At 40.7% G+C, this 55,551-nt stretch overlaps 1 protein-coding gene and 2 long non-coding RNA genes across 4 annotated transcripts; 1 reads left to right on the forward strand and 2 right to left on the reverse strand.

The window, feature by feature from the left end:
• The first annotated feature begins 5,177 nt into the window (after positions 1–5,177).
• LOC117447619 (uncharacterized) lies at positions 5,178–32,837 on the forward strand. Of its 2 annotated transcripts, none has more exons than XR_004552248.1 (3): positions 5,178–5,366; positions 31,466–31,644; positions 32,676–32,837. It is a non-coding gene; the product is annotated as an uncharacterized lncRNA (long non-coding RNA). The 2 variants fall into 2 exon arrangements; XR_004552249.1 differs by having other exon boundaries at positions 32,679–32,837.
• Positions 11,607–13,157, reverse strand: LOC139433986 (uncharacterized). Its single transcript, XR_011643382.1, has 3 exons — positions 12,692–13,157; positions 12,246–12,337; positions 11,607–11,808 (listed from the first exon to the last, which is right to left on the reverse strand). It is a non-coding gene; the product is annotated as an uncharacterized lncRNA (long non-coding RNA).
• On the reverse strand, positions 26,273–28,573 carry fjx1 (four-jointed box kinase 1). Its single transcript, XM_034084386.2, has one exon. The coding sequence runs from the start codon at positions 28,383–28,385 to the stop codon at positions 26,919–26,921; it is 1,467 nt and encodes a 488-aa protein (XP_033940277.1). The 5' UTR covers positions 28,386–28,573; the 3' UTR covers positions 26,273–26,918.
• Positions 32,838–55,551: the final 22,714 nt, after the last annotated feature.

Raw genomic sequence — 55,551 nt, forward strand, 5'->3', positions numbered from 1 at the left:
CGGAGTTGGGCAAGTGTATCGGTTGCGTTACCAAGCATTGCTGTCGCCTATAAGAGGTCCACGTCTTTGCGCTGGAGAGCTTGGGACACAATGTTGACTGTTTCAAGGACCTTGCCCTGTATTACAGTCATTACAACAAACTCAAAGCTCTCCATGGCCTTTTTCAAGCCAGTCGCCTCGGCACGTTCCTCGCTTTTTTTGGAGAGCAAGTCTATTTTAGTTAGCGCTTGCATAATGTCAGCATAACGGAACCGCAATGATTGGACGGCGTCTTGTCTTGATGCCCATCGTGTCGGGCATAGTCTCTTCAGTGTAGGCTGGCCAGCCTTGGGCACTGAGAGGTGTGTTTCCAAAAGCTCCCATCGTTTGATGCTTCCACTAAAGAATACATATAGCCTTTCAACAGTGTCGTAGAAGTCTTTTATCTCAGGTATATTTTGGCATGCGTCATTTTTGTACACCGGAGTAGACGCCACTCATATTGCTAGCCCCGTCATATCCTTGTCCGCGGCACTTCCCAAGTAGTATCCCCTTTCTTTCCATCGATTCGAGAATTTCTCTCTCTAGACCTGCAGCAGTTTGGTCTGTGACTGCATGGAAGCCCAAAAAACTTTCGTTTATTTTCACCTCCGTAGGGTTTCCATTTTCATCATTTGCTATAGTAACATATCTGAACACTTGACTCAGTTGGTCTACTTTTGAAATGTCCTGGGTAGTATCCATTATAATCGAATAGAATTCTGCATTCTGTATGTCTGTAATGATTGTGTCCTGCACTTTTTTCGATAGCAATGAAATTATTTCGTTTTGAGTTTGAGGACTTAGGTAGTGCACCTTCTTTTTGCTTTCAATAAGCCTTTGCAGAACTGGATCATAACGCGCCATAAGTTCTATGGTAGATAAGAAATTACCATTATCTATATCACCTATTTTCTCTCTGTGACCCCGGAAAGCAGAGTTGCGAGAGGCCAGTGTTAGTGTAACATCAGTTATTCTGGTTAGGACCTCGGTCCAAAACCCCACCTCTCTCTTAAACTCAGATGATATTTGCTTGTCAATGGTCAGATTATTTTTCCACGTATCATACACGACACATGCTGCCAAATGAGAGCGAGAGAATTCGTGTTCCTTAATCTTTTTAGAGAGACCCTGCCAATCATTTATTCCTATTCTCCACGCTTGGTGGAGGTGATGGGCAGACGGTCTGTCACCGAACAGCCAGCACTGCTCACAGTACACCCGGTCCATAGATGGCGAGTAACATAGCCACTTGCGCGGAATTCTACATCCAATTTTGGATGTTTTGTTATAGAACTCTTTTGAAAAGCACCTTCCCTTCCCATCCCTTTTGAATGGCCCTTCAGGCTTGCATGGCCCGTTATTCAGAATGTACCGTTTAACATCATCGTCTTCTAAATCTACAGGGAATTTCCCCCTATCAGTAGGGTATTCAGTCAGAGTTGTCACTGGCCAACGTGTCCATGGGGTGGGTGGGAGCTGCTGTCACGTCGGGGCACGGCTAGCTGGCTGGGCAACCTTGGCTATGTCTGAACTGGCCTCGGAGGGGGCACAGCTGACTTCTTGCTGACCTGCAAAAAGGAACGGATTATATTCCAATTCCAATGTAACCTGTAGCATACTGACTCGTACTGTTTATGGCGATTGGCGAATAAAACGTTCTATTATTCTAACCTGTCTCGAAGCGTGAGGCACGACTAGCTGGCTCGGCTGTAACGGGGCTGCTGGGGTCTGTGGGGGCACGGCTAGCTGGCTGGGCAGCCTTGGCTATGGCCTCGGAGGAGGCACAGCTGATTTCTTGCTGACCTGCAAAAATGAACGGATTAGATTCCAATTCCAATGTAACCTGTAGCATACTCTTACTGGTTATGGCGAATAAAACTTTCTATTATTCTAATGTCTAACCTGTCTCGAAGCGCGAGGCACGACTAGCTGGCTTGGCTGTAACGGGGCTGCTGGGCTGTCTGCCTGGACTCGGAGCTGACGGCCGGGGGCCGGTGGGGTTTGCTAGCGGTCTATCTGCAGTAACGTTAGAGTCTACGTCTACCTTTGATGCCTGCCGGAAAAAATGACGTTATTTTAGGTAGTTTTGCCCTCTCCTGTTCGGCTTTCGCTCTCATTTTGCTTTTCTGAGCACCGCTTGGGTAGTGGCGCTTCATTTTTCCTGTTTACCGGCAACGCAACTAATGAACGTTATTTATATGAGCAATACTTCCCGCTTTGTTTTGAACGCTGCCCAGCCTGCCAATGAACATTAGTTATCAGCCGGCTAGCCCTATCGCAGGTGAGCAAATAATTATAATGATACACTGTTGTACTACTACAGGCAGCGTACACATGACGTAGCAACATAGCAGGGAGGGGGGGCCCCGCCCTCTGCGCCCTGTTCCCGCGTTACGAAATCTAAGAGGATAGCCTACAGTGGGGGCGGGGCCCCCTAAGCTCCGGGGCTCCCCCGCACCGCGGGGGGTGCGGGGGCCTCCGCTACGCCACTGCCTCTCTCATATACCACCGCGTAGAGCTGACCAGTGCCGGAATAAAAGCATGTTGTAACCTGGTTCTGGTCTGTTTTTGCAGTAGGCAGGATCCTGGAAGGTGGCAAAAGGACCTGTGAAGGTTGCCCCACGGGCAACGTTGGAGACCCGTGGATACTTTTGTTTGGAGCTAATAAACACGAACCTGCTCTTTCCGTCCATATTTGAACCCTGTGTGAGCGGAGAGGCTCACATTCTATTATTTAGATGGATTTATGAAAATCTCTGGAAGATAATGATTAGCAGACACTTTTTCCCACTGCCTTTTTTATAGTTTATCTAGTAAAGTCTCTTCTGTTCGAGTATTTTCCAAATCTTCATGAAGTGAATCTCTGCATGATATTAGATGGACACAGAGACATGAAGTGGGTCGGAAAGCACAAAGCATATGAACCGAGTGAATCACCATGACTGGCTTGGCATATATTCCTTCACCGTACCCCACCTCTATTTGATCCCAACACTGCTCTTATCGGCCTGTTACACACACTCTGTAACCACGTAACTGTCTTACACCACCGGTCGTAGGCCTGCCAATATACAACCGGCAGATTTCTGCAAGGTTCACGGTCTACTTTTTTTCAGAGCTGCAGAAATAGGGAGCCGGGGGACGTCGGTAATAACGTTGTTCAGAACCAAACATCCAGCACGGCTAATATGATGACTTTGAATTCTCACTGCACAGTTCAGTGTGTGGAGGCAATTAAGCTTAGGCTTGTATTCCTGAGGCAAATTGCAATGTGTCATACATCAGTAGTCCTTTCAGAGTGCATTTCAGGCAGTATAGATGGATTCTTTTTTTATAAATGTGTGTTGAGCATATAGCTTAGTTGGAGGTGGAAAATGGAAAAGTTCTGGGTTTTTTTCCATAGGTTTCATACAATTTGAATTGTAAAGGTTACTATGTTTAAAAATAAGGCTGGAATGAATAATTGCTGCAATTTGCATACATTTTCAGAAAATATATCGTCTACTTTTTGGATTCTTAATGAGATAAGCGCAATTGATTTGGATCTTTTCACAATCTTCGAATATAAATATGTTTTTTTAATAAAGTTTTCCTATCATCCATGTGAGGACAACAACACATCTTATCTGAATGTCTATTAGCAAAACAGTTTTAACCAAAACGCCAATTTCCACTAACATCATTACCTATGCCAAGTAGATTATTTGCCTGACTAGGGAAGCTCAGGAAACAAGCTGCCAAGATGTTTTTTAAAAGCTCTGAGCATTAATATGAAAGACAGCTTTTTGTAGCATCCCTGTTTTCTCCATTACCATTTTAAGGTCCTTACACACCGAGCCGATTTTCGGAGTCGATAGAGCCGTCGATAGAGCCGTCGATAGAGCCGTCGATGAGCGTCGTGTCGCCCTACTCAGATTGGCTCATGAACAATTTCCAAAATCGGGAAATGAGACCATCCAAGGAGAATATTAATTTACCATAGGTCTGCGCTCTATGCCACTTTAGTTATCTTACTGTAAGGATTGGACCATATATTGAAAAATAATATTGGACCTCTTTGCATTCCAGTCCTTTTCCAGTCTGTTAATGTGATAGATGAGTAAACTCAATCTGCTAGCTTTGGAAGGTGATCTGTGTGTAAAGGCTCTTGCATTTATAATAGTAAGTGGCTATCCTTTACTCACTGTTGGATTTATAGCCAAAAGAAGGATTTTGGTAATGGACTGTGAGAACAGAGCTGCATGTATTAGGAGAGATTCTTGTCAAGGAGTTGCGAGTGTGAATATAAATGAATATGAAGTCTAGATATGAATATGAGGTACAGCAAATGAATGGCCACTGTCAGGTTGAATCCCTTGTCAAGGTGAATGCCATTTTCTGGTCTGAATTTTCAATATTTATCAGCGTTTTGTCAGTTTTTCTGTGCATAACGATTAACTGTTTGGCCTTCACCGACTGTCACTAAAATAGAATAGAGCACAGGTGCTTTATAGGGTAAGCAGGCAGACTATGCAAAACATTGTGAAGCTTGACACCAAAGATGTTGTGCACTTCTGGATTGCAAATGACTTTTACTGTACTGTGCATGGCAAGTCACAAAAATACCAAACCATATATCATATGGCAGGGGCAAGGAGAAAGAATTGTTTTCCACTTTCGTAACTTTTCTTTGTACACAGCTATCGCAATGCCGCTGCTAAGTTCCCAAATAAATAGTTTTATATGTCTGGACTTGATCCGTTGGATAGAGATTGATGAAAGCGAGTCAAACACATTTAGAGGTTTGTGTAAGGTTGTTATGTCTCGGCTTTACTCATGACATACACATTTTCCTGCTACATCTGTGCTTCATCAAAAGCAAACAAATGTGTACTTGCCACTGAGTCAAACTCTGCACAGTAGTGTGCATCATCATCCAAATCTTTGGAGCTCAATTAAAAGTTGTTTAACTGAAAATATGGCTGCAAATTCCCTTTCGCTTTCATGCAAAAACATTCTAATTCACACAATGTTTCCACAGACAGGCCTGCTTGGTCACAGCTGGAACATTGCGTGCCATGACATCATAGCAGAGGACACAGAGCAGATCATTGGGCCTATATAACAATGGCTTTCTGTGTTTCGCTCTCTGGTCCCTCTCAGCAGGCGCTGAAACGTGGGTGCCAGGTCACAATGCTCCTCTGTGCCCCCTGACGTATGGCTTCCTGGCACTGGAAAATTCTCAGGATGATTACTCATGCCAAAAGCCTTCGAACCTTCCAGATCCGAGTATGGCATCCAGTGGGTCTCGCGCACGTACGTCGGGGACTCAGCTGACAACACACTGAAACAGAGACAGCTCCAAGGTGAGTGTGTTTAGAGAGATAGGCAGAAAATGCGTGAGAAGTCCTTTTGAAAATTGAAAAATCATTCCAACTTGGCAATAAATGTGCTATTTGGCTGCCAGAACAATCACAATTCTGAGTTTGCTGATGATGATTTAAGGGTTTCCACACACCTCTCAGTAGGAAAAGAAATAGGAAACACATTTCCCACATAAAACCTGACAACAGTTCTTTAAATCAAAGTATTTCACATCACAGCCGCCTCATTATCTTTTCATGCTGACCTTCTTAGTCATATGATTTGTGTCGTCTGATCAGAGCCTAGCATGGATCTCCAGGCAACGCCACAACAGTCAGTCATAAGGTGGCAACAAGAACCTGATTCCTTTCCTTGACTGAGTGGAGATGGGTTGGGGGAAGGAGGGGGTGAGACTGCATGTGGCACAATCGCTGAGGTAATTACAGATTTAAAGGAAAGAGAAACACACAATGTTCACTCAAACAACTATGCCTGAGGCCATCAAAATGGAGGGGAGTCTTTTGTGTGTGTGTGTTGCTGCTGTGACTGACTGAGTCGCGAGAAAGAAGGAGACAGAGAAGAAGAAGAAGTGAGAAAAAGGGAAGAGTATAGAGGAACAATAGAAACAGACAATAGTTTTGTTGAAAGGGTGGGGTGGTTGGGAGGGGGGAAACAAATACAGTGAGTGAAAGGATGAAGATTGAATTTCGTCTTCACGGGCCAGAACGTTGCCTGCGAGCAAACAATAGGATGAAAAGATGACCTGCTGCTCCCTGACTGACGGTTTGACAGCTCCACATTGCAGCCCCTCCCCCCTACTCTAACTCCCTGTCCAACTGCCAGTGTCCAATATCAACTCTTAAAACAATTATTGGACTGCCAGACGGTGGATATAACGTTGAGTCAGCAAACAAATGCAGAAGACTACCTGTCATAGAGCATGAAGGAAGCTGAGGAGGAGGGTATAAAATGAACAGAGAAAGAGGGAGGAAGCATAAAGAATGGATGAATCCCTTAAAAAAAAAAGGAAATCTAATGACAGCTAAGCAGCTTATTAGTTTGGCTGACACTGGGACTTTGTGTGTACGTGCTTGTGTGGCTTGTTTGTCCCCTGTCTTTGAGGAAATATAACACTAGTCACAGCAAAACCAGATTAAGCGAATCCGTGAAAAAGAACGATACATGAATGAATACAGTAAGTACATTGATCCTATAAATCATTCTTAATAGAATGTTGTGTCCTGTGCGTATATGGAGGGAGTGTAGGTGTGAAGTATGAATGAGTGATGCTGAGATACACAATCCTGTATACAGTAATATTCTACGGTACGCTGCATTATGTGACATAGCGGGGGCAGGGGGGTTAGCGTCATTTTGTAATGGTTTCACTGAGAATGGGGAAATGAATCGCTAAATCAGTAGGACTGATAATCTGCTCTGGGTGGGGAAAAAAACCTGCAGAGAATCACAATGACCTTGCTTTTATCTCCTACGCTTACAGTTAGCCCTTCCCACTTGCGATTGCCTGGCTAGTACACCACGTAATCCCACAGGATTAAATTGTTTTTGCATTGAACATGTGTAGTGTGTCGGTAGATGAATTTGTACACAGTTTTAAATATGAAATCAGTGCTTTGATGTTAACCACTGCAGGGCCATGTCGCTCCCATTTTCCCCACTTCCTCGATTTCTATCTCTATCCCCCCCTCTCTCTCCCCCCCCCCCTCTCTCTCCGGTTCCCGCTGTGTGTTTAGAAATATGATCTTATTGCCTAAATTGAAAATGGGACTGAGTGCACAACACTCCACACATGGCAGCATAGGAAATATGAAGATGATGAAGGTAAAGATAGAGAGAAGTGGGGGGGGTGAATAGACAGGACTACAGAGAGAAGAGGAGTATGAGAGGCTGGGAGGGGAGGGAAGAGGAATGGTGAGGAGTTTAGAGGCTCTCAAACACATTGCACTCCCAGCACAGCAGATGCCACATTCTGTCTGGCACAGTGATCTGTGGGCCTACTCTATTTATACCCTCACTGTGCCACTTCAGGGCCACCGCAACACTCAAAACACACACACGCACACATCTAGCGTTAGGCTTGTACAGCTCTCCTGCAATGACTGAAATGAGGCAGGATAGAGAGAGGCTCCCTGTGAGGGGAAGAGAGGGAAAACAATGTTAGGGCATATGGGGAGACACAATGGGAACAGGATTAAATATATATATATATACGAATGGATAATGTAAGTGTTGGAAGAGTAGTTTCAAAGTCTGAAACTCCCATGTGAGAGAAAATGCAGATTTTGCTTTTCATTAATGCCTGGCTGGTTTTAGTTGGCAGGCAGGACCATGAGAAAAGGGAGAGTGAACAAACAGTGGTCTGATTAAGCAGCGGGAGGACACGGGTCCTCTGGATCGCCCTGGCTACTGGGAATAAGAGCCACAAGTTACATCAGCTTTCCACCTTAACAAATGAGTCGCGTTGGGCAACTCAAAGAGGAAAAGAGCAGTGAGTCTTAAATTAAAAAAAGAAGGGCGGAGGGAAAGAGAAAAGAATATAAAAGACAATTTGCCTGTTGAAGCTGCAGCAACAAAAACTGCTAATTTCTGTAAAAATGTGTGGTGATTTCATTCTTCCACTACAATACAGAGACGGGAAAATTGAACATGAATCATCTTGTTACATGTGGGAGGAAGGAAAGCTTAATAACAGCATGGCTTTCATTTAACAAGCAGCGCGTTGTGGTCTTCTCTCATGCCGTATAATCTCATCTGTGGAGCTATGTTGCATTGTTAAGAGGCAGCACCCCTGCATGTTAAATGGCCTTTGTTTGTAATCAATCAGCTCAAATGTTACAGAAGCAAAGCAGGGTTCATTACACATCCGGCTCAGAGAAACGACACCCCTCTACACATCCATCAACCTCACACACTGCGTAGGATCCTGAAATATAACACTAGCTGGTTGCAAACAGAGGGTGCTCGTACACGCAAACAAAAACACACTCACACATACACAAATAAAGATGGATGTAAACTTCCGCACATTTGTCTGTGACCTATAACTGTGTATGCAAAGTCACACAAACAAAATCTAATAGAGCAGACGGAGGTGGCATTTAAGAGCAAGAGGAATATTTAATGCATGTGCAATAATACAAAAAAAAAGTCTTGCAGGCAATCTTTGAAGGGTCACCTTTGATATTATGAAAAATGAAAGGTTTAAATCATGTCTGTAATAGTTTCTGTGTCTCCGCCAATGTGTGAGAGTAGGAAAGGCTAACTTCAAAGCTGCAATATCTTATACATCTGGTCATGGCGGTTGCAAATAATTAAATGAAAGCTAGGATAACTGTGTTTGACTGTTTGTACTGAGCACGCCAGCTGCCAGAGGCACAGAAGGGGAAAGGGAGCTTCGCATATGTGAGCACCAGCGAGCGTAGGAGAGCAACAACAACAAACGCTTCCTACTCTTTGAAGCGATTGGTATCACCTTCCCACCAACACTAAACCTACCCCCCTTCCACTGTCCGTCAGCAAGCTATAAATCCAGGCTCTCATCTGCCGATATGCCTCTGAAGTTCAGGAATGCCCGCATGGGATTTGAGGCCCGGTGAGTTATGGGAACACCTGGGAGGGGTGAAGGGGGGACAGTGAAGGAGAAGGAGGCATCCTTAATACCTTTGAAGGGCGACATGTTGACAGCCAACACAACTAATGGATTAGTTCTGGTGGTCAACTGTCTTAGATGTGGGTAATATGTCTTTGAAACACAGAATCAGCCTGAAATACAAGCCTGCTGACGGCCTGCACACACACACACTCGCACACACCTATTGTTTCTACCAGATGGGAACATGAGGGCATATCATAGACTGTATATATAAAGGGGCATATGCTGGAGTCCAGCAGCAACTTCAGCAGGAAAAAAAATGCTGAGAGCTCGGGTATGAGAGGGGGGATGTTTTCAGAAAGGCTGAGGGTTATGAAAACAGAACATGGTCGGGGTCGTGGCCTGGCCTGAATGTCGTTCCTGCACAGCATGCTGAAAGTCACCAATCTGTCCGCTCCTCTCCTCTCGCTACCCTCCATTTGTTTGTCTGTCTGTACAACCAGATGTTTGTTTGGATGTGTGTACCAGGTGTACTGTATGTCCTTGGCTCCCTTTTAGTCTCTTGCTATATGTTGTGAACATAGTAGTATGTGTACTGTTCGTTTTGATCATGGATTAGTCTTTTATTTTTCTATTTGAGTACAAAAACAGTAATAAAAATGTTTTTAACTTTTTCTCCTCTCATAAAGCAAAAAATCAGTTGACATCGATAATGGTGGCAGATTAACCTCTTAACTTCAGGTTAAGAAAGTTTCTAATTTCTAGCTTGTGACCTCCAATGTTTCCAGCTGAAATGACAAATGTTGCTGTCAAGTTATATCAGCGGTCTTTAGTTTGCTTATTAAGCTAATGTCAGAACCAGGAATTGGTTGAAAGCTCTGACTTGTTTTGAAACACATTTGTACAAGGGTCTTACATTTGTACTTCAAGCCTGTGAACATCATTGTGGTGAAAGACAGAATAAAGCTGCATGTCACCGGCAATCATTTACAATTCTTGACACCTGATGATCCTTGTAGAAGATAAAGACATAAGACTTAAGAGTAGGGTTGGGTATCGTTTGAATTTCTACTTTTCGATTACGGTTCTTAACGGTTCTCAATTCCAATTCTTTGAGGGGCAGGGTAAAAAAATTATTAAGTTCTTGTTGAATTACTAGAGACTAGATCTAGGGGGTACATAAACACCCATATGAAAAAGATCGGTTTACATTTGAATAATTAAATAAGTATGTGAGCATAACCAATAACCCATAGCCAATAACAAATACATGTAACGTATGTTATGTGTGTTGTTCATTCATATCTTATTTTACTATTTTATTTATGCATATTTTTTTATCTCCAGTTTAAAACGATATGTCTGGTTTACTGTCCTATAGTATACATTGGAATGATTTCAAACCTGTTTTATCCCTATAATTATAAAGGAGTGCCTTGGAAATATGTGTTTACATAAATTGTGATCAAAACGTTTGAGACCACTGAGATAACTTAGACTAAAGTGAACTATCTAAACACTCGAGTCCTTTACCTCACTGAGCTGTAGTTATCAGCCTCAGCCTCAGCCTCTCCCTCCACATCATTGTAGAAACATCTTCTTCTTCCGTTAGAGCAGCTAGCACCAGATGCTAATAACAACAGCGCGTACCGGTCCCTCGCTCCCACGCTCACTGAGAAGGGTCTAGCTGCAATGACTCACCCGCGCTGCTGGCCAATGGAGACCGACGTTGCCACTTGGCCGCCATCTTGCTACAGAGAGTTCTCTCATTCATAACATTATGGTTTACTATTTAAATAACCATAGCTTGCTCAATTTTCAACCAATTTTCAAACGGTTTGGTTTTTTATAAACATAAAAGATGTAGTTATGATACTGCATACTTATATTAATGGACTTCCATATGAAAATAATATTAATCAGATAAAGCAATAGCTATACACACACACACAAGGTATTTATATTAAATATTTGCCGGTGTATATATTTCCATTTATTTTATTATATTGTTAATAAAATAAATTATAAAATTAAAATACATTTATATTTTATATATAAAAATCGGTCTCATGTTACCACTCTGTAAGCCAAGAGTTGTTAATTTAGCAATGCCTTAGCTTTAAGAACAGGGACACAACTAATGACAATAGCATATGTTGGTATATTATTTAGATATTCACACCTTTATCAGAAGAACCAAACCAACATAAAATGTGCTCACAGACAGGCCAGTTCTGTCTAATTTATCACAATTATTTTTGACATGAGATCTTCATATCATCCTAGTTTTGTATTTAGTTTCTAGATTTGTAAACAAATCCAGAACCTTTGAAATATGTTATTGAAAAAAGACCAAGAATAATATAAATTGTACCATGTGTCCTTTTGTGTCCTTCTGTAGTCCATTTGTGGTTTGTCTTGTCTCACCCCGGCTGATATATCACAAAATCCACTGTTTAAATTGTTTCCTATATTGCCCCTATGCAATATAGGGAACAATTTAAACATAAACTATCCTATGTGTCCTTGGGTGTTATGAAAGGCGGCCCCCCAAAATAAATGTATTATTATTATTAAGAAGAACACATGGCACACCAACAATCAATCATCGTCCAGCCTCAGCTTTGGTATTCTTTCACAACCATGTTATGGGTTTATTAGACTGAGCAAACATAAACATATGTGGGGAACATAGTGCTGCGTCTCCTGTCCGGTCAAATTCCTCACTCCTGAAGTGCTCACTGCAAAGCAGTGTCCTGTCACAGGAAACAAAACCGTCCCTTCTTAGGGCGAGTTCCCACTGCCTCCTCCTCTCTTTGGTTTTGGGAAACCTTAAAAACATGAGAAAGGTAGCCAGATATATAAATTATTGTCAACATGTTCCTCCCTTCTTTCCTTTAACATTAAGGGTAGGACAAAAATACACACCGAAATTATCATATTTTTGGTATGTATGTATGTATGTATGTATGTATGTATGTATGTATGTATGTATGTATGTATGTATGTATGTATGTATGTATAGCCTACTTTAAGAATAAGACAACCACACTAAGAGTAATAAAAAAGGTGTCCAATAGAAACATTAAATAATTGTGTAAAGAAGTGGTAACAACATATTCTAAAGAGGCTGGGTCAACAACAATCTTGCAATACTATTATCTAACATAGCCCCACTGATCCTGTGTAGCAGGACTTGTAATGTACATACATCCACTAAGTAATTAACGATTATCCTAATTTTAGTCATAATATTGTCATATTTTACACGTGAAAGGTGATCCCACGGGTTCTTGTTTCCAGACTGCGGTGATTAGAGCATCTGTATGCTGCACAAAAGTCCGGCATAGTCAGGTACTTCTGTAAACACAAAGCCAGCAAATTCCTGGATCATAATGCAAGATGTTTTTAACAAGCCAAACCACTTGGAAGAAATCATGTGTAACTTAAGTTGTGTTGAAAAGAAAGAGCAGTTATGCCTATCCCACTGGTGTAAAGTTGCTGGGTGAACTTTGTAATACTAGGTCTCACTCACAGCCTCTTGTTATTAGCCAGCTAATAAATACAACCACATACACAACGAAAAGCTGCAATTTCAACATGTCCAAGCATCCTGTATCATAGCCTTGCTAATCATGTTTATAATAAACCAAACAGTTTGTAAATCAGTCAAGATTTCAGTGAGTTAAGAGTATTTTTGTGCAGATCACTCACCTTACAACAGCTACCATAACGCGAATCAGAGTAACTGTTAACTGTAGCAAGATGGCGGCCGGTCAGCTACGCTGGAAAATCTCCCATGACGATCTAGGCTGAAGTCGAATAGTCCATTTAGCTTAGGAACCTTCCTAAAGGAGTGAAATGACCCGGAAGTCCCTCAGTGGCAGCCATGATAAGTGCCGTTCGAATTCTCTAGAATGATGAGAATGATAGGAAAGGAGGTTTCAAACTTCCTTTATAACCTCCTTTAGCTTAGGAACCACTGGACCTCCCTAACCGACAGGAGAAGCGAAAATGCTGCCCCACAATGCCTTGCAGCCGCAGCATTTGCCGTCACTCAACAGTCGGCCGTTCACGGAAACAACCGATTATGACCGAGAAATGATATCATGAAAGTTACGGTGCTTATTAAGCATTTTAAAACATAGGTCGGTGGTAAGTTGCCAAAGTGCTTTGTTTTGAACGTTCATCAGTATTATAATCAAAAAGAGAAATATGAACGTTAGTAGTTTACTGAAATGATCAAATAAAGTCAACATTTCACAGAGTTTACTGAGCTGTGTGGGGTTTGTTCAACTTTTAAAAGATGTTTGAATGGTGATATACACAGTGATAGATGTTAAGGACTAACGTTTATAATAAATACATCTGTATTGATTTTAAGATCTTTAGTTCATACAATCATACGTATTGGGATCATTTGTATTAATGTGGACCGGAGGGAGAGGGTGACGAGCATAAGTTTCACTTTCCTTTTTTATTTCAATTCCAACTTTGGTCATGAAGAATATGTTTCTCTGTTGTCCACGTTCATAAAGCAAAGCAGCAGCATCAGAGCACGGTGCAGAGTCTCTAGATGAGTTTACAGTAGTCCCTCGTTCTTATTAAACATCCATGTTGTAGTCCGCTTATAGAAAACTGTAGTTTCCATAGTTTCCCCACAGCAGCAGACACACACAATGACGTCCGCTGGCGCATCATAAACACGTTGGATAGTGAAAGTGCATTCGGATTCTCTAAAGTACCGCAGTCTCTTCTCCCAAGTCCTTTTGAATTCTCCTATCCACTATCCCTTAACCCCGTGACGTTTCACTCAGAGGTCAAGGAATAGACGATAGGGTTAGAATTTAGGAGCTGATTTTTAAACTATCCGACTGCAGCCCTAGAGAATCCGAATGCACTTTCACTATCCGACGTGTTTATGATGCGCCAGCGGACGCCATTGTGTGCGTCTGCTGCTGTGGGGAAACTATGGAAACCACAGTTTTCTATACAGCGGACTACAACATGGATGTTTAATAAGAACGAGGGACTGCTGTGAACTCATCTAGAGACTCTGCTCCGTGCTCTGATGCTGCTGCTTTGCTTTATGAACGTGGACAACAGAGAAACAGATTCTTCAGGACCAAATTTGGAATTGAAATAAAAAAGGAAAGTGAAACTTATGCTCGTCACCCTCTCCCTCCGGTCCACATTAATACAAATTATCCCAATACGTATGATTGTATGAACTAAAGATCTTAAAATCAATACAGATGTATTTATTATAAACATTAGTGGTCCTTAACATCTATCACTGTGTATATCACCATTCAAACATCTTTTAAAAGTTGAACAAACCCCACACAGCTCAGTAAAGACTGAAATGTTGACTTTATTTGATAATTTCAGTGAAAACTAACGTTCATATTTCTCTTTTTGATTATAATACTGATGAACGTTCAAAACAAAGCACTTTGGCAACTTACCACCTATGTTTTAAAATGCTTAATAAGCACCGTAACTTTCATGATATAATTTCTCCGTCATAATCGGTTGTTTCCGTGAACGGCCGACTGTTGAGTGACGGCAAATGCTGCGGCTGCAAGGCATTGTGGGGCAGCATTTTCGCTTCTCCTGTCGGTTAGGGAGGTCCAGTGGTTCCTAAGCTAAAGGAGGTTATAAAGGAAGTTTGAAACCTCCTTTCCTATAATTCTCATCATTCTAGAGAATTCGAACGGCACTTATCATGGCTGCCACTGAGGGACTTCCGGGTCATTTCACTCCTTTAGGAAGGTTCCTAAGCTAAAGGGACTATTCGACTTCAGCCCTGGGCTGCAGTCGGATAGTTTAAAAATCAGCTCCTAAGTTCTAACCCTATCGTCTATTCCTTGACCTCTGAGTGAAACGTCACGGGGTTAAGGGATAGTGGATAGGAGAATTCAAAAGGATTTAGGAGAAGAGACTGCGGTACTTTAGAGAATCCGAATGCACTTTCACTATCCGACGTGTTTATGATGCGCCAGCGGACGTCATTGTGTGCGTCTGCTGCTGTGGGGAAACCACAGTTTTCTATACAGCGGACTACAACATGGATGTTTAATAAGAACGAGGGACTACTGTGAACTCATCTAGAGACTCTGCACCGTGCTCTGATGCTGCTGCTTTGCTTTATGAACGTGGACAACAGAGAAACATATTCTTCAGGACCAAAGTTGGAATTGAAATACAAAAGGAAAGTGAAACTTCTGCTCGTCCCCCTCTCCCTCCGGTCCACATTAATACAAATGATCCCAATAGGCCTACGTATGATTGTATGAACTAAAGATCTTAAAATCAATACAAATGTATTTATTATAAACGTTAGTCCTTACCATCTATCACTGTGTATATCACCATTCAAACATCTTTTAGAAGTTGAACAAACCCCACACATCTCAGTAAAGACTGAAATGTTGACTTTATTTGATAATTTCAGTGAAAACTAACGTTCATATTTCTCTTTTTGATTATAATACTGATGAATGTTCAAAACAAAGCACTTTGGCAACTTACCACCTATGTTTTAAAATGCTTAATAAGCACCGTAACTTTCATGATATAATTTCTCGGTCATAATCGGTTGTTTCCGTGAACTGACTTTCCGACTGTTGAGTGACGGCAAATGCTGCGGCTGCAATGCATTGTGGGGCAGCATTTTCTCCTCTCCTTTCGGTAAGGGAGGTCCAGTGGTTCCTAAGCTAAAGGAGGTTATAAAGGAAGTTTGAAACCTCCTTTCCTATCATTCTCATCATTCTAGAGAATTCGAACGGCACTTATCATGGCTGCCACTGAGGGACTTCCGGGTCATTTCACTCCTTTAGGAAGGTTCCTAAGCTAAATGGACTATTCGACTTCAGCCCTAGTGTTTATATATATCTATGGCGGCCAGTACACGGCGGTACACGACACGCCCACCTGACACGACACTACGGTGGCTGAGAAGGGTCTAGCTGCGGCCGCGGACAGTGGAGGTTGAACCAAGCCCCCAGGAGTGCGCCGGAGTCTTGTGGCCAAACGGCGGTACTACACTTCCTTTGTGGTCTCTAACTCGTTGGATAATTTTTTTTAAACTAAATAAACTACCCAGTATGAACGTTCCCGGGTAGCAGTTATCTTCCCTCCCTTCAATCTAACCCTTCCCTTCCCCCCATCCTAACCCTAACCACTCCCTACCTTTTTACCTAATCCTAATCTTCCTTCCTCCCTCCTAAACCTAAACCCCAAAACCTCTCCTACTGTAAGAAATTAAAATCAATGTTTATACTACGTTACCGTTAGAGCAGCTAGCACCAGATGCTAATAACAACAGCGCTGGTACCGGTGCACCCTCCCTTTCTCCCTCGCTCACTCCCACGCTCACTCGCACTTTGGCTGTGAGCTGCGGGTGCTAGATAAGCCAACATCCCCCATTTTCATCACTTGCAGTGCCCATCGTACAGGGCGAATGAAACGTGTAACCAGGGTGAAAAAGGGTGTTACATTTACTTAATTATGAATGTTGTTACATCAAGGCCGAAAATTAGGATGAGCACCAACGGTCAGAACATTTGTTTTCCCTCCCAGAGCTGTCAGCGCAGCGCCTCCACAGATCTGGCGCCCTAGGCGAACATCTATAATGCCAGTGCAACGGGCCGGCCCTGGTCTCAGGTTACACTGTAGGAAGTGTAGGTACAACGCTACATTTCCTCAGGCATCGAAAAGCGGAACCGAAATTCACATTTCTAAATGATGCCGTTGGAATCGAAATGTTGGAACCGGTTCTCGGTACCCAACCCTACTTAAGAGTGAACCTATGTTTTATGAATCTTGTTGCTAACCAGCTTACGATCCTTCCCTTCACCCATACAGTATGTCTGATTTTTTATATCTTTTTTTATCTCACTTCCACATTAAACTGTAAATTGTACACTGATATTGCTAACTTTAGCTTAAACACCGGCATTTATTTTACTCACAAGGTTCCACTAGTTGCCATGCAACCGTTAGCCTTTACATGTTGTTATTTCTAACCTGACAGACACCGGTTAGTGGAGAGCAGTAGCCAAATGCGTTTTAATAGGGCTATTGAGAGTTAGGGTAAGGGTAAAGTATTGAATTTAGATGTGCATAGTATCATTCACACCACTGCAAAATGTAAAAAACATCCAAAGCTTGAGAAGCCTGTGCCTATTTACATTTCCGATGATGTGTTTGGGTATTCTGTGTTCTGGGCAGGGGGATAAGGATGGGCCACTTTCCCAGAGCCCATGGTGACATATTTGAACTCTTTGATAACTAGCCCATAAAATAAATATATTCAATTGGCAACAGTTTCAAACAAGCTTCCATTATTAATCCATTATAAAAATTGCTGATCATCCATTCAATTGATCAACTAATTGTTTGAGTATGTGTGTCCTTCTTTGTGTGCTATGAAGGGTCTGGAATGAAGCCATAAAGATGACATGACTATTGCTCCCTGCTGCCTCCACACATGAGAGGCAAAGCAGGAAGAACATAAAAGTCAACACACAAATGAATAAATCACTGTGTTGCACTCTCATTGCCCTTGCTGCAGATGTCTGTGTTTTGTCTAAGTGCATCTGACAGCCAATCTCTAATTCTCTATCCCTTTCTATTTCCTGATGGGAGGTCATCAATTATTCCAACTGACTCGTATAGCTGATCTCAGTGATGCATTTCAAACCCCAAGTGTCCAATAAACCCCTCTCTTTTCGCGTATAAATGATACAGAATAAATTAGGTGGTTCACAAATTGAAGGAGGTGGGAAAAAATGGAGGCTAAATGAGAAGAAATACTTGATATTCCCCTTTTGCTATATTACCCAGGATTGTGGAGCACTAAAAAGATTTAGTTTCTCTTTCATTGATTTAGTGGAAGATGTCTTTGTTACCAGCCTTGATGATAAGTCCCCACCCGTAATCAATCAATGCTCTCAGGAATCTCAGAATGGCAATATTTGCACAGCCCAAATAGATGTGAAGAAACGGTATGAGAAAAGGTCAAGGGGATTTAAGGAAAAATGGTGAAAGGGAAAAAGAGAGAGTAGACCCTTTCAAACAAAGACAAGGACAGGAGCCACTGGCCTTTTTGTTTTGTTGAATTCTTCCTCACTGATTCACAACATTATATGGCCTTACTTTCCCGTAGTCCTGCCTTGTTTTTCAGCTGTTTTTTTTTATTGAGAGGCTATTGAACCTCCCACATGCAGCATATCAGTTATTTTGCCGAAAGGATGGGTGTTATGCAGCGTATAAGGTTGAAACACAAAGGTTTGCTGCCTGAGTTTCCTCTCAAAGTGAAAAGGAGTGAACTACAACACCCTGTACTGTTTCCTCTTTTGGTAAAGGATGAAACAAAGTGCTGAGCCTCACCCTGCAGTCGTGTCAGGATAATTGGTGTGGCTGCTGGCACGATGCGCCAGGATGTCTCAGAGCTGTTATTTGAGATGAGTCAGGTTACAGGTGGGAACGGGAAGGAATGTCTTTGGGAGAGGCAATACCTTCAAAGGGGACTTAATAACATATCATTACAATTCTGTTATAAAAGACGAGAAAAGCAGCATGTCTGCAGTTTTCATTGCCCCTTTTTGTTATTGTCCACTTTTTCCTTCTCTGTCTCTGCTATTTCCAGATTCAGTTTCAGTCACAAATGTTCCATTCCATTCAAGACCGTCTCAGTCTCACACTAGCCACAAACATAAATGGCTTAGAGTTAATTTCTATAGGCACCTCTTGACCTTTTTTATTTGAGTGGAAATTGAGGGAATTTTCCATTATGGAGTTTTCTTATAACTATAAATAATGTTACTTTACAAACACTTTGTGTATATCTTTGATGCCTAATACTGTAAACGTGTTCAGTGTATTTCCATTCCTTTCCTTTTTTAATATATTCTAAGTCTTGTTTTGCTAACATGCTTATTTGCGAGCTTGCAGTCTTCTCTTTCACTTCCCTTGTTGTCGCACAGTGCTCTATGTATTTGCAAATTCACTGTCATAAACCTGTCAGTGGAATAGTGTGAAACTGACACCAGGAATGTGTAATGCATGGCCTGTGTGCTTGTGCATTATTTTACATGCAAATCATCATGGTTGTATACAAACAAAATGAACTCTTGCTTAAGAGCATTGATCCATAACGCTTCTTGTGATACAAAAGAAACAGCTCTACGTGAACCTTTTTAAATTAAGGCGTTCTTCACTTACAATATATATGTAAGGTTTACCCAGATAGCCAAACCCTCTGTTCTGTTTTTAACCACTAATAATATCTTAATTCAACATTTTCAAACCATGTAATATATGTGTTCACTTAGGCTATTTACTATAGCCTTATATTATACAGGCTGGACTAAATAAATCCACAGATAATTTAAAAAATAGAAAAACAATTGGCCAGACAAAATATATAATCTCTCCAGCTTGTTCCGTGTCGCCTTTTAAAAATCACAGTAAAACACTGGAAAGACCCATACACTGAGCTGAAATGAAACAATTGCACATAAAATAGATAGATACAATATTTAATAATAATTCCTTACATTTATTATAGCGCTTTTTCAATGACTCAAAGCGCTTTTACATATACACACATTACACATATATCATACAATGGTCAGATACTGTGGACATTACCAACAGGAGCAAATCCGGGTGAAGTGTCTTGCCCAAGGACACAACGGCGGCAGGAGCGGGTTTCGAACTGGAGTTCCCCAGCACTCCCCCTTGATCTGATGCACAGACCACTGCGCCACCCGTCCAGAATATTTAGTGTCTTTCTCTCAGAGAGGGCAATGGTAGGCAAAACAATGTACATAATAAAACATATACATCCCAAATGGCCCTTTTAAATAAGGAATAGTAATCCTACATTATTCATTATACATCATAAACATTCATTTTTGAGGGATAGCAATATGTGTATGTAGTCTGCCAAGTAGAAGCTTTCTAAATACTTTCAAATACTTCTCTAACCAAAAATGGTATTCAGTACAGCCCTTGAGATTTCCTGGCTCGTGATGCTGCCTAGATTTGAACCCATGCCTAAATGTATATCATCTAAAAGAAGAATAGCAAGGAAATCAATGTGTTTAAGTGTGTCACATTCTTTATATATTGCCTCATTTTGCTGTCTCCTATGGTTGGTAGCATCATCTCACCTTCAGCAAGGCATGTCCAATCTTGTTCAAATGACAATGATACTGCAGTGTCAGCCATAAACCCCTCTAATGTTTGTCTCCTGTGAGCTCTTCTCTCTTCACCCCTCTAAAGAGTGGAGCCAGCACCTGGACGCAACCCAAAATTCCCCTCTGCCTCTTACTGTATGCCCGTCTTCGTCACCGCATGCGTGAGTGCATGCCTTCCTCTTTTATCTACACTCCTGTCGACCCATTTACTCCACTTATTGACTGTCGTGACATATTCTCCAAGTAAGCTTTCATATTTTCAATGTAGCAGTCTACTATTATGGAACGAGGTAAGCCGGAGCATTTGTGCTGTACAACAGCCTACAATGGGGGCATAAAGCACAATTTACATATAAATGACCAAATTACTGAGCACTGGCTCAGCCAATGGGTGCTATAATTCAAAAGGACTACTGTGCCACATGCAGGTCTCCAAAGAGTACTGCCTCGAGCCAATGCTAACATTCAAAGAGTAAGTGGTCAGCTAGCAGGAAGGAATGTGCTGTTTCAGCAGCTCTTACTGTAGGTATTTTGTCATCAAGCATCACACGTCCTCTTGCCCTTCTGTGTATTGATTTTATTTGCACTTCAGGCATGAAGAGGACAACGCCTGTTTGACAGTCCCAGCCCACCTAAAAATAAACTTAATTGACAAACCTGTATGTTGTTAACCGCAGGTATTTGTTATGCTGTCAAGAAATACGATTGAAATGTTAAGATGTGTCAGATATATAGACGTTTGGTTTTGTCAGTGGTTTAGGATTTCCATACCCCTTTTCAGAATTACAAAGAATTATCCCTTTGTTCTTATATATTATTATTCATATGTCCAGCCGGCTAATTTAGACTAATCAACTCTTTGTCTGGCATTAGTGCTGATTCATAACCTCCCAAGACAACATTTGAATATAAATATCTTAATTAAGGCCACAATCTCAGCTAGATCGCCTCCAGAAAAACTCGCACCCAACAGCAAAATTATAGATTATCTCACCATGATTGCAATAAGTAATTTTTTTCCATCAGAAGACAGAAAAAAAAACACCATAACCACAAGCATACTAATTCACATTTACATAAAAATGAATACAGATGCAAATTAGCAAAAAGGCATGTACTTGAAACAGGTCCCCCGGCTGTACCAAAGCAAGAATGGCATTACCCAGAGGAATATGAATACCTGTCAAGCATGTCAATCAAATGCTGTTTGACATATAGGTAGAAACAAGGAAGGGAAGACATTTGAACGCAAAAAAGTCCTAACAAGGGAGCTAATGTCATGCCTGGGTAATCCTCAATTTGTAAACAAAAGAATTGCAGGGATAATCACATGTTGAATTTAGCTCTTTTACTTACCTTTTATTTGCCTGCAATTGTTGTGTCTTTTTTCGAGCACAACTTGAGGAAAAAAGCATTTATCATTCTGAAATATGTCATCACACCTATCCTCTATTTTATATATAAAATGCAAATGTTTTACATTATGACTTTCCGCGGAATTCGGTCTGACATTTTTGAGACAGAGCCTGAGGGACAAGGCATGACAAATAGGATGGAATTAAGTAGTGAAATTAATCAGGATTTATTTTTATGTATGTTTTGACTGGCATGAAGCAAATCGCATTAACGGAAAATAGACGGAATCCAAATTGAGTTTAAACAGTTCTTGTTTCTAAAACAGTTAAATGGATTATATTCAGATCTGTATGTCTATTTGTATACATACTTTAGGCTGTACAATTACTTAAAATCTAATAATAACATAAAACGATGATGAGTAATATGATTAGGCCATATGTCTGGGTTATCTGATTTATTTATTTCAACATATACTAAACCAAACATCTGACTCACTGGTTGTCATTACAGAGTGAAAACTATAAACTAGAGCGATGAAAGTAACGTAGTTTAATGACGGAAAAGTACACGTAGGATGTCAACTTTTCCATCATTTGTAAGTTTTGCAACCCTGCGAGAGTGGGAAACAGCTGAACAGATGTATAAATCCGCTCCCTTGTGTGTGATATACTGTGATAGAGCCCTGCAAAAAACAATCTCTCCCCCCAAGGACGCAAGTTAATCGGCTAAAGACATTGGCCATCAGTGTTTAGGGACATTTCTATCTCAAAGGAGGAGAAATGTGTGTCAAAGAGTTTTACGACAGTCACACACAGATTCATTGCCCTGCCAAATAACCCATTGTTTCATTCACGCTCATTTATCAAACACTTGTGTGCTATCACAGCTGAATTTAAAAGTAAATCCATATGGCAGAGACTAACAAAGCTGGGTGTCCCTCGTGATATTTCCAGATGTACACACTTGTTAAACTCTCAGCCTGGGATGAAATAGAACTACATACCGCAAAGCCAAAACCCACACCTGTGGATAGTCCCCAAAAAAATACACTAGCTTATTTGAACTTTGACACCTTGATTTAAATGAATTTGGACATACACATGTTGAAATCTAAACAGAGGAGGTCACTTCACTCAACACGTTTTGTTCTCCTCTTATTAGCGGAGGTATGTGCAGCTCTTTTCTCGCCTGTCTCTGTTGCTCATTACCTCCTACTTGGTCTTGAGGAAGAATGCCCAAAGGTCTTGACCCTATGCTTTCACCCCTGGTTTGGACAAAGCTAGGCTTTGTGCCAGCTCTGCAGGCACACCACAGCCCGGCTGTCCAGCCTATGCACAGCCAAAGCCCCTCCAGCCGTTACCCCGGGCCCCCAGTTTACTCTTCATGGCGCGCATCCACTCAGCTGTGTCTAACCGACTCTCCCTAGTATGTGCCGTGTTTCATAATGAAATCATTCAGTCATGCTCAGGAAGTTCCCTGCACTCTGTAGCCATGAAAGAATGCCAGTTATGTCTGTCCATTCACACAGGGCAGGCCCACAGGGAAAGGGGCAGTCTAAGTTAGTTAGTCACCTGGTGTCTTGCAATACACTTCATTTAACTTTTTTTAATCCAGAGCACTCAGTCTCCCATGAATTAAATCATGCAATGATGATGATGATTGTTGTAATCAAGCAACTGTCATGTGAGGATGATGACTTGTTGATAGGCCCTATTCTAGTGAGAGAACATTAGGAATAGTTTGATATTTTGTTAAATGTGCTTATTTGCCATCTCAACAAGTAAGATGAGGACACAGATACTACTCTTGTGTCTTTCTGATCAATACAAGGCTACAGCCAGCAGTCTAGCTGCATTAACACCAAATCAGGGGATGCAGAGATAAGCACTGAGTTATACGCCAGTGTGAGGGTGTCATTTAAATGGCCCATTTAACGGCAAACGTCTACACTACGATCAAAATGTCTTTGTTCTCTCATGGCGGTCATGGCAGCGTTTTACAGCTTTTGATTGCCACTAACATGCCTGGCCGACACATGGTGATGTCGTGCAACTTTTCTTCAAATCTGGATTGATTGCTTTTGAACTTGGTTGCAAAAATTGTTGGGAGATCTGTCTTTTACATATCTCTTGCCTGATTGCCTGATTTGGTGACCTTACGTCGAAACCTTTAAAGGTGGGGTAGGTAAGTTTGAGAAACCGGCTCGAGATACACTTTTTGTTATATTCCATGGAATGCTCTTAACATCCCGATAGCAATGAATATTTTAAGTGCTTTGACAAAAAATCTATAAAAAAATGTCATCTGTGGAAGACGTAGTACTGTAAAAAGCACGACCAATCATTTTAGCCGGCCCGGCTAAAGTAACTGGATGGCCTACCTGCCTGTCAGCCTTCCATCTGTGCACAAACTTATCTCGTGCCCTCATTGGTCATGTGCACGTTCGTGTGTGTTGGAGGAGGGGCTCTGTAAGGAAGTGGCAGATTTTCTCCAGTTGTGTATTTTCAAATTCTAGCGCACTCGAGCAGGTTTCTCCAAAATTACCTACCCCACCTTTAAAGCTCCCCAATCACAATTGTAAAATTAGTTGAAACAATGGCATCAAAAGACATAAAATAAAATAAAAACATATGTTTTTTTTTTAATATGACCAACTGATAAGCTTGACTTTATCCTCATTTAACAACAACATGAAATAGGATCTCAGCCAACTTTAAACGGTTTATGTACTCAGCTGGGTCTCCTTCCACCCGCCTGCCTGAGAAGTGTCTGTGCGTTTGTGTGTCCATGGAGATGATCCTCCCTCAGCTCCTCAGGAATGTTTGCAATGTGCACAAAGAAAAAGATCTGCTTGAGTACCTGGGGTCTCTGCTGGGGCCTGCTGTGGGCCCCTGGCTAGTATGACTGCCCGAGTCTGTAGTTCAACCAGCCTCCTGACACAGACAACAAGCACATCTGGAAGAAACCACACAACACTGGCATATACAAGGGCATAACTAACTGCCATGTACTGCATAATAACCAACTGTGCGGATGCCACGAGCTAAAGAACAAGCTGCACTCATTAGTCAATGTCACAATGTGTTGTGCATGAACATTTAGTTGCCTCTGGGTTAAACATTTGGGGGACTTGAAGGAGTTTGTATGGTGATCTGAAATAAACCAGGCGGAGAGAGTAAGGGAGGAACATATGTGAACAGTTAAAAGGGTGATTCAACAGCCTCTTTGATATCCCCCATTAGTGTGATTACAGCTGGCATGCTCCAAAAAAATTACTTTCTAGTGCAAATTGATACCCAAAAAAAACCCTAATTAGGAAGTTGAAACTTTCATCTTCCATTTAGCTAACACATGAAGTTGACAGTGATGTTACCAGTGAAAATTAATGTGTGGAGGGAGATGAGGCAGATCGTACGAGACAGGAAAAGAAGCAAGTGTTTGGACCTGCATACCCCAGTTCAGCATTGTGTTTAATCCCTGGTGCATGCAGCAGCCTGTCGTAAATCTCTTTCCAGCCTTTGGAATTAACAGACATGTTTAGAGCATGATGCCCAGCTGCAGCACCCCCCCCCCACCCCTGAAACACACATGTTCACATACTAACCCTACTGCCGGCACATTAACATGACCTGCTTTCTCCTATCCAACAGTCACTGCACATATTGACCCCCAAGTCCCTATTAGAGCTGCAGCAGGCAGTTAGTCTGTAAAAAGCCTCCAGTTACACCTGCCTAAACCTCTGCTGCCTCTCCGCCACTTGCAGTGACCTAGCAGGGAGAAACATAATTCACTGATACTGCCACACGTGCTGTAAGCCATGAAATGAAGTGCGAGTACAAATCAAGCCACTTTTTGAACCAGATGCACTTTCCCTCTCTGTGGTGCTGGAGAGCCTACTAACAGGAGTGGTGTGCCCTGAAGTTGGCCATACATAAAGAAAGTTGTAAAAGAAACCAGATGAGGTGCATAACAGTGAGAGGCTGGAAAGAATTAGGCCTTCAAAAGTTTCATCATTGACTTTTCCTCTGATGTGCTCGTAAGTCTAGAACCAGGAATCAGACACAGAGCTGCGCCCATAGTGGAACTAATAAGGAGAGCATGCTTCCAAAAGGGTTGAATTAAAGAAAGATGTGGTTATGCAAAGTGAAAGCACAAGGCAGGATACTGGAGCTAACCTCCATGCAGGCATAATATATACCTATATACAAAGTCAACCTTTGAAAAACTGTAAACAAGCTCTCCTCTGAGAGCGGAGTGCTCATTAATTGTGGGTCTGGCCTCTCACAGCACCCACAAAGGGAATTTTCGTACTTTTCAGCGAAACACATTGAACCAATAAACCAGCCTTGGCTTGAATGTTTGTATTACTAGAATGACAAATATTCTTTCTTCTGGTTGGGAGAAGCACAATGTTACAATATAGTTAGGGAACAGTTAAACCCCTTTCAAAGGATGTCAAATGATGTCAGTTGTCTCCTTCACTTTATCATTCTGGGTGAGATTATAAAAGGGATTACAGATCCCTGATTTGGCGTGCCAGTGGCTGACAGAATGGCTCCTGGGGAACTGTGTGCCAGTAAAAGATATTTCTGAAGCACAATGAGAGCACGGTAATGGGCAAGTACAGAGGCAGGAGGTACATGTAGGCGGACTATGTTAATATTGTATGCACTCTAATAAGGCAGTTAAACACAAACGGCATTCTGAATACATAGTCTGACAACAGTTGAATTAAATTAAAGTGTATTTATCAAAATGACACAAGATTTTTGGAATGTTACAATGTATGTTAAATTAGTGGAGCATCAAATTGCAGACAATATTTACAAAGTACTTACAATGGGTATGATGTGATTTTAAGGCTGAATATGCAATCCAAACACAATTACAGGAGTGCAGGTGCTGCTATGACTGTAATGTGCAAACAATTCTCTATAAAAAGCTATCCAGATGTCAACAGAAATACAGTATTCAAGAGTCAGCTTATGTTAAGGCTTTAGGAGTGTATCATTAGGATTGTTGAACACAAGGCAAGAATCCAAAAACACTTGAGGGGCTGCGTTATTATACCCTAGTCAGAAATATAACATTTAATCCCATTAAGGTGAGCCTCAGTGGGCAAAGTAAGACAGGAAAGACTGGCCTTAATCCATACAGTGGAAAACTCAGCAGGGGGAATTCTGTCAAATGTACTTATTTATAAAGTAGGCAACACATTATATTTACAAGAGGTAGTTCAGCTGGATATTCTAAACAGTTTTGTGACTGTGTAATGATATTAGACATCAGTTTAGCACAGGTCTGCCAGGTGCCTTTGTAGAGCTCATTATACTCTGCAGACAGCACATCCATCAGCTGTGCCTGCTGAATGTTCACAGCTGGCTGTACTTGGCTTTGCAATGCAAAATGTGTTTATATATTCTGTCTATCCTGTCCTGGAGCACACCAGCGTGCTCGTCCGAGAGAAATCCTAATTCCTGGGACAAAGGCTCGCTTTCTCTGTAGAGCTCCCGCAGCCTCTTCCTGGCGTCTCTACGCCTGTGCAACTCCGCCACGCGCTGCATGGTCCTTTTTCTGAACACACACACTGAGCTCAGTACTGTACTGTGGTACTTCTCCCACATGTTCAACACCCGAAAGCCGTGCACGAGTCCGGCCTCATTGTCTATGAACACAAGGTCGCCGCGGGGTGTTTTCAGGAGGTTGTTGGTGTCCCTCTCCATTACGCGCGAATCCCACTGCAGGCTGAACAGATTGCTGACGAGTCTGTCGAAGTTTGCCGTCAGGTAGTCGAATATGATCAGGTCGCTCCACTGCATGAGCTCCAACAGCTCCGTCGTGGTCTTGTTCTGGAGCTCCCCTAGCACAGGATGCAGCCCGCTGCTCTCCTGTCTGAGCGGCGCAGGTGTGACCACCCCGGTCAGGTTGGAGACCCACTCGGTGAGGGACACCACGGCCCGATCACTCCACAGTAAACCACCTATCCGCGTCCTCACAGCCGCCCACTGTTCACTGTCACTGTTCACCTGGGACAGTACGAGGGGAGGCAGGTTTGTGATGCCTAGCAAGCTGGCAAGGTAATACGTCAAAGTTTCCCCTTGCACCTGATCCGCGTTTATCCCATAACGCACACACGCTTTGGTCCCATCTGCGAAAGTGGCAAGCTGGTTAGATATCCTGCCGCATCCCGGCTCCAGCTTCACTATCCGATATGTCCTGGCTCTCTCTCGCCAAGACAGGGCATATTCCTCCGAGAAGCCCACGGGGAGAAGATCCTCCAGCCATTCACTCCAAAATATCCCATCCTCCACCGGGGAGACTAACTTGACCGGGCCCTCCCGCACCGCTGACCTCTTGTTATCCCCATTCACATGGTAATCTCGATTCCCTGCAGAGGCAGTTTGATCAGTGAGGTTGCGAGCCTCGAGTCTGTCCCCCAAGTGCGGTCTTTGTGCCGCTGGGACAGTTAGCAATGCCCGGAAAGTTTTGGCCGAGAGGTCAGCTGGGAGACCCTGGTGAAAAGACCCTGCGCCCGGTGCAGAGAACCCGCGTTTGTGTCGCTCCAAACGGTTCTCCAGTGTGCTCCAGACGTAGAAAACACTCGCAAGGGCGCACAGGAAAAGAAGAGCGAACAAGTTTGCAGAAACAGCCCTCATGGTGAAGACCACCCTTCCGAGACCCACAGAGCTCCGGTTAGGTTTGAATAAGACAGAAATAACGACTTTTCTTAAATCCACCGAGCGCCCAGTGTCCCGTACACCCCCCAAGCCCGGCGGCTCACAGGCGGATTGTTTGAGATCACAGGAAGAAAAGGGTCTCCGAAACAGAGTGAATCTCATCTCCCGTCCTGGGCAGATGCCTTGTCACATCCCTCCTCTGCGGGGAAACGTAGCACTCCGGCTCACCACAGCGGATATCCTTTATTGAACGCTCTCCATTATAACCCACTGGCGTTGTGGGTGCTTTCTGTCAGTGTGCACCTCTCCCTCTCGCTTCTTCCCTTTCTCTCTGCACTGGGTGAGTTCGTTTTGTGGTGGTGTCGGCTCTCAGAGAGACACTATAGGCGGTGAGACACGTGACTCCAGTCCCGAGATGGTGGGCGGATCGTGGGAAGGAGGGTTCAGAGAGGAGCGGAGCAAGTGCACCGCGCTGTGTGTGTAAATGTGATGTGAGAGGATTGTGTGGTATTGGCAAAGGCAGCCATTATGATAATTGATACCTGGGGCAGAAGTACTTTGGAAATAATGTCACCATTTTAAACAAATGATATTGTGTGCCTGTGCACCAAGCTGAATGAGGCAAAGGCAAGCAGGGATATATGCCAGACCAAACATTCACATCTTTTCATCTTTTTTGTATTTTTTGTTTATGATCACCATGAGGTCATTATGTATAAAAAAAAGCACTTAGCTTAGCATCAACACCATTATGTTATTATGTTGGCTCTGTGCACACATTATATTGGATTTTAAATGAAAGTATAACTATGGGGCTAACGTGCAAGAGTCGCCGTTCTTTTTACACCCCTCAGTTTTAGAACAATGACCCAAAACTATGATCATAAAAATACAGACAAGTCATGTCCTGTTCCAGACTAGCTCAAGTTAGTCATCTGAGATGTATCCAGCTGCTCATGACTCTGCTGATAATTTGGCTCAAGGCAAAAATCTCCTGAAACAATTCAAGAAGTGAAGATAGCAGCAGCAAAGGGCTGACAAAGGGTGCCTATGAGTTTTAAACCTCATTGAATGGAAATCAATGCAACCAAATATTTAATGTGATTAGTCACTTTATCCGTTTATCGTAAGGACCCTCAAATGTAATTGTCAGCACTTTTATTACAGTGTTGTTTCTTTTAAAACTGAGCAGGGAGCAACAAAAGTGACTTTTACAAGACTCACAGACATCATTGTATAAACCAATAGCTTCCGATTCTACATCATATTTTCCTTAGGCTGAAAGAACATTTTGAGACATTTCAAATAATTGGACACACACATTGAAGATATCACTCATTTAAGTTGCATTGTCATTTAAACCTATTGGTACGAAGACATTTTCCTCAATTCCTTTTATTTTATTTTCACAATATGATAATCATGGGCAAACAAATTATATCTATAGGAAGCTTAAACAAATATACAATGCTATCATTGAAATTAATCATTTACATTGTTATAGTGTGTTTTGTCTTTTTTTGACAAATTACTTATTGAAGAGGTGCAGAAAGAGTCTGTAACCTCAGCTGTAGAAAAAAAATGTACAGAAAGAACAATTATACTAATGGTTAATAAAAACCGTACTGTTATTGTCAATAGCAGATATTCAGCTGCATATGGAGTTTGCTCATTCATGACATAGACAAATCAGACAAAAACCTTATTTTTATAAGGTCTAGGACTTGTGACCTGTTTTGTATTCTTAAAAATCTTCATCCTTTCAGCTGCTACAGTAAGTGAGTTGTCATTTTCCCTCAAAAACCCAGAGCACAATGAATTCAACTCCTGCTGGTTTCATCTTCATCCAAGGCTGTTAGTAACACCCAGGCACACAAATTCCTTTATACACATGTCCCTCATTAACTAATTCCTCATTAGCATCTCCCCAACCCTTCGCCATTCAATTCATGTTTTCACACTCTATCTTGAACCTTAGTTTGCTAATCAAATTAATTGGGTCATAATTATAGCAACAAGCTGGCATGCTAAATTGCCTCAGTCGTAAAGACAGCCACAGACAAGAATTCTCAATTACACCCAGTAAACTAGAGGTCGGCTAATGTATGCTTCAAACGCCGGGAGCGTTCACGGTCATATTCAGGTTATTTATTTAGTCTGAAGGAAGATATAATGAACTACACATAACCCCTCCCACTCTGGTGTATCTTTTTATATCTATTAACAAGCAGGAATAGAGAAACAACTTCTCGCAGATAGTCAGGTGAAATTATTCCGATGTGGTCATATTGCTCATGCAGCCTTCGCTTCTGCTTAGCCAAGTTGGATTTTTCTCTTTCTTTCCATTAGCAGAATAATTGGTTCTATTCCCAGCCTGTGTTTGATTCTACATTGCAGATTGACAGCAGTGGCCGTGCAGAGGGAACCACAATCCCTGGGTTGAGCATTAGTAGAGAACCATTTACAAGTCCTAGAATCTCAAAAAACGTGTAGTGGTGCATGGCTGAGCATGTTTTTCAAAACAGTGTGTCCTTGTGGAGGTGGGGTTTCACCATCTGAGTTAAGAGCTGTTTAAAACGAATTACCCGTTTGCAAATTGCACACTCTGTTTGTGTCCCAGAAGTACCGATAGTAAGATTTACTAAACAGGCTTACTGAAGGCATACAAGTATAGATGGATATAAAAAGGATGCATTCAAGTATTCTAAGATTAATGTATACACTACACATTACTTTGGCTTGTTATCTCTCGACTTGTTTTGTAGTCCTTACATGAAACCCTACTTCCTCTACAACTGCTTGTTTCCCTTCAGTTTTACTTTAGAGCTGAGTAAGAGCAAGACGTTCAAGGTCCAGACATAGGAAATGAAGAAGGCTTAAGTGCATTGCTGGAATTCTGTCTGATGTGTGTTGCTTTTTAGGAGTGTGGAGTGACTGTATTTACTGGCTCCGTCTGCGGCAGCACAAATCTAGGTGTCCCTTTCCCCCTCAAGCACAAGTTGGGGCATGTTCACATATCAAACCTATCTGTTTCTTGCCATGTGTTATCTGCAGGTCAGAAAAATCTCTTAACCCCCACTACTCCTGACGCATTCCTCCCTCCTTTTTCCTCGTAAATCCCACTGCAGTCCCAGGAGGGCAGTAACGTCGGGAAAGCCTTACTCCACCAGTCATGGCTGGTCACCAGTCAAACGAATGCAGTGACATAAGAGAGGCCTGACCGTCTGTCATTCTGTCCACAGTGTCACAGTACACCCATCACCGGCCCGTCTGGCCACGCCACAGCTGTGATAGAATCTCGGGTTTTCTGCGTGGTGCTCGCCCCCCTTTGCAGATGGACAGTGGGACGCAAAGGAGACATGATGGTGGACATAGGAGAAGAAAGTGCAGTGTGCCTCTGTCCCTTCCCTCGTAGTCTAAGGTTAGTTCACACTGAGCAATAACTCATAGGTCCCTTGACACTTTGCAGCACTCTGTTTCCTGGACTGAATAATGAATGTGCAGGGCTTCCATTAGCGTTGAAAGCTACGATTATTTCACAGGGCCTGACAATTACTCACGCTCAGGGATTCGGGGACAGGGCGGGGGATGAATTCATCATCTCCTGATGAAGATATCTGCAAGAACATGTGTTCTTTTGGACAACCGTGTGCTCATATGTTTAGTGTGGAGCAGATAATGAAAAGGAAGTATGATCATTTGATTTAGTATTCTAGGAGCGTGCATGGATGCACACTGAACTTACAATACCTGCTCTCAATCCAGAAACTGGGATATAGCCATCTGTTCAACAAGCCCAGAATTCTTCTTCTTCAGGACGCTACCATCACGCTGCAGCAAACTTGCAGTGGAGGATGTACGTACCATTACAATAAATTCTCTGGAGACAGATAAGACATTTCTTTTATCCACCAGTGACAGAGACACAATTTCGTCAGCAAGTAACGCTTTGGGATAGTGCAGAAATTGCACGAAAAGGACATTTCTAGTCAGCTCACTTCTATTATTTGGCTTCTTTTATCAGGCAGATGTTGCTGGCGTTGAATATAAGAGGTTGTGCACTTTAATTTTCCACTATGGTATTTCTTGGATGATGCTGTTTTAATAAGCAACAGCAGTCGCCCTCTTGGCTTTATAGAGGATCTCAGAGGCGGAGAGCAGAAACGATCTGCCGGCAGAATCAAACAGCGCTGTTTCTAGTTCCAGAGATCCACCGCACCATTTAGACCCACTGCCCTTTTCCACCAGTCACTGTGGTTTCCTTAGCATGCCTGTGCCAATTTCCTGATACGCATCCTCAATGTTTTTAGCAAAGACTGGGTTGGTTTCTATTCGCTAATAAAAAAATACATTTGTTAATGAATGCTGCATGCTCTCTCAGCTGTGGAGGAAAAGCAGGATGTTTAGCTTATTGAAGTACTGTATTCCCCATCTCCATCTGTTTCCATGCAGCAGATGTCTAGAACGGAGGGTGGTTGAACCAGCAGAGGAGTGGGCTATTGATATGCAGTGCTACACAAGGGAGACCCTCTTACAAGAGCAACATCAGGGAGGGGAGGAAGGAGATGTACTGTCGAGCCACTCGATTAAAGAATCACTCTCCAATCTCCTGGATTACACGTCCTGACCTGCCACGCCAAATCCTCTACTAAATAAATCAAGAATTGAATTCTTTCTACTTTCTTTTCTGCTAACTGGCTTATTGACTCAAGCATGCTCAGTTCTTTGTGGCGAGGTTTGCCTTTCAAATGGCTAAAGGGAGAGCTTAAAAACATGTGGTCATTATTAAGAAAGTCATGACATTCAAAGCCTTTGTGTATTTTTATTTATTTTATTTTCACATGAAGTGTGCTGTGGGATATGGTATCGCTCCAGCTTTTGCAAGGGGGTCACACGGGCAGTTAGGATTAGAGCCGGTGGTTGAATGTCCTCCTAAAGTTTCAGTGAAACATTTAGCAGCTTCAAGTTTAATGGCTGAACAGGGCAAGTGCTGGCTCTCATCATATAACATTTGAAATGAGTGTTCAGTTGGGAGGAGATTTGTGGTTATGTTTGACTCCTCCCCGCCCCCAACAGATTTCAAACCAGTTTAAGCAACCACTAATGAAAAACATGTAGCTTTCTCTGCGTATTGAGAGTGGAGGGAATTCACTCATTCGTTTGAACACGTGTAGACTCATGCATATCAGCTTGATTTGTTTAAACAGAAACCCCACATAAGCAATTATTTCAGCTCCATGCCAAGATACTGTGGTGTTAACTACTAGGCTAAATTTAACTAGAGGTCTTTCTTTTTTTTTAAGCTAGTGTTAAGTCGTTGTTTGAAATGGCTAAATGTAGATTGTACATTCAGATTAAAGCAGTGCTGTATTAATATGTATACAATTTGGGCACTAAACATGCCCCAGTTGACTAAAAGCAGTGTTTAATTAAATTGTGATTATATGCAAGCAGGACATTAGTTACAAAAATAATAGCTAGACATACCCTTGTAGCTCATTGGTTTAAAAACGGTTGATTACACCTTAATTAATATCTTGACATAGAAACATTTCAGCACCTGACAGCATTCTATTTTAAGTTAAGATGTCTACCTCTGAGTTGCACTCTCTTTTTCCAGCTTCACCGTAGTCACAATAATGGTATTGGTGGGTAAACAAAAGGAAAAGGCCAGAATCCCTGACAGAAGAATGACCCTGTGGCATTTTGACCTCTTCCTCTCACGAGGCCAGTGGTGTTGACAGGACCCTGGTGGGGGATGGGTAAACAAACAAGGCACGTGGAAAATAAATCCAAGTATCCTCTGTAAATCAAACAAAAGTAAGGAAAATCTTACCCAGAACTCTGTCAGTCTCTCACCACAAATGAACATGCAACATAGACTGTTTGAGTGAGCCTAATCGTGTAAAATATTAAAAAAGTTCAAGTTCATTCAAGTAACTGTGTATTTTTGTAAAACGTTCTGCGTTCTTGGCACAGTGTGTTTAAGTCACAAATAATCCCCTTTGTCTTATCTTTTAATCTTTGTTAATGTCCCTGTAGTGTGATGTTGTAAAAAACAAATCCTGCCTGTCTTTCTGAGCCTAAAATCCGCACAAGTGTATGAGATGGGCCTTTTCCATAATTTAAGAGAGGAGAGTAAACTATCCGCCCATTTAGCCCTGGCTTTATTTCACTGGAAGTCAGCTATAGACTGGAGGCTTGATCATTTATGGCTGTGGCCTTGTGGAACGATTCTCCTTCAAAGGCCTTGATGTTGAGTGTATTTTACTTCTCTATGCTTCACTGGTGCCTGCAATCTCTAATGTGGCATATAGAAACCCGCCACCAGATTTGTGTCCCCCGGGACAGGTTTATATCACTGTTAGCTGTCAGCCCATACATTATGCCATTTAAGCAAGAATAATCACTGCTATTAACAACAAAGCAGACCCAATTGAATAATTTAACCAAGTGGCAGTGGCTCGTTGCTGATAAAAGAAGGGAGTGGAAAATTGATCAAAAAGCCAGCCCTCACGAGGATATAAATAATACAATGAGATCAGAGTGATGAGCTGTGAAGCCCCGTTCCAGTCCGGTACCTAGTACTTACATTCCTCTCCCACTGAGAGGCTCGCTGTGGACATCTTGATTTCACGTTGCTGCCCGCAATGGCAAATCAATATATTCCATAACAGATGGAAGTGGGCACGAATTGATATACTTCATGTGAAATGGTAGAAAGTGACATGCAGGGCTTTCTTTTCTTCTCATCTTGATCTGCACTTTTTGTGAATGGCCCCCACAAGATAAAATACATCTCTTTCACATCAGACTTGCTTATGTGTCTTCAAGGTCTACTTTAGATGCACCTCATACCTTCCTTGACAGATATACAGTACAGTATCATGGATTTGTAGACTCTGACTCCCTCTAGAGGGAGTAGATGTTAAGGACCAACAACAGCATGCCTTCTCTCTAAACACTCCCACTCATTTAAAATATATACTTTTGAAACTCTAGCTTACACCAGATTTCATGACTCAGTATGCAGGATTTTGAAGGGGAAACATGCATCCCATCTGAAATGGTCATGTTTAGAGGGAGTTGTGGCAATTTTTTACATTAACTCGCCAAGGACATTTGCACATAGATCTTACACTGAGTAAAAGTAGCATTACAACATAGTACTGCACACCTCAAGGACCCTGAGGCGGGCAGGGAAGACAGTGGCTGACCCCTCCCACCCTGGACACAAACTGTTCACCCCCCTCCCCTCTGGACAGCCTGTCCTCCTACAAAAAACGACCATATAGGTCGATTGTTCAGCAGCTAAATACGACCCAGAGTCACGTTTTAAAGTGTAGCACCTCTAGTGGTCGTGTAAGAAACAACATGCTCCTGTCGATTGCAAACGCTCCGGAGGGTCGTTTATTCACAAATAACCCTCTCTGGAAAATCCTAAATTGTGGAATAGTTTGGCCATTAAAATGCTTTTTTATTAGATTTCTAGCGAGAAGTGTATATTGTACTTTTATAATCTATGTCCAGTGGATGTGTAGGATCTACAGTTTGATAGATATACGAAGATGATTTGAGGTCTCGCCAGGAGAACGTGTTCTGTATATGGGGCAGCTTCCATGTAAAGTTAGCGTGGGTGAAAACAGTATTTCCGGTCTCGAAGTTTTCATAATAAAACCGGAAGTATTCCCCACACTGTCAAATGATTACACAGTGATATCTCCATACAGTCTATGCTTCATACTCATCCACTAAAAATCCTTGTTAATTACACAATATTGATTGGTTTAAATTGTGTACAATGCTTTTGTGTTTTTAACCTTCGATTCGAATAAACAAATTGTTTTTTCGGAGTTTTACGACAGAGTTTCCGAAGACACTACACTACCCAGAATCCCCAGCTATCGTTTGGGACTACAACATCCGCCTTGCTTTATAAACCCCGTGATTAGCCCTCAAGCTCTGTGATTGGATGTTGGAGTGGCAGTGTGACAAGGTTACGCCGAGTGTCAAACAGCTCTTTGAAATGGAATGGAACCACGCCAGACTATCCAAAACTGGACTTGGACAGGTCCAGCCCAGCCCTCCCCCCCAGAATTACACATGCTGGCTATTGTGTGATTCGCAACATGTTCTATGGCAAGTTTCTACTGGGAATTGTAGTTTTAAAAGACGTTTTCGTATTTCCCACAAATAGAAGTTGCCAGTATTACACTGTGTACATCCCTGGAGGTTTAGGGGATACGAAACACATTGGTGTTATCAAATTTAAAACATATAATTAATACATGGGTGAAAATTGCTTGTGTCCATAATGGGCAGCATTAATATACCCACAAGACAGCTGGTCTTATGTCTGTGACCCCTCCTGTTGTTAATTGATAAGCCTGAAACATGCACTTGTCAAGGTTCAGATGCACATTTAGCAAATATGGCAGTAGCCATCGATCATCTTAAGATAAGATAAGATATACTTTATTGATCCCAAGTTGGGAAATGTTTTTGTTACAGCAGCATGTACTACTTTGTTCTACTCCACTACAATTCAGAGGTTAACCTGGTATTTTTACTCTACTACATTTATTTTTGTTACTTTGCAGATTCTGATTAATGATGTGAAATATAAACAACCCTTAAATCAGACTTTAGTTACAACTGAGTAAAATTCAGCCTTATCAGTTTGTCTGTTTTGCACATCCTCCTGTTAATATCTTTGGACGTCCTGCACTAAACTGTTTTATTGTAGAGATCACTACAGTATCTTCTTGATATTTTCTATTCTATATTTCTATCATTGACCCCTATTTTGTATGTAGGCTACTCTTAATATTTAAATGTTTTCATCAAATATAACTTATTCAACAACTAAATTCAATAACGTGCTTTAACCTCTAGGAGGTGCGGTTTAGACCAGTGGTCTAGTTAATAAAATATAATAATGTCAAACATATGACTATTCACTTTATTGTGAAATTAAAACAGAACGGTAAAGGAAAATACAGTTTCAGTCTCTCGATGTGAAGCTTATGCATTGTACTGAACCTGCATGAGGAGTTGGAGAGGTAGTTCAGAAAATCAGTAATATCTTTAAAAACTACAAAAAAAGTCCCTTTCTATCAGCTGTGCACCCTTATGGTGTAAATACAGACTATCTACAAATTGGATCAAATATAAAAGTCAGCCGAATTAGTGTTGATACTGCAAGGAGACGTATTGTGTGAAAAGAAATGGAAGATGTTGTTTAATTGTTGATATATTTATGGTCCACGTCACGTATTCAGTTTTGGCGGCATCTCTTCCAGTTTGTCAAAAGGTCTTCTGATCAGGGCTCAATAAATAAATATCTACGGCAGATATGTAATATTTAATGCAGCCGAACCGTCTATTACAATGCCGTTATGTGATGACTTTCAAAGAGAAAAGCAAGAGCACTCGGAATAAAGTATTATTTTATTTTTTTTAAATGTTTTCCGATTTCATCACATAAACACCATATCCCGACGTGCATTGCGGCGTGATTTTAGCCTATCAAAACCTCTGAAAAAATAGATGTGTCTCTCAGAATCGAAAGAGAAAAACCTATGGGAAAAACACAAAAGCATTGTACACAATTTAAACCAATTAATGTCGTATAATTAACTAGGATAAACTGATGTTTTTTTAGTGGATGAGTAGTACAGATATCACTGTTAAATAATTTGATCATTGGTTTTATTATGAAAACGTCGAGACCGGAAATACTGTTTTCAACCCGTAACTTTACATGGAAGCTTGCCGCATATACACGTTCTCCTGACGAAACCTCAAATCATCTTCGTAATATCTATCAAACTATAGATCCTACATATCGACTGGACGTGGATTCTAAAAGTACAATATATACTTCTTGCTAGAAATCTAATCATAAAGCGTTTTAATGGCCAAACTATCCTATAATTTAGGATTTTACAGAGAGAGTTATTTGTGAATAAACAACCGTTGAATAACGTTTGCATTCAACGGGAGCACTAGAGGCCGACAATTTTAAAACGTAATTATAGGTCGTATTAAGCGCTTGAACAAACGACATATTTGGTCGTAATAAGGGCTAAAACAATCGACCCATTTGGTCGTATGAGTTGGAGGACTTGTTGCTCTGGCAGGAGGCTGCGGTCCATCAGGACCAAAACCTCTCGCCACCTGAACAGTTTCTTCCCCTCCGCTACCGGCCTCATTAATAAGCCCCCCACTGACACTTTACCTCAGCCACATCATAGACTCTATACATTAATGCACACAATGTACAACAATATCTGTTTTCTTTTCTTATTATTACTGCCGATTTTTTTTTATTCCATATTTTATTCCATTGCAATCTAAATACTGTTATATTTATATTTTACGATATTTTTTATTATTTTTTATATTTGTTCTAGTTCTCTATCTGTGTTTTAATTGTTGTTTTACTTTTATGTGTGCACCACGACACCTAGTCAAATTCCTCGTACGTAAGTCTATAAGTATAACATAACAAAATAAAACTAAAAATATTTTTGAAGAAAAGTACATTTCAGAATAATGTTCTCCAGTTGGATTATAATTAATAACGCTTTTATGTTTTCATCATGGTGTCGGATTGTATGAGTTGTTATTTTGAATTGAACATTCAGTTTGTTAAGTAAAATACCTTCAAATGTAGTCAAGTTAAATGTAAAATATTTGCCTTCGACTTATATTTTGGTGAAAGGATTAAGTAGCATAAACTAGAAACACTCCAAAATAGTACTAAAGTATAGTACTTGAGTTAATGTCCTTCTAAAGGTGAATGTTTCCACAGTTACACCATAGTCGAGGCTACGTAGTAGAGCGGTTTCTGTCTTCAGCTGCCCACGTTATCTGAGATTAGACATCAGTATGAGCAGGACACGATGTAAGAGTTCTGTAAGGCTACATTTATTAGAGACATGAACACTTCCTCAGCTATCAGAAGGATTTATCAGTTACTTAAGAATCTGGTAGGGGAGAGAGGGGTAAATTGAGCCAGTGGGTAAATTGAACCACCCCCTGTAACCAAGCAACGCCTTATAGTTGTAATCACGTGACTAGAAATTATGCAAGCTCCTCCCATTTCTCCTTGCCTGTGAAAGAGAGATCCTCATTATGTTCTGGTAAGTAAACATTTTTAGAAAAAAACGTTTTTTGCTTGTCAAAGTACATTTTCTAGATGTCAGCTATATCGGCTGTCATGTAAAAAAAAAAGTATCCAGGTTTAAACACTTATATTGTATATGTTGATGTGTTAGCAGTGTATTAAACCATGTGAATCATTAAGTTAAATATGACTCTGAATTTTAATGCTAGGCTATTTTTTCTAAAATGGTGGCTATGGGGTAAAGTGAACTATGGGCCTTGGGGTAAGTTGAGCCAGTTTTTCAATGGAGAAATGAATGAAAGTAGGCCAAGTTGATAATAAGAGGTCATTGTAGGCTACATTTAAAGTTGAATTTACCCTGTCTTTGATTGGTAAGATGTATGAAATTGTATCACCATTTGTATGATTACTTTTCCTTTTAACATGTTAAAAAAAAATCAATCAATTCAATCGAAATTTATATTAAAAATATTTGAAAAACTAAGCTGGTATTTGGTTTGTTATTTATTGTTTATAGTTACCTTTAAGATTTGTCGTAGGTATGCCCAGGTTTGAACAGATATGCCCAAGTTTGAACCGTGGTTCAACTTACCCCCTGACCTGGATCAACTTACCCCTACACTGGGGCAAGTTGAGCCACAAAACTTTTTTTTTTAAAGAAGTAATATTTTCACTGCCCTTGATCAAATATTAATTCTTATCATTGCCATTGATAGGAGACATCCTGAATTATAGGTGTGTGTTTTCATTTTTACTATGTGTCATTTGTCCTTGCTTAGAGGACAGCATAACTAAAAAATGGCTCAATTTACCCCACTCTCCCCCTGTTTCTTGCAAAATTACGTAAGTAAATTTGAACTGCATGTTTTGAATCAAGATCAGCTTTTTTAATCTAACATTCATGGGTGTGTTACTGAAGGATTTATCCCAGACAAGTGATCCTGATCCTGGAATGCAGTTTATTAAGTCAAGGTCTTTCAACATCATGGCTTTTTTGAGAGCCATAAATCTGTGAAGAAGAACTTGATCTTTCACGAAGTAGTGAAATGCAAACCCAAAAATGTATAGAGCCAGTAATGTTTTGATTGTGTTTTTTTCTGAATTTGCTAAGAGCTTTCAAATCTCTCTGTTCTTCTTTCGTTTAGTTTGCCTTGACGTCATTGCTTGCTTGGTCTATCTGATTTCCTAATGCACACATCTAAATAGGCTATGCTGTTGTTGAATTCAACATAAGACTTTTTCAAATGTGTAGTTTTTGGTTTACACTTTAGTGATTTGTGTGTGATGTCAGTGTTACGTATTTTAAAGCCCTACATTAAAGAATAAGTTGGTTTCATCTACATTTGCCAGACTTTCCTTCTCCACCACAAGCACATTGTCCCTTTCCCAAGAGATTGTGTGTGTCTTAACCCTCCTGTTTACTGAGACATGACTTATGCATTGCTATGGTGTACTGTGTGGTTACGATATTTGCCAACTTTCCCAAACATGTATGCATTTCCTTGTTTGGCCACAAGAGGCTGCTATTCTCTCTTATAGAACATCTGCTTAAAGAGCTCTGTATTTTATCTGTTTTATGTAGTCTGCTGTTTGTGCAAAACACTTGGCCCCTTGTGACATAGTACTGAAAAGACAGAAATGAGGGAGGAGGAGCAAAAACGATGTGCTACAAAAACAGAACTGACTGTGAATGTGTCTTTTGCACATTGTCCTGCATTGTATTATTATTGTATGCATGGTAAACTCAATTTATTAGCCCTTGAACACAAGTATTACTACAAAAATAAGAAAAGAAAATGGATTCATCTGGAAAATGAAGATGAATATGCCAGTCATAAAGACACTGAACACAGGTCTGATTTATTGAAAAGCCAAGCTTTAATTGCTTAATTTAAGTTATCAATATATGTACAGAATAAAATGTGGGCTTTCATATAAGTATTTGACCATCTTTATTTCTGAACTTTATAATTATTGGAACATTATCACATGGACCCAGCTACCAAAACCAACATGTAACGTTACTGTCTATGTTGGACTAACAACAGCGTATTTGAGTTCATCATTGTCATGGTGATACAGGACATACACTTATTTTAGGGAATCAGGGAAGTATTGTGCAACCTCAGTTAAACCAAAAAACGAATGACTCGTATATTAGTGATTTAAGTAATTACAATTCAGTTCCAGTTACTAATAACCTGTTATCATTTATATACTTTACATTATCTCAATGTTTGGCTTTTTCCCCCTCCATCATTCCCCATTTAATCGCACTAAAGCATGCTCTGTGGTCAGGCCTAATATGTTGCATGTCAGTAAAGGATGCCCCCCTGGATGCACAGTTATTATGGTGATGGCTGCAGAGCAACAAACCCTCCCATGAAGTCCAAAATTAATGTAAATATAAATACGCACAACAGATCAAGTATCGAGAGGGCAGAGCTCCAAATCCACATCCTGCACAGAGAGCGTGATCTCTCTCCTGTTTGTTTTCCACACAAGGCCTCATTTAGGGTCTCAGATCTGTAAAACGGTGAACTCCTCCTGCTATTCCTCTCATGAAATGACACATCTGTCAGACAACATTTTGAGATCACTGACTCCTGTGTGGAGGCTCCGAAAGAGCTATAACCAAATAAACGAATAACAAAACACACAGAGAGCTTTGATCGCAGCGATGTTGGAGAGAAGTAGGAGAACTGGAGCGCTGATGTGATGTGCTGTAAAATATTGGGCTTCTGTTAAAAGGCTTTAAGTGGCTGTTTTCCGTTTTAAAGTAGCTTAGCGGTTCCAATTCTGGTCGCTAACACTGACCTCACTCCGCACAACTTTGTTGATTCTTTCTCCCACCTCCCCTATATCTCTCTGATCAAATTATTTCCACCACAGTGGCCCAGCCTTGGTGTTCCACCGCATACGGGGACAGGAAGGGGATACAAAAAAAAGATGTCCAAAACAGAAAACCTTGTTGCCATGGTGCACCAAAACAAACTCTCCCGTGTGAGACAGTTGTCTGGTTCATTGCCCGTGGGGCTATTCTTTAGTAGCAATGACACGACAAGGGTCACTTAACGACAGACAAGGATCAAGGGAAGGAAATGCAATTGCCAAGTAAACACAAGCAGAGGCAGGTCTGCAGGGCGCTGTGTCTCATGTCAGAGACCTCATGACTTCTTGTTAGAGCCCAGAGCAGATGGAAAGTCTCCTCCTTTCCTCCTTCACAACATATTTTCCTTCTCTGTCCCCGTCTTTGGTTTCCATTATAAGAGTGACATTTCTTTATCCCAGCATGGTTCCACGTTTCAAGTAAAAAGCGTGGTAAGCAGTTAATACAGAAGCTTCCAGCACTAAAGCTACCAGCTGCAGACATTCTTTCCCCTTTAATAATTTCATTTTTAGAGTTTGGTATAGCTATGCTTCAATGTTTAAGACCCACAGCTGTAGTCTATAGCCTGCCTATAAAGTTGGATACACTAGACGAGATTTATGATCTTGAGAGCCATTTGGAGGATGGCGTGAGAGTATTCTCAGACAAATCCCATTCACACTATCGAAAGAAAATGAGAGCTAATTGAAACATATTCTGTGTTCAATTATTTAAAAAGAGAATATCACTGTAAGCTTTTAAATCAGTTAAAGTTCAAAGAAATATGTGTGTAATGATGTTTGATATGGTTTGCAAATGCTTACAAGTGGCTGCATGGATATGGGAAAGCTTGGGCGTGCAAATATTTAACATATGCTGTAATTCTGAGAAAGTATTTTCCTATTCAAATAACTTGTTTCCTAATTCAAGTTTTTTTTATGAGGATCAGCTACATTCTTATTCTAAGAAAATTCCCACATGTCACTTCAAAGTTCCCAATTATAAGTTGTCAGAAGGTTTACATTATACTTCAACAGTGACTTTATGCAATATAGACTCATTGTAATGTAGAGTGTTCCTGGATGTACTGTACATATTACATTACATTACATTGCATTTAGCTGACGCTTTTATCCAAAGCGACGTACAATAAGTACGTTCGACCAACAAAATAAAAACTTGAAGAAAACAGAATCATATAAGTACATCAGGTTTCATAGAGCAAAAACATTTCAAGTGCTACTCAACTGGCTTTAGGTAAGCCAGTCCTTTATTAGTATATAAGTGCTTTGTTAATAGTTCTATCGCTCGAAGTGGAGTCGAAAGAGATGAGTTTTCAGTCGCCGTGTAAGCTATCTGCTGTCCTGATGTCAATGGGGAGCTCATTCCACAATTTTGGAGCCAGGGTAGCAAACCCACGTGTTTTTGCTGATGGGAACTTGGGTCCCCTTCGCAGCGAGGGTGCAGCGAGCCGTTTGGTTGATGCAGAGCGGAGTGCACGTGCTGGGGTGTACAGTTTAACAATGTCCTGGATGTAGGAAGGGCAAGATCCATTCGCAGCATGGTATGCAAGTACCATTGTCTTGAAGTGGATTCTAGCAGTACTGGAAGCCAGTGGAGGGAGCGGAGGAGCGGCGTGGTGTGGGAGAATTTAGGAAGGTTGAAGACCAGACGAGCCGCTGCATTCTGGATGAGCTGCAGAGGTCGGATGGCACATGCAGGTAGACCAGCCAGGAGGGAGTTGCAGTAGTCTAGGCGTGAGCTGACGAGAGTCTGGACCAGAACCTGCGTGGCATTCTGGGTCAGCTGTGGACGTATCCTCCTGATGTTGTAAAGCGTATATCTGCAGCAGCGGGTTGTAGCAGCGATGTTTGCAGTGAAGGACAGGTTGTTATCTAGGATCCCACCCAGATTCCTTGCAGTCTGAGTCGGGGAAACAACAGAGGTGCCGATGTTGATTGTTAGGTCAAGAGTGGGACAATCTTTTCCCGGAAGGAAAAGCAGTTCAGTCTTGTCAAGGTTGAGCTTGAGGTGATGAGCAGACATCCACTGAGAGATGTTAGCTAGACAAGCAGAGATGCGTGGGACGACCTCGGTCTCTGAGCGGGGAAAGGACAGGATTAATTGGGTGTCGTCAGCGTAGCAGTGGTATAAAAAACCATGCGGGCTAATGACAGATCCGAGCGAGTTTGTGTACAAGGAGAAGAGGAGGGGACCGAGAACAGAGCCCTGAGGGACCCCTGTAGTTAATTGACAAGGGTCGGACTCCGACCCTCTCCAAGTAACCCTGTAGGTGCGGTCTTTGAGGTATGAGGTGATGAGGGAAAGTGCAGAGCCTGAAACTCCAAGTTCTTGGAGAGTGCGAAGGAGGATCTGATGATTCACCGTGTCGAATGCAGCAGACAGGTCCAAAAGGATGATGACAGAGGAGAGGGAGGCTGCTTTAGCAGTGTGCAGTTCCTCAGTGACAGCAAGGAGGGCAGTTTCTGTGGAGTGACCTGCCTGGAAGAGTTCATCATATATGCTCGATATCATATGGGTGTGGAGCTCACAAGGTCACACATGCATGTATGCTCATTATGTGGACCATATCTCCAGTGGCGACTGGTCATTAGGGGCAGGTGGGGCACAGCCCCACCTAGTGTCAGCAGAAAGTATTAAAATAATGATTACAACAAAATGCAAAAAATAAATTAAAAAATATATAAAATATATTTTAAGATCATGTTTAATCATCTGATTTGTGTGTTCTTCTAATTAGTGTCTACAGTGTGTGCCTATTGAGCTGTTTAGAGCCATGTGGGACAAAACCTGATCCTGCCCCTCCCTCTGACTGTCTAAGTGAACGGTGACTGCAAAAACTACACTGCGCATGCTCAGAGTATTTTCCTATTTAATGTGTGTGGCAAAAAATAATGACCATAGGGGCAAAGTGCTGCCATCCCCACCATACGTCATCTCACATAATTCAGAGCTGATTGGCTGTAAGTACGTGTGCCGCGAAAAGTGTGGTGTGTGAAGAGGAGGAGAGAGAGCTGCAGTGAGGCATCCTAAAACCAGGAAGTAAGCTGCGCATGGCTTCCCTCGACAAAAAAGCAACGAGATTTCTCCATAGGATTTTAGAAAATAGCTCAAAATAAGATCTGTGGGAAACGTAGCTGTTAGATAAATGTACGTTTTGTTCAGCCGGATAATATCCACATGTCTACCCTACTTTTATCATTTTTTCGAATCAAAAATCTATTGATTAGATTAGATGTATGATAGACTTTTGAAACTACAAGAAGATAAGGAGGACTTTTACAAAAAAGTAATAGAGATTTTTGTCCAGAAGGATAGGCAAATGGACTTAATCTTCAAGTCAAGGTAAGACTGCAATTTTATTGAAAATGGGATCTTACTAAAGAGAGAACAATTCAATATTTAAATGATAAAATTACATTTTTTTGGGTATCCTTCTGTTGAACTGTCTGTTTAAAAGTAATTGAAGCATCAGACAAAAAAAGCTTTTGAAAATAATATTATATTTTGATTTAATATATTTGTAAACCTGAAGAGTCAGTGGCAGTGCCTCACCAGCCATGAACCTCTCTGCAGAAGCTTATATATAGACATCTGAGTTTTTTGTGCCCCACCACTTTTGTACATATAGAAACGCCACTGCATATCTCTAGGATCCTATCTATAGAAACCCTTAAGGTCTGGAGAACAGATTCAGAGCTTCATACAAAGTACATTTATTTTGACCTACATCTGATCGGGTACATCTGAGCCAAAACTATGTTAAATGTTTCTGGCAAGATTACTTACATTTAGTTTGCATTTCAGATACTGAGAGTGCTTTGAAGTATCTGCATTGCAACCTGATCTCACCAGAATGCGTGACTCCACCACGACTCCTTAAAGGAATGGTCCACTCATTAGATAATTAATCAAAACTTCAGTATTTAGTGAAACATTATGTTTAAACCATACCCTGAAGAAATCAGCGATATTCCCCGGTAAATAATGATTTTATAGCTCTTTTTATCAAAACCTGTATATTCCGTCTGGCCGCCGCCATTTTTGCCATTTTCAGTAGTCACGTGATGGTCGTGACGTCATCCATGCGTTCACTTTGTCAACACGGAAACATGGCGGAGTATTTGAGTTCGGACTCGTCAGCAGAGGAAGAAGTTTTGACCAATGTGAAGAGACTGGATGGGGGAATTCAGCCATACATATCAGTATGACAATACGACACCCTCTGTCCTTAGACCCTCACATCGTAAAAGGAAAAACTTCCGAAGAAAACCCACAGTTTAAAGGGAACATGGGAGAAACCTCAGGGAGAGCAACAGAGGAGGGATCCCTCTCCCAGGACGGACAGACGTGCAATAGATGCCGTGTGTAAATTGAAAAGATAATACATTTGCAACATAGGTAGTCCAAATGTTTGGAAATGCATGTGTGTATAATAGGAAGATGATATAAGATACTATATGTATGCATGTAGTACCACCCTTGCTAGCGATTCCCTCTCTAGTTTAGCATACTCCGCTTCGTTGTCCCTGGCCATAGAATCACGATTTTATGGGGCCGGAATAACTGGGGGAAAATACACACTAGCCGGTACTACGCTATATGGAAAGGCCACCAAAAACTGTCCTGGCCTGGACGCTAAAGGACGTTAAAACGGGGCTAGCCGCTGCAATGGAAATGCGCTATAACATACCTTATTCGAGCACTACCTCTGCTCCTCCGTCGCTTCACACTTGCAGAGGGCGATTTCTCAACTGGCCGAACTGGTGTCCTGGTCGGTGATGACACCAGAAAGACCGATGGCACTGCATCTCCATTAAGTAATGGTTGTTCCATAAATCCCATGTTGTGTTTTATCATACTCTCAGAGTAGTCGTCCGGACATTTGAAATGTTCGCTGCATACATGAGCCTGTGAATCTTTCGGTTCGGGCCGGCCACATTTCGCTAGCCACTGCCTCCGAATGTACTTCTTACGCTTACCTTTTGGCAACAGATGGAACCGAGCATTCCGTGGATTGTTCCTATCAGAATTGTGGCAATATTTCGCGATACAGTGAGGCATATTTGAAGAGAGAAACTACAGTAAATAACATGGAGATCAATGTGTCTTCGAAAACCAAACGCATGGTTTACGTCACGTCCGGAAAATGGCGGCGCCCACAGTGTTGATGTTATTTCGGTATATAATCAGTTTAAAATCACTGATAATGTCATCGGATTAAAAAAAAAAAAAAAAGACTGGCAGAGACGGGTCTGTTTTATCGGATGATAATTATTTAAAAATGAGTGTCATGAGCATACCATTCCTTTAACACCGCATTGCATGGGGGAGTCACGCATTCTGCTACATTTACGTGTCGGCACCACGCAAACAACCCAATGTAAAGTGAATGAGGCTCTTTTGTCGTGGTGCACACACGCATTTCTACAACGTCCCGCAGTGAGCTTTTATTCTATAAAACGTTTTTAAAATCTACTTTATAGCTTGTAGTAACTCACGGGAGGCTTCTTTTATTTGATTTGTATTCATAATAATTTTTTTTTTTTGGTCAGAATGTAAAAATTAAATTAGTTACGAATTTTTGTTCTCCAAAAACAGTGCATTGTGTGTAATACAACTGTGATTTTTATTAAATTAGTTAGTTTTTAAGGAAGGCCAGAGCTTCAGCTGTGTCAAATAGATTGTTCCCTTTAGTTAACGTTATTTAAAAGATAATGATCATGTCCCCTTTATTGTATTATGAGCGTCCATTCCCATTGGATAACGGAGAATTTTACACCCGGAAGTAAGTATATTCTCCTTACTGTCGATTGATTTTACAGTGATCTGAACTACTCATCAACTCAAACACACCAGATTATCCTTGTTAATTACACAACATTGATTGGTTTAAATTGTGTACAATGCTTATATTTTCCCCCTTCGATTCGGAGAAACTAATATTTTCTCGGAGTTTTTGGATGGCAGAAGACTCTACACTACCCAGAATCCTCAGCTATCGTTTGGGACTACACCATGTGCTTAGCTTGATAAACCCCGTGATCAGTCCTCAAGCTCTGTGATTGGTTGACCTCCAACTGCATTCCATATAAAAATGTTTCGTAAAAGATAAAATCATTCAGCAGTGCTTGCTTTACTATTTGAAAGTCATCACATGAATGCATTGTAATAAATGGTTTGGCTGCATTAAATATTACACATCTATCGTAGTTCTTTATTTATCTACAGAGATCGGGCATCAGAATAGACCGGAAACTATTCTTTTACTGTTCTGTTTTAATTTCACAATAAAATTAGTAATAATCTGTTTTAATATTATTGTTTTTTATTAACTACTAGACCTCTGGGTCATGTTAAGACCATATTTTCTGTGTTGCTGTGGGTTTTTTCCATCGCTTTTGTGTTACAAATATCAAAACAATAACTAAATATATCCGTCGTAAACTAAACCAAAAAGAGCAGTATATTTTATTTTGTTAACACTGTAAACTTGACAGCTTTTTAACCCACACCTCCTACTGGTTAAAGCACGTTATTACACGTTTAGAGTAATGCAATGCAGGTAGATTGTGTTGCTTTTTAATGACTGTTTAAAATGCCTTTTTCTTAATGTCTTTCATTTTTGTAAAGCACTTTTGAATGTGTTATATTTGATGAAAACATTTAAATATTAAGAGTACATACAAAATAGTGGGAAAGTAGAAGGTCAATGATATAAATATAGAATAGAAAATATCAAGAAGATACTGTAAATAATATCTACAATAAAACAGTTTAGTGCCTGATAGGAGGATGTGGAAAACAGACACACTAATAAGGCTTTATTTAAACATTAAAGAATACTTTAGGCTAAGGTCTTCTTTTAAATAAGAAAAAAGCTTTGGGGGTATCTATCTACAGATACATATTAAGCCTGACAAAGTACTTAACATCTAATATATTGCATGGTTTGTTTTGGAACTTGACAATCAACTTTCCTGCAATGTTAACTATGTTGAACCACTTATTTTAACCGATATTATACATATTTATTATACTCTTATAAGATGTTAGATAGAATAAGAAATGTGCAGATTATGACAGTTTAATGGTGGAGGTATACACATATTGATAGATGTCTTGTAATGCACTGTTGAGGAACCTGTGACCCAAGTTTTACATTCATTGCATAACTACACCGTAGTTGTGTATATGATAATTATGTCAATAAACCTTAGAAAATCTTGAAATCTTCAAAGGGATGTGCAAAATATCAATTATATACAGTCTTTAATGAACGATTAGAGAATAACGAGTAATGAATATGCTTTATACGGATCTGCAGATAAATGTTTAGTCTTCTCAAGCACCAACTATCAAATATCTCTCCTGATTGTTGGCACTTGACAATCACCTTCACTGAATTTTACTCAGGTGTAACTAAAGTCTGATTTAAGGGTTGTTTATATTTCACATCATTAATCCAAATCTGTAAAGTAACTAAAATAAATGTAGTGGAGTAAAAACACCACATTAACCTTAAAGAAAGCCCTCAGGATTGTAAAAGACCCCCATCACCCCAGCCACAAACTGTTCTGTCTGCTGCCGTCAATCAATCGACAGTAAGGAGAATACTTACTTCCGGGTGAAAAATCCTCCGTTATCCAATGGGAATGGACGCTCGTAATACAATAAAGGGGATATGATCATTATCTTTTAAATAACGTTAACTAAAGGGAACAATCTATTTGACACAGCTGAAGCTCTGGCCTTCCTTAAAAACTAACACATTTAATAAAAATCACAGTTGTATTACAGACAATGCACTGTTTTTTGAGAACAAAAATTCGTAACTAATGTAATTTTTACATTCTGACGAAAAATAAAAATTATTATGAATACAAATAAAATAAAAGAAGCGTCCCGCGAGTTACTACAAGCTATAAAGTAGATTTTAAAAACGTTTTATAGAATAAAAGCTCACTGCGGGACGTTGTAGAAATGCGTGTGTGCACCACGACAAAAGAGCCTCATTCACTTTACATTGGGTTGTTTGCGTGGTGCCGACACGTAAATGTAGCAGAATGCGTGACTCCACCACGCAATGTGGTGTTAAGGAGTCGTGGTGGTGTCACGCATTCTGGTGAGATCAGGTTGCTGCATTGATGTGAAATGTAATGCTTGAGGCACTGCATCCAACTTAATCTAGTATGATTCACCTATAGGCGTATATGACATGTCAAAATGACGATTATAAGCATGCAGGGTAATGGGTTTCATGTGAACAGGGTCAGTAAGTTCAGCACATATCACAAAGCACATTCATAGATGTACTGTATATCTTCTTCCAGTAATACAGGCTATTTTGGCCTCATTTTCTCTTTCATTTTGTCTTTTTTAACAACATGTCATCATCACCAACTTTTGTTCCTTCCTCCACTTTAACTGTATTTATGTGATAGCGGATACAGACTGGTGAGGTACTGTAGAAGGAAGACAGACCCCTGCTCTTCAGATAATTAGTAGTATGCATAGTAGTTCACCTCAAAATAACTATAAAAACAAGCTATCTTCATAAGTAGAGCATTCCTTCTAGAGCACAACCAACCCAGTCTCACAAAAAAAGTGTAATAACTACGTTGGTCCACAACGTAGGACGTAGTATTTCTACAAAAACGCCTCTGAAATTGTAAGATCCCTACGTTTTTTTTCACCATTCATTTCCAATGGCTGGCGTCTATGTCACGTGATCTTCAAATTTCTCCCTGCAGAAAAAAAAAACATGGCCGAACTTCGTTTTATTTTCGGTGTAAAATGCCTTTTTAAAGTTAGTTTGGCCATTAAAATGCGTTTTGATGTCATTTGATGCGAGAAATATGAGTTGTTATTTCAGATTATGTGTACAGTGGATGTACATGATCTTTAGTTTGCTAGTTATTACGAAGATTACTTCAGGAAATTGTGTCTATACAACGTTTTCATTGTCACCAAGGTGGTTGCTAGGTATGCTGCTATCGATATTATTTCTGTTATGTTGTGTAACTGTTTAATGGTGTTATCTTTATTGCTACCCCCTTCCCCGTCAAAGTATAGTGTTGGTCCACAGCGCAAACGTATTAGTTTAACAAATTCCGCATCTAAAATTGTGGCATAGATACGTTATTTTCCCCTGTGCAATTCTCCATTTACTCAACAATAACACATAAATTAAGTATCCTTGTGTTTATTTATTTGTTTGATTAATGAACACAAGTTGGAGTCCGTCAGGACCGAGGGTCGGGGCAGCTCATTTGCTTTACAGAATATTACACCCGGAAGTAAGTATTCTCTCCGCTTCGCTTGACAAACCCCGTGATAGTCCTCAAGCTCTGTGATTGGAGAGTATGCCGAGCGTCGAACAGCACTTGAAATGGGATGGAACCACGGCAGACTGTCCAAAACTGGATTTGAACGGGTCCACCGCGTCCCCCCCTCCCCCACCCCGTCCCCAGAACTACACATGCTGGCTATTGTGTTTCGCAACCTGCAACATGTTCTATGGCACGTCTCTACTGGGAGTTGTAGTTTTAAAGGACGTTTTCGTATTTCCCATCATAAGAAGTGGCCAGCATTAAACAGTGTACGTCCCTGGAGGTTTAGGGGATAGGAAACACTCAAATGTAAAACATATAATTAATAAATGGGTGAAAATTGCTTGTGCCCATAATGGGTAGCATTACCCACATGCCAGCTAAGGTCAGAAGAGCTTTATTTAACAGCTGGTCTTATGTCTGTGACCCCTCCTGTTGTTAATTGATAAGCCTGAAACATGCACTTGTCAAGGTTCAGAGGCACATTTTGCAAATATGGCAGTAGCCATCGATCATCTTAAGATAAGATATACTTTATTGATCCCAAGTTGGAAACATTTGCGTTACGTCAGCATGTGTAACAGTTGTAAATATTCAGTGGTTTTTATTTGTAAATCATATAGTATAATCACACAAATTCTGTGTTTTATATTTAACAATTCTGTGTTCTTTATTTATTGATTGTTCAATACCTGACAAGATGAAAAACTTTGGTCGCAGGTTCCTCAACAGTGCATTACAAGACATCTATCAGTATATGTATACCTCCACCATTAAACTGTCGTATTCTGCACATTTCTTATACTATCTACATACATCTTATATAAGAGTATAATACATATGTATAATATCAGTTAAAATAAGTGCTTCAACATAGTTAACATTGCTGGAGGTATACACAAAGTTTTTCATTCATTGCATAACTACACCGTTTGTGTATATGATATGTCAATAAACCTTAGAACATTTTGAAATCTTGAAAGGGATGTGCAAAATAGTCATTATATACAGTCTTTAATTAACTATTAGTAGAGAATAACGAGTAATGAATATACTTTATAGGGATCCTATTAATATCTAATAATAAAAATAATGAAATTCAATAACATGCTTTAACCACCAGGTGTCCCTTTATATCAGCTGTGCACCTTTATAGTGTAAATACAGCCTATCTACCAATTGGATCAAATATAAAAGTCAGCCGAATTAGTGTTGATACTGCAAGGAGACGTATTGTGTGAAAATAAATGTAAGATGTTGTTTAATGGCTGATATATTTATGATCCACGTCATGTTTTCAGTGTTGGCGGCAGTTCCTCATGTTTGTCTAGAAGTCTTCTCATCAGGGCTCTATAAATAGAGAACTACGGCAGATATGTAATATTTAATGCAGCCGAACCGTGTATTACAATGCCGTTATGTGATGACTTTCAAAGAGAAAAGCAAGCACACTCGGAATAAAGTGTTTTCGGTCTGTTTCCGGTATTTGTTTATGACGATGTGATGTGAGATGTGAGATTGAAATTGCACAGGGGAAAATAACGTAGGCTATCTATGCCACAATTTTAGATGCGGATTTTGTTAAACTAATATGTTTGCGCTGTGGACCAACACTATACATTGACGGGGAAGGGGGTAGCAATAAAGATTACACCATTAAACTGTTACACAACATAACAGAAATAATATCGCTAGCAGCATACCTAGCAACCACCTTGGTAACAATGAAAACGTATCGACACAATTTCCCGAAGTAATCTTCGTAATAACTAGCAAACTAAAGATCAGGTGCATCAACTGCACACATAATCTGAAATAACAACTCATATTTCTCTCATCAAATGACATCAAAACGCATTTTAATGGGCAAACTAACTTTAAAATAGGCATTTTACACCGAGAATAAAACGAAGTTCGGCCATGTTTTTTTTTTCTGCAGGGAGAAATTTGAAGATCAGGTGACATAGACGCCAGCCATTGGAATGAATGGTGAAAAAAAACGTAGGGATCTTACAATTTCAGAGGCGTTTTTGTAGAAATACCAACGTGGACCAATGTAGTTATTACACGTTTTTTTATGAGACTGGGTTGGCACAACACATACATGAGGGTGTATTTGTTGTGTAGTTAGCCGTGGTCCTGCGCTATTACCTTTTTAACCTGCACTTTGTCATGGCACTTTGCTGGATGGCTTTGCTCTAAAGCTGCACACATTTGTCTAACCTATGAAAATCGAGCCCTAGTTTCCATCCACCGCATTTAATGGAGATTGCAGGTTGTGCCATGATAGAGTGAGACCTGTTAACAGTTAGGAAAAAAAGGTCTCTTGTATTTACAGTTTGTCCACTTCGTTACCATGGAAATAGGAAGAATGTGATGCCATGGCTAGATTATTTCATTTTAAACCTGCATGGCTCCAAAGTCAGGACACCTTCATTTAGTCTGACCCTCTGTATGAACTCTAGGACACAAAGAAGTAAAAGCTATTAATAATAATAATCAGACAATGTTTATAACTGTACTTATTTGGTAGTCTCTGAACCTGTAAAGAATGTGTAGTCCACATTGAGTGGATCTCATTAAGTGTAATGGCTCCTAGGTAATTCTTTTACCCCCACTGCACCATTTCCTTTATATACTTGGTAATGAGATTTTATTGTGTGCTGTGGGCAGGGGGCCCATTCTCTTTGACCAACTACAGTCACTGTGGTGCCAACTTAGAAGCTTCTGTAATGCAGCCTAGGATGAGCATGATCCGAGGGTCATGAGAAAATGTTTTCTTTCAGAAAATATCTTTATTAAACTCATGATGAATGAAGGTATCAGCAGGGTTCTGTTTGTCTGCCAAGGTGGACTCCTAGAGTCAAGTGGGCAAAGCAGATAGTAGATCTCCGCCCCTACAAGTATTCAAATGTGTTTCACTAAACATTGGCAAGGCCAACTTAACAGATACACTTTTATTTTAATCTATGAAGCATTGTGCACCGGTTTTTGGCTAACACATCACACAAATCTGATGCCCAACAACTGCTAACACCTTACTGCAAACTAGCTTTTCTTCTGTTACATTAGAAGATGCGCTCAGTTGTAGTCAGCGCTCATTCCAGTCTGTCAGATGCTCATTAGACAGTGAACACATTATCGTTCAGCAGGACAACATTAGCCTCCAACCCTGTCTCAATTGACTTTTAAAGTTTGATTAAATTAATACAAACCACAATTATTTTCAGATTTCAAAGAGGAACAAAACCTAAACTTTAGCTAAACAAGATTCCAAACTCTGCTTGACTGAAATACTTGGAATACATTTAATAAATGTAAACCTGTTGTGTTTAAATTAAAACAGTATATGACAGTCAATATATTGTAGAACAAAATCAATGTGGACTAGAGAATTAAGACCAACTGTATAACAAGATATAGTGTTTTGGGCAGAGAGCAAAATAGAAAGCAGCACTCAATGTTATGGCTATATAGGATTATATAAATGACTTCAACAGGTCTAAAAGTAATTTTCTCTTTTGCTTATCTCTTCTACTGTAGCATTATCAGTGGCCTAACGTATAACTCCCATCTATGAGTCACATTGGATTCACTTATTGCATGTTGGTGTTAGAGCCCTGTAGGTATTCCTTTTATGTCTCCACTTCTTAAGCTAAATAAACCATTCGAAAGCTCAAACGATAAGCTAAAAAAGCTGTGTTTCTTAGCTCATGTAAAGTTGAGATGTTGGAGATATATGGTTTCACAGGACAGTGCACTTAGCTTTCTAGATGTTGTATTCCATGACTCATACTGTAGTTGTTGTAAACTTGCAATCTCGGGAAACACAAACATTCAAAGAAAATCCCACAAAAGCACCAAACAAAACAGTCATATTTGATCTCAGTCACCTCTATTTATTGTAATTTTGTGTGCAAGCTTAGAATATATAAATCAGAATATTGAACACAATTGCTGTGTATTTAATCCACA

The sequence above is a fragment of the Pseudochaenichthys georgianus genome, chromosome 6 (genome assembly GCF_902827115.2).
Source record: "Pseudochaenichthys georgianus chromosome 6, fPseGeo1.2, whole genome shotgun sequence".
Classification (NCBI taxonomy): Eukaryota; Metazoa; Chordata; class Actinopteri; order Perciformes; family Channichthyidae; genus Pseudochaenichthys; species Pseudochaenichthys georgianus.

Excerpts from the sequence above, each read along its gene's own strand:
- fjx1 (XM_034084386.2), bottom strand. The coding sequence starts at position 28,385 with ATGAGATTCACTCTGTTTCGGAGACCCTTTTCTTCCTGTGATCTCAAA.